Below are 51,184 nucleotides of genomic sequence, written 5' to 3'. Positions count from 1 at the left end.
AGTTTTAACTAAGCTACATTATAGCTCAAAGATATCTCATCATAGAATAGGGATTATAAATTCTAATTCTATAGTATGAGACAATATATTCATGTAATGTTTAAGAAAAGTTTTATAAATGAGTTCTAATAGTACATGGATTAGGGACCCAAATTTATGGGGTTCCACAGTTCTTCTGTATAGATTATTTAGGTTAATCTTTCTATGGGACTCAGTGCTCAGTTTAGAAGATACCATCAGAGATGCTTAGTTTTGCAGTTCTCAAACTGTGGATTTGTGTCTCGAAAGGTAACATGCTTGTTCACAGCAAAAATGTTTTAAAATAAATAATATATAGATGTGAGAAATAACAGACCTCAACCCTATTGTCCCTCTGCAAATTTGTGTACACAGAATCAATCCCTTACCTCTCTCTAAAAGTGCAAAGTTTCAAAAAGTTCAATGAATAGAAGATTGTTGGGGACGGAATAGATCTGGACAAGGAGAAGTCTGGAGATAAATGTGAGAAGTGAGGGACATATGCTTGTTTTGTTAAAATATTATATGTTTGCTGTTGAAGAAAAAAATCCAGAATACTTAATGTTGTTGTTTTAGTTAAATAAAACAGTTTAAATGTCTGTCTGGTGATGTTCTCTTCCTAATACAGCATGGCAAGAAAATCTCTCAAATATTAATGATTAACCTGTTGAATTGGAGATAGTTCATCTCCCAATGACTTTATAAATATCTGCTTCAGTTACCTTTGGTAAATGAAATAACCAAACAATCATTCATTTTCTGATATAGCTGTAAAACTAATTTGAAAAGTTTTCAAAATAAATCACTGTTTAAAAATGTATAGAGTGTACCTTCTAAAAATGAAACCTACATCTATCTCTGAGTTGTGAAGAATATGTATTAAGGTTATAACAACCAACAAGAATGCACTTTTAGGTAGAAAACCAGGATTAAATCAAGTCTTCCTGACTAGTGATTTAAATCAATTTGATTTAAATCAAATCCACTCTGCTCTGCATGCTGTGTGTGTTACTGTGAGTACAGGTTGTGTACTGTGTTACTCTGGGTAAAGGTTGTGTATGCTACAGGCAGCTGTGTGTTGCTCTGGGTATGTATTGTGTACTGGGCATGGTGTGTGTTGGCCTGGGTATTGAATGTGTACTCTGCATGCTCTGTGTTGTGCTTTTTGTGGATTGCAGACTCAGCTGGTGTGTGTTGCCCTGCGTATGGACTGTGTATGCTTCATGCTGCCATGTGTTACTCTGCATATTCTGTATTGCCCTGGGTATGGATCTCTTCATGAAGTATGGTGCCCTGGGTATAGATTGTGTACTCTGTATGCTGTCGTTGCACCAGGGATCACTGCTGTATACTCTCTTGTTGTGTAAAAAGAACAGGAGGACTTGTAGCACCTTAGAGACTAACCAATTTATTTGAGCATGAAGCTTTCGTGAGCTACAGCTCACTTCATCGGATGCAGTGTTACACTGAGGGTAATACTGAATGTGTACTCTGTTATGTGTTACTCAGTGTTGTGTGTTACCTGAGGTATGACTGCATATATAGCTTAAATGCTGTGTCGTTCTGTTTTACCACTAAACTTCTAGGAACTAAAACCACATATGAACCACACAAACCACAGTAAAACCACACACTTTTGTGTGGCTCTGTTCTGTAATAAAACATCAGTTTGATGGAGTAGTGGAATTAGTGACCACATTTATTCTGTTTGGACATTTACAGTAACATATAAATAACCAACAGTGCTTCATGATTAGAAAAATTAACCCATTTTTGTTCACTTCAGATCATTTCATTGTGCCTAACGTAGCACAGTCATAACATCATATTACTCTTGAGACAGAACTTCTAGGGTATTGTCTGGTTCTCACCACTACGTTCCCTTTCCCATCCATTCTCTCACACACACACACACAAACAAAATCAAGAAAAATAAACTAAGGGTAACTAAGAGGAGGATGTTCACAAAGTGTTGAAAATTAAGTTACAATAAACAGCGTAATCTAAATTGCCCAGTTTACTATAGGCTGTTGCTTACTAATAACCTGCTTCATATATGAACAAGATAGTCTACTTTGAATTTATTAAACCTTTAGTTTCTCTTCTCTCTTATTTAGTTTTTCTTCTTATCTTTACAAATAACTAGTTTACATTACAGAATTCCTGGATTTGTATGATTTATTGATCTGTGCAATTTTGATCAACAGTAGTGATGGGCCAGAATTAAAACTCCGTGTTAAATTCTCCTCCATTGGAACTTTAGAGGTTTGCATAAAATGAGATCTGGATCCCAACCAGAACTCAATGAATCTTTAGTTTGGTTGTTCTCTAATCACTAGTAAAGAAGTGTACAGCATATAACTTGAGGTAGGAAGATGTGGGGGAGAAGGTGCCCCATTGTATTTGAGTAATATGCTTCAGAATAATGTGGACCCTCTAGTGTATTAGAACTTACATTCTGACCTTATATGAGACTCTTAGGCCAGTCTCAGTTAAACCAGTATAAATCTGGAGTAACTGCATTAATGAATAGTATTTGGCACTATAAAAGCATTTCTCACCCAAGTGTCTCAAATCACTTTGCAAAAAAGGTTAATGCATCATTATCCAGGTGAGGAAACTGAGAAACAGAGTGGTCACGTGACTAGCTCACATGGTTTCGATCAACGGGCGTTTTCCCATGCAAAATGTTTTGTTGACAAATTTCCAACCTGCTCTAACCATGACATCATACTGCCATGTCTGCTAAACCGAATTTGTGAACGTTTGGGATTGGCTGATTCACAGTGAGGCAGATCTGGTTCTTGCCACCCCTTCCCCAGGCCTAGTACAAATGGAAATTATTTGCACTGGAGTTCTCTGAGGATTAAAGAAGTTGAATAACATTAAGAGGCAGAGTTGGGAAGTATCTGAAATAAATCTTTGTCCTGCAGACAGAAAGCATATGATTGTCTAGAGGTTCTTTACTGCCATTGCAGATCTCTTCAGAACTTCTTCAGATCTTCTGGTCCAAATGACAGGGGCAGGAGCTCTTGAAGAGTCTTGACTATATAGGTCCCATCTGGCTTTGTCATGTAAATGTCCCAGTCTCTACTGAACTAGAAAAAGAGTCAGAGAACTGTATGTGAATCACACTTGTGCAGAACTGTGAATTGTTCATTGGTATTTACCCAATAGTGAAAACTAGTTAAATAAACCATAAGCAGAAACAATATGTGTGTTTTAAAAAAATGTGGTATCTGTCAAAGTGGCTGGCCATTCTTTTTATGTTTCATTGTCCCATATGATGGTCCTGCACTTCAACCCAGAGGTGGCTGCATTTCACGGGTGGGTGAAGCAATTACTGATCTTTTTATTATATTATTTTTATAGTGCACACAGGCCCTGATCCTGTGATCAAATGTGTCTTGTGCCCAGGTAGATCCAAATGCAGGATCAATGCCAAAGCATGCCCAGCACTTTACAGATATGCAATAACACAAGTCACTGCCATGAAGAGCTTACTCTTGAAGGCCATGATCATGCAAATTATTCCTTATGGGTTGATCCCTGCACCTACGGGGAGTCCGCTTTGCACAGGCTCAGGAATCTACCCACCCAGAACTTCAGGAGCAGAAGCTAAAAATGCAGTCATAAAAAGAGTCACACTCCTGTAGCTAGTCTTGCACAGAGTCATTTGCTAGAATATTTGCAGAAAGTGGGGGGTGAACACAGTTAAAGTAAAAAGAAAAGGAGTACTTGTGGCACCTTAGAGACTAACCAATTTATTTGAGCATGAGCTTTCGTGAGCTACAGCTCACTTCATCAAAATGAGTATTCTGTTAACTTTTTTTTTACTGCAGCCGGCACCTGGCCCATTGCCCATTAGATTTTGTCATTGTTCGGCATGTTAACACTTGGCTATTTGGCTTGTGTTTGGTTTGTTTCACCATCTTCCTTTTTTCTTTTTGTTTATTCTTGTTGGGGTTTGTTTGTTTGCTTAATGCTTTTGTATTTTCCTAACATTAACTTTGCCTATTCAGACCCCTTTCTCTCCCTGTTCCTATCCTGAGCCTTCTGCCGTGTTTTACACCAAGAGCTCCTTAACCCTCCTTCTAGCTCCCTGCCTGAAGGTCACATCTGACCACTTGTCCCACTTTAGGCTCTTGGCAAGTTCTTAAAGCAACCTCTTCCTTGGTGCAAAGTTTGGAGGCCTTTATAATATAAGCACATTAATGAAACTCTGAGCAACCTTTTAAAGCCTCTACCAGTTGCTAGATTAGAGCCTGATACTTCATTTCTTGGAGAGCCAAAACTGGCTTAAACCTCCAAAGAGAATTTCAGATGCATAAAGTACACGGGATCAGGCCCTCAGGGAACTTTACCTTTGAAATAATGCTGCTTATCCATGTAGGGAATCTGCCATCAGTTAAACATTAGCCATTGAAGTCATGCTGAAAACATTAAAAGCAGCTTCATGAAGAAAATGAACTCTGTGGAGCTCCTAAGAGCCCTGTGTTTCAAAATACTATAGCATTCTACAATAATGGCCCTAAATGCTGCAGGCTGAATCTCGAGCTGACTTCTGCAGATAGGCAGGGCCCAAATGCAATGGAAATGTTGCATCCTTTCTGCATTGGCAGACTATGTAACACAGGGAGCCCCCAGGCTGAACTCTGAACCCCTCCTGCATCTCTGCAGTCCACGTGGCCTCAACCAGAGGGGGGTGGAGGGAATGGATGCTTTGGTGACATAGCTAATAGATTTCTGCAATGCCCCAGACCCTGTGCTTGAGGGGAGCACCAGTCCTTATCTGATACTTCCCCCAGTATCCACAAGCTGAGTGCCTAGAAAACCCCAAAGTATATGCTGGGGCCAAGGATTCCTTGCCTCATCTCTGTCATGTTTCCGTGCATTTTTACCTGAACAGAGCCCTTGCACTCCAGCTTGGCTCCCTTTTCATGCTTTGGTCCTGGAATAATGCAGTTGTGAGCTGTAGGGTCAAATCTGGCTCTAGTGTAAGCTGCATTGAAGCCACACCTACTTACACCAGAGCTGAACTTTCCCTCTGTTTCTGCCCTTGAAAACACACTGTGGTCAGCACTCAAGGGATTAATATTGTTTCCAAACTTGGAAGCCCTTGTTTACTGACCCAAGAGCTTCCCTCTCCTTTTGTCATTCTCTACATTCCCAGTTTGGTGCTGTGGGGTGCAGGAAGTGGGACACTCACAATTTTGCACATCTCAGAATGTTTCCTTACTCTGCAAACTTTTGAGCTATGTCCCCTGACATTTCAGAGTGAGCATTGTGGGGTCTGAAAGAAACAAATGTTCTCACCCAGGCAGGTGGGTGGGAATTAAAGCAGTTTAGTTTCAGCTGTTGAAAAAGAAAGCAAAAGTTGTTTACCTCTCTCATTACTTGTCTGCAGGCCCCACAGGGCACAATAAAGTCATCTTCAGTGTTGCTATCGAAGGAGAATAGAATGCAGAGGTCAGTCTAGCTCATGACGGAAAAACTGTCTACCGTTAATGCATCAGATAAATAATGTAGTTAATGCATCAAATAATAACAAACAGTAGTTAGTAAATAGCACTTTGATTGCTCTTTCTACCCATAAATCCCAACGTGTTTTGCAAAGGAGGGTCAAGATCATTGTCCCTATGTGACAGACGGGGAAACTGAGGAAAAGAGAGGTGAAGTGACTTGCCCAACGTCTCCCAGGGCAGTAGCTGTGACAGATAATGCAGCCCCACACATTGCGGACCAGACTGTATTAAATCTATGAATGGTTTATGTATGATTGTGTTATACTCTATGGGGGAGGGCTATCAGAGCACCTACAGGAACTAAAGACCGTGCTGGTGACGGGATGTGTGTGGGGGGGTGATTAAGGCAAGTCCCTCTCTAGAAGTTCTTTAACATCAGTGAGGTACCACTCCCTGGAGTGGTTTGCACATACTGATTCAAACTGGGTTTTCCAAAGATTAGCATACAAAGAAAGGACTTTTTGGTATAAAGGGATGCCCTTGAACTGATACAGTGCTTGCCTACTGATCCAGCAAATATACAGGACCAAAGGGGGCCCCACCCAGGCGGAAGGGTTGGAAATACTTGGGCTTACTAGGGTCTCAGAAGACTGATGAGTGACTCCTGTTATATTTGGTGTGTGTTTTATTGTTTTTATTATGGTTTCTCTGTGGTGCTTTTACCTTAAGAATAAATGTGCTCACTCTGTAAGGCATTCTCTCCAGCCCTCAAATCATTTTTGTGGCTCTCTTCTGCACCCTCTCCAATTTTTCAACATTTTTTTTAAAATGTGGCCACCAGAACTGGATGGTGTATGCCAGTATTGGTCTCACCAATGGCGTGTTCAGTTACATTCACCTCTCTCCTCCCACTCAGTACTCCCCGGGTTATACATCTGAGGATGGTATTGGCCCTTTTTGTCACAGCATCACACTGGGGACTCATGTTGAGTTGCTTGTCCACTATGACTCCTTTTCAGAATCACTGCTTTCCAGGATACAGTCCCCTACACAACAGCACACAGGGAGGTTCTATGGAGCTGGGCTCCACACTGCACAGGGTTCAGATGCAGGGAACATTACAAGGCTGGGAAAATCCACTCCAGGCTTTTACTAACCGGACCTGCAGTAAATCCCCACAGATTTGTGTGTTTGGAGGGGTGAGGGTGGGAGGGTTGATACCACATGGGCAGCAACTTTCTCCCTGGCCATGACCTTGTCATGTCTTCCCAAAACCCCCAGAGGTTTCCGTGGAAAGAGGGGATGTTGCTATTTATGTGCATCTCATCCTCTTCTGCGTACATTGGCCATTCTGTGCTGGTATTTATTCCGTTTTCATCTCTTACTGGGAGAACCCCATAGGGAAAACACTGGCCCATCAGTCTGGACTTTACTAGGATTCTGACACCTGTGTATCTATCTCCAAGTATCTGAAAGGTGTGAAGATCAAGGAAGGCATAAGAATCATTTGGTGATGGGGGGACATAAGATTATACTACTGGGAGTAACGGGGTGAAGTGAAAGAATGGTGCATTTCAAATGAATATTAGGATCAGCTTTCTAATCACAAAGTCTGTTAGGATGTGAAATACCCTCTTGAAGGAGGTGTTGGAAGGCATTTAAAAAACAAGCCTGGACAAAGCACTCAGGAGTACCTCGTAGCTAACAACTCTGCACGGGATGAACTACATAACCATATAGCTTTTACTCATTTCTAGTGTTGATGATCATTGTGTGTAGACAAGGGATCTGCTCCTTAGCAAGCACCAGGTTAATATAAATATAGAAACCTGCTCATTATCCCTAGAAATATTCATGAACATTTGAAAGGAGAGACTAAAACAAAGAGAGGATGTCGGGTGATTGTTAAAATTCAAACCTACAATTTCTCTCTCTTCATTATCCTTTTTCATGAATGTGGCCCCTTTGTTCTGAATAAAATTAATTCCTTGGCTCTGGTTACTGACATGGATTGTTCCCAAGTAGTATAATTTGACATCTCTTCTGCTTTTAGTCTATTAGGACAAAATGTTCTCAACAACTCCTCACTTGCTCTGTATCAAGCCAATAATTAGGAGCCGATAGACACATCATAGAACATAAGCTCACAGTAAGGACGAACTAAATAGCAGCCTCCAGTTTTAGGTGACCAATTTGAAAGTCTCAACTAGATTTCTGGGATGGTTGCATTCAATCTTTAGTTAAAGGCCCACAGCTGATTTTTGCATCTCCCTTGGGTGCTCACTTGGGCCTGAATTGTGCAAACTGGACCCCTGTGCCCCGCTGAGTCCTGTGAGGTCCTGCACAGATCAGTTTGCGGGATCAGGGTCCCTCAAATGGTCCTACTCACTTCTGTAGGACTCTTTGCATGAGTAAGGGCTGGCAGGACCCGGACCTCAGTCTTAAAAGCGGTTGCAATGTAGTTTAATGATAATCTCGCAAAACAAAACTTTCTAATCACTTTTTTCTCCCAGTCTTCAAAGTTGATGCTGCAAAAATTAGGTAAAAGGGAAAGCTCATTTTGAAAGGATGGCAATTACCTCTTGCCACCACCGAGAGCTGTACGTGCCTGTGTGTTTAGAGCGCACGAAGTAGAGAATTAGAGGAAGAAAAGTGTTGCGCAGGTTTCCTGTCCAAGCACATTCTGAAATGATTCAAAGGGATATGATTCAGAGCTGTGACTTACCTAGCAATGGCCATGGCTCTGAAATTCACGTACCCTTCTGATACGGCTTTCTGAATGGCGGTGCGTTCAGCACATATCCCCAGGGGGTAGCAGGCGTTTTCTACATTGCAGCCTAAAGGAAATACAGAGCACGTTGTTACTTTTCAGACTTGTCTGACAATAAATACAATCTCGGCTACCGATGCAGTGCCCTTCATCCAGGAATGCTCTACAAGGTCACGGACAGGAATCACTGCACCCAGCACTGGGGTGGCATATGCACAGCCGCATGACACAGCAGTGTGAGGGGAAGTGGAGAGCATGGTGCCCAGCTGAAATTGCAGATGGGATTTAGGGAGGCAGAATGTAATTACTCCCACTGCAAAACGGGCAGACCCCTATGGGCTAAACCACCTAATTATGCCCAGCTATGAGAGCACTGTGTATCTGAATACATGTAAACACAGAGTTAAGGGATACAGTGCCAGTAGATGGCCCTCAAAAATACACAGCCGAATTGTTGAGTTTTGTAGGACCAAGAATACTTTTTGTAGCACACTGCAAATGGTTTCTTTTGTGCAGCTTTTTACATTAGCTCTTAAAATGCACTAGTACAGGGGTAGGCAAACTACAGCCCAGGGGCCACATCCGGCCTTCAGACGTTTTAATCTGGCTCTCGAGCTCCTGCCGGGGAGTGGGGTCGGGGGCTTGCTCTGCATGGCTCCCAGAAGCAGTGGCACGTCCCCACTCCGGCTCCTATGCGTATGGGCAGCCAGGGGGCTCCACGCACTGCCTCTGCCCCAGGCGCTGCCCCTGCAGTTCCCATTGACGAGCAAACAGGGCCAATGGGAGCTGCAGGGGCGGCACCTGCAGATAGGACAGCGCACAGAGTCGCCTGGCCATGCCTCTGCATAGGAGCTGGATGGGGGACATGCCGCTGCTCCCGGGAACTGCTTGAGGTAAGCGCCACCCGGAGCCTTGACTCCAACCCCCTCCTGCGCCCCAACCCCTTGCTCCATCCCTGATCCCCCTCCTGGCCTCCAAACCCCTCAGTCCCACCCTCCTGCACCCATGAGCCCAAACCCTCAGCCAAAGCCCTCACCCCCCAGCTGCACTCCTGCCCCAGCCTGGAGCACCCTCCCACAGCCTGAACTCCTAATTTCTGGCCCCATCCCAGAGCCCGCAGCCCCAGCCGGAGCCCTCTCCCCCTTCTGCATCTCAACCCCCAATTTCGTGAGCATTCATGGCCCACCATACGATTTCCATACCTAGATGTGGCCCTCTAGCCAAAAAGTTTGCCCAGCCCTGCACTAGTATAACATAAATCAATATTTAAAATAAATAATAATTAATGACATGAGACCTGTCAAGTTTCCTTCCCCACTCTGAACTCTAGGGTACAGATGTGGGGCCCTGCATGAAAAACCTCCTAAGCTTATTTTTACCAGCTTAGGTTAAAACTTTCCCAAGGTACAAACTATTTTACCTTTTGTCCCTGGACCATATTGCTGCCACCACCAAGCGTCTAATAAATATAACAGGGAAAGAGCCCACTTGGAAATGTCTTCCCACCCCAAAATCCCCCCAAACCCTACACCCCCTTTCCTGGGGAAGGCTTGATAAAAATCCTCACCAATTTGCATAGGTGAACACAGACCCAAACCCTTGGATCTTAAGAACAATGAAAAAGCAATCAGGTTCTTAAAAGAAGAATTTTAATTAAAGAAAAAGTAAAAGAATCACCTCTGTAAAATCAGGGTGGTAAATACCTTACAGGGTAATCAGATTCAAAACATAGAGAATCCCTCTAGGCAAAACCTTAAGTTACAAAAACAGGAAAATACATTCCATTCAGCACAACTTATTTTATCAGCCATTTAAACAAAACAGAATCTAATGCATATCTAACTAGATTGCTTATTAACCCTTTACAGGAGTTCTGACCTGCATTCCTGCTCTGGTCCCGGCAAAAGACAACACAGACAGAGAGAGCCCTTTGTTCCCCCCAGCTTTGAAAGTATCTTGTCTCCTCATTGGTCCTTTTGGTCAGATGCCAGCGAGGTTATGTTAGCTTCTTAACCCTTTACAGGTGAAAGGGTTTTTCCTCTGGCCAGGAGGGATTTAAAGGTGTTTACCCTTCCCTTTATATTTATGACAGGACCTTTTAAGGCTATAGGCCAAATTCAGCATTGGTGTTAGCTGGCACAACTCCATTGAAGTCAATGGAGTCATGCTCTTTAAGCTTGCAGCGAATTCTGACCTTCAGAAGACAGCCCTTCCGGCACTGGGATTCCGCTACCACCACAACAGGGACAGAAGAATTCACCCACTGAATTACCAGCACCACTTTTAACAGCACTCAGAATTGTGATAGCAGCTCCCTCTCTTCATGCAATCAGCAGAATCCTCCGTTCAATGGCATTCAATGGGATTAGCTCACCAGAGTCCCAAAGTTAAAGTGCATTTCAGTAGTTTTGGCCATTCAGCCTTTGCCTTTCTTTAGTAAAGAGACTGAGAGGCCTTCCCCATCAGACCGTATGAACTGGAACCGTAAACCCGCTGAACATTAAACCCCACCAAATGAGGGTAGACCCATCCCCACCCCCGTATTCACTCACTATACCCAGCATACTGAACATAGCTGTTGTGTGGATAACTTACCCCATATCTCGATGTCTGTACTCTGACCGGTTAAACTTTTCCCCCAGTCGGGGAGATTGCAGATTATTATGTGATCCTTGCTCCACCGGCTCCTAAATCGAATTTTGCACCCCTTGACAATCTGTACCTTATCCCCTGACAACCAGAAACTTCTATGCTTGAACTCTGTACCATTCCTTATTTCAACATTACCTCAATAAAATTATTAAACCTGTTCTTTAATTGCCTCCTTGGATGACTGCTTTGTTATGGGGATGCAGGTGCAAGGTATTTTATACAGGGTTTGTTATTTTAAGTACTAAATGGTCCTGAGACAGCAAAGCACTTAAGCACATGCCTAATCTTAAGAAAGCAAGTAAAGTTCAGTATGTGCATAAAAGTTTGCACGATCTTGAGCCCTTGATTTGCATAAGTGCTGAGCACCTGCGACTTCAGCTGAAATCAATGAGCCCCGCAGGTGCTTAGCACCTCTGAAAAGTAAGCTGTAAAGGCACACTGCAGGTTTGCTGATGAAAGGAAGAAAAAGGATCCTGAAGACACAATATCCAGACTTTTTCCCATTGGATAATTATTTGCAAATACACCTGTACTGCCAACAGATCCCGGTTGTCGACGGGGGGGATCGAACCTGGGACCTCTGGAGCTGAGTTCATGAGCGGGATCGAACCTGGGACCTCTGGAGCTGAGTTCATGAGCGGGATCGAACCTGGGACCTCTGGAGCTGAGTTCATGAGCCTCTACTGCATGAGCTAAAAGCCACCTGACTCTTAGCTAAGGCTGCAGAGCAGACTCATTGAACTCACTCGGAGTGGACTCAGTGCCACGAAGTGAGACAAACGCCACACCCAGAAGGTGTATGTGTTACACATATTTTTCATTATTCACTTAGCTCTAACCATGAAACCTTCAGAAAAGTAGGTAGGTCTGCCCCTGAGCCCTGCTGGCTCCTGTCAGAAAGGGAGGTGAAGTCTCCTGGCTCCCCTCTTTTTCGTTCTCCCGGAAGTGAAGTGATAGTGCTGGAGTCTCCAAACCCATCTCTTTTTGACCCTTTCCTTCAACAGGCCCCAGTTTCTGATTGCACAGGGACCTGGGAAGAACCCCCAAGGGCCATCCCCATCCAAGGCAAGATCAGGCATGTCTCCCAGCCCCACAGCATTGTCTCTTTTGTCACTATGACAAAGAGATGCCTCATAGTTCACTATCCTAAGAGGAAATCCCCATCCTGCCCAGATGTCTCAACTTTGCCCAGGCACAGAGGAAACCTAGCCCAGGCTTAGCCAGCATCACAGAGGAGCTGTGACTCCAGTGGGCTCTCCCAGCCCTGACTTGTTTTGCAGCAAAGATTTGAATGCAGTCCAGGAGATCAGACAGTAGCCTCTTGTTGCTCAGCAAGGGAGAGCAATATGGCACAGGCAGGCAGGGCAGAATGGCACAGTCAGTGCGATCTGCTCTGACCCCTGACATATGCAGGATTGCCAGCCTCAGCCTTTCAAGACTCATGATTCTTTGCATTGCAATAGCAGTTAGGAGCCCCAGTTATAGGCCAGGACCCCACCGCACTAAGTGCTGCTCAAACACAGAATGAAAAGATGGTTCCTTCCTGAAAGCTTACGTTCCATAAGACAAGAAATGGGCAGATATAGACAGATGGGAAAGTCCCAGGAAACTCAGACAAAAATAATGAGTCAGGCCCCCCAGATTGGCTTGAAAATCATAAGATTCTAGCAGTAGTAGATGTGGGGTCTTTTTCTTTGCTTCCTGTGTTTTTGAACCTTTGGGGGTCACTTTTTCCAAAAACTTTTGTCTGCAGCCGTGAAGGCTAGAAATGTACTATTACAAAAATGAAAGCTGAGGTTCTCTCATGTCTCGAGGAGCTGGGCTGTTGGAAACATCGTGAGACTTGTAAGAGAAGCTCAAGGGCTGGCAACGCTGGTGAGTATGCCGTAATTTCCATAGCCTGTGGGCCCCGGCAGGGGCACAAACAAGATGGAAGCAAGGGGCTTCCCGGTTTAGTTTCTCTTGCTAGTCCAGGGCTGGAGGAGGAAGGCAGGCCATTGACAGAAAGCAGAACCAGAGACGGATTATAAACTGTGACCCAGTTTGGAAAGGACGGCCCAAATCCAAACCAGTTTACAGCTGCACAAGGCCAGCACCACATCTTGGGGAAGCAAAGGAGGACCACATGAAGAATACAGGGCAAGTTTGCTGTACAGCATTTTGCTCGTGGCACAAACCAGACGCTGCTATCAAACAGTCTCTGCCTTTTCAGGGAGCCCTGACTCCACTGCCTCTGCCTCTGCGTCTTCAGAGACACCTGAATCTCTGGGAGAGCATCGGGCCCAGCTCTTCAGGAGCTGAGGTGTTACCGTATGGGGAAGCGCGGTCCTTACTTACCAGAGAAGATCTTCCCATCGCAAGTCAGTAGCGCTGCTCCCACTGGGAAGTGACTATATGGACAGTAAGCAGATTTCTTTGCTTCCTTGCAGACGTTCAACAGGAGTTGAATTTGCTCATGTCCCACGGGGGAGGCTGTTGAATTGGAGACGTTCGGATGATTCCCCCTGGAACAGTCGTACTGCACCTGGGCCATGGTTACGCTCACAGGTATCTGCAGGACTTGTCCTTTTTGCAACTGCAGCCAGTGAGGGGAAAAACAGGTTTGAGCAAGAGGAAGTGCCAGTCTCCACTCCTGAAGAAAGTATGTGTGTAACTGTGTGTGTGTGACAAACTGACTCATAGTGTGGATGTGGTGGATGTGTCTCTGAGTGCCAGTGAGTGGAGGATTTGCATGTGTCTTCCTCCTGAGTGTGTGTGTTGCAATTCTGCTCTCTCACTCTCATCCTCTGTCAGTGGCTCTGTGATTTTCCTGTGTTGCGTATCCCTCTAGCTCAGGAGTCTAACGGTCAGCTCAGCTCTCACTAAGTGCGAGGGTGCGTTCCCAGGCCTGGCTGCACTCTCCCTCTCAGAGTGTGGAGGACAGGGTGGAGTCATGGGCAGCTTGTGAGGCGTGCTCTACGGTCTCACCAGTATCTCTGCACTGGTGCGCGTGCTGTCTCCATGAGGTGGGTCCAGAGCAAATCAGTGCACCTGATCTCCCTCCTCTCTCTGCAATGGAGCTGTCCTTCTCCACCCCGGACAGTCTGTCTCCCCGCTGCTGTACCTCTGTGGGAGCAAGCTGGGGCTGAGGATGAGCATATACCTTTGGTAGGACTCTCTGCTTGAAAAGGAGCTTTCAGGGAAGGAGCCGTCCCATGACAATGCAGCAACAAAGAAGCAACAAGCTCCAGCTTGGAGGGCTCTGCATTCATCCTCACAGCGACAGGCTTCCCACACGATTGGCTAAAGCCTGCAATGCCCTGGCCTCCTGGCTCTGATTGGCTCTGCATGAGCAAAAGCAGCTTCCACCCTCTGAGGTCCGAGCTGGTTCTCAAAGTGCCTTTCAACCGCTGGAGAGCTGTCAGAGAGTGCCACCCACTTCATGCCCAGCTCTGCAGTCCCCCCCTCCTTTCAGTGCATCAGCCTGGGGCATTTTGCCAGGAGGTGAATTGGCATTGGGAGGAAATTCAGGGGGCGCAGAGGAAAACCTGCAAGGAAATGCCAGGACTACAGAAACAACAACGCGGAGTCCTTGTGGCACCTTAGAGACTAACACATGTATTTGGGCATAAACTTTTGTGGGCTATAATCCACTTTGAAAAGCTTACGCCCAAATACATGTGTTAGTCTCTAAGGTGCCACAAGGATTCTGCGTTGTTTTTGCTGATACAGACCAACACGGCTGCCTCTCTGAAAAAGGGCTACAGACACTCAGTGACAAACCCGAGCTGAAGGTGAGAGATAGGTAGGCCAGGGAGGCTGGAACAGTTTTTAATAGTGGGGGTGCTGAGAGCCATTGAACCGAACTGTAAACCCTGGATATAATGGAAACCACTTCAAGCCAGGGGGTGCAGCAGCACCCCTAGTTCCAGCACCTACGAAGACTTGGAAGGATTACATTTTTATCAATATCTGTCAGTAAATGTCAATTTCCCCATAAAAACACAAACCAATGAAATAATATTTCCAGCAATAATCCTCTAAAATGTACAGATAGGCAAAGTAAGAAAAACGCTGCTTGAGAACGCATTAGGGTTTGATTTCAGCATATTTAATGTGTATATTTTGACATGTGACATTGTCTGATTGTGTCTAACGGTTATAAAGGTTTAACTTTTTGAATCTCGGGGTCTACGGTCATTAAATAATTAATATCTGATCTCCCCTATTATCTGACACATCCTTCCCTTCCCCCCCCCATGATTTCCCACAACTGTGAAAATTTAAATTGGAAAAAAAATGCTTAAAAATACTCGATATTATCCATCAAAATGATAAAAAAATAAAAATCAAATTCTGCCAAGCCTAGAGACAGGGCACGTTTGCCAAGAATTCGGTACCCAAACTGAGGCAAGGTTTTCAAGAGTGCTCAGGAGCCAGCATGTACCCCTGCTTAGGGTGACCAGATTGCAACTGTGAAAGAACAGGGGGTGGGGGGTAATAGGTGCCTATATAAGAAAAAGTCCCAAAAACCAGGACTATCCCTTTAAAAATGGAACATCTGGTCACCCTACCTGCACCGAGCTCTCAAAAATTGGCCGGTAGGGCCCAGTTACACGTCCCGAGCACCCACAACTCCTACTGAAAGCACAAGGAGTGCTCGGCAGCTCTGTGACTCTAGGCCAACGTGTCTCACGTGTGGCCAGCGTGGACAAAGTATCGGCCCCTCCCCCTCCCTCCTTGTTGCTCCTGGATGAGGCGCCCCTGCACTGCCTCTGGAGAGAGGGGGGGCACAACGCTGCAGGAGCAAGGTGAGTTCTTGACGCACCCTGGGGGGACGGGGTTTGGGCAGCAGGCTGCAATGGTGGGACTTCAGGATCCTGGCTGTGCAGCCCCAGGCTCCAGCCGCGGGGCAGCAGGTACTGACCCCCCCCCCGGCTCTGGCCACGCGGCCCTGGCCTCCAGCTGCAGGGCTTCAGACTCCAGCCCCTGGTTCTGGCTGCGTGGCAGCAGGAGCTGGCTCCTGGCTCCAGTCCCGGGCTCCTGCTGCGCAGTGGCAGGCATTGGCCACAGACGCCGACGCCAGCCCCGGCTGCAGGCTCCCACCACAAGGCTTTGGGTGCCAATCCCTGGCTCTGGCCACGGGGCAGCAGGTGCTGATCCCCGGCTCCGGCCACAGAGCTTAGTCGGCCTCTGGTCCCCAGTTCCGGCCATGCAGTGGCAGGCACCGACCGACTGCTCTGTTCCAGGGCTCTTGCCACGCGATGGCAGGAGCTGACCCTGGATGCCAACCCCTGGCCACGCAGCAGCGAGTGCCGACTCCAGCCACACAGCAGTGGCGAGCGCTGGCTCCTGACTCCAGCCACGCACTCCTGGGCTCCAGCATCCAGCTCCGGGTTCTGGCTGCGGGCACTGAGCCCCAGCCCTGGCCACAGGGCAGCAGACACCTGGCTCTGGCCATGCAACAGTGGGGCTCATCACCCATCCCCATTGCCCCTGTGTCCATCCAGGCCCCCGCTGCCTCCCACAGCAACTGTCAGCTATATCCAACACACCCTCCCCACCAGAACCCTGCTGCCATCTTGGCCTTGCATCCATCCCCGCCATTGTCCTGGGCCACCACTGCCTCCCCTGGCCCCGCATCCATCCCACCATTGCCTCTGGCCCCTGCTGCCTCTCCCTTCAGCCCCCCCATCCAGGGCTCAATGGGTCCTGGGGGCTTGCTGAGAAAAGTGATATTAACAAACATGCAAATATCACGTTTCACAGCAGACTTACTAGCTATCTGTGAAAAGTGATACTGGTATGTTTGTTAATATCACTTTTCATAGACTCCCAGGTAGCTACTAAGTGTGCTCTGATATTAACAAATATACAAATATCACGTTTCATAGCAAGCCCCAGGAATTATTAAGCCCTGGATGTGTGAGGGGGGGCACTGAAGGGGAAATCAGCATTATTTTTGTTATTGAATCTGCCAGAAAAGCCTACAAATATACATTACAATGATTTGGATGTGAATCGGTGCATATATAATTGTCCTTCCTAAAGTTAATTAAGTATTTTAGGCGGTAAGTGTTGGTGCAGCCACCAGCGAGTGTATGGGTGTAGCTTTCTGGTAAAACTGCAGTGCTCAGCCAGGCATGCCCTGAAAGATGCTATGGTTAAATATTTCTGTGACCTTAAAGGACTCCCTCCCACAGACCAGATTTTGCAACAGACCTGACCTTGGGTTCTTCTCCCTCGAATGAATAACCCTGACAATTCAATGAATTCCTCGGGGCCGGGCAGGGGCTCTACCTGGGCCCCTACGAACAAGCATGGCGGCATTTGACATCCCATTGTGCTCGCTACTCTGATATAAGTGGCTAGACAAGGTGCATAGAGGGTGAGGGGAAGGGGAATAATTTGACTGTTTGGGAGGCAGTGTGGGAAGGTCGGGTCATAGGACTGGGTTGAACCTCAGGCTGGGGAATTTTCTGTGTACTTTGTGGTTATAAACACTAACCCCGGAGGAAGACACCTTGCTGACTGCAGCTGTTTTCCTGCTGACTCATTCTGCCAGCTTACCCTGTGTATGAGGAAACAACTCTCCCTCATTAGACTGTCCCTCAATAAGGCCACCTCGGTGATTTACAGGCAAAGTTGAATATCTAAATAACTAATACAAGGGCTACTGTACTGATCATACTATTTCAGCTGCTGTTTATTCCATTAAAAATTACTCTCCTCCCCCACCCCCCATTAAAGCATGGAGACTTCTGATTCATGATGATAAATGCACTCGTTATCTCTGAAAGGTTCCGTAGAAAGCAGGCAGTCATTCTGCTCCTGCTTGGCATTTAGCTGGATGGTTACTTTTAATGATAGCATTTTGCCCAGGCTCAACCCAGGAAAGGCAAGTTAGCTCCAAAATGCAGCTTTAACCAGTTATTGCTGTTATTATGATCTGTTGTATTGCCGTGCTGCCTACCAGCTGCAGCTGGGATCAGAGCCCTCTTGGTGCTAGGCGCTGCCCAAACCCCCAACCCAATTTTCCACTGAAAAGGGGTTCGATGGAAAATGTTCGACCAGCCCTAGAAGAAAACACTCTCTGCCCTTAGAACTGTACCATTTAAATAGACAAGAGAGAGAAAAGGTGGGGGTGGGAGGGGAAAACCATGGAACAGAGTGTGGATGTGACTTATTCAAGGTCGTGCAGCAAGGCGGAGACAGCACCAAGATTAGCAGCCTGGCTCCCACCGTTGTGCGGTACCCATGGGAGAACATTGCCTCTTCGGAGATAGAGTTACAGTTTTAGATTAAAAGAAATTTACACTCTAAGTATCAGTTTTCCTAGAATTTTTTTTAAAATTTTTCATCAGACAATTGAAAATTTCCTGGCCAAACACTGAACAACGTCTGATTGTTTTATTTTTTATTAAAAGTCAAAATTTTCCACTGAAAGCTTTGATGAAAGCAATTTTTTTTCTGTTTTAATTGAAATTCTCTGCAGAATTTTTTCCCCAACCAGCTCTAATCCCTTGCTGGGTGTTTGTGCACAAGAGGGCTCCGATCTTGGCTGCAGCCTATGGTGGGGGGCTGCTTTGTAATGAAGACTTCACTTTCAGTTTAAAATGCAGCTACTTAGGAAGCCCAGGGCTCAGGATCATGGTACCTGGAGAGCACATAGAAATAGACAAGCAGGTACCTCAGAGGTGCGGCATGGGTGTGAAAGATGGCCAGGGGGCACTCTCTGTTTCCACTGGTGCCTGGCACATACATGTCAGAGCCGTGCCTGGGGAGGACAGGCAAGTGAATCCAACTGAACACCAGCCTCTGTACGCAAGGGTGTGTGCACATGGGTATGCACATTGTAAGCTCAAATGCTTGTCTCTCGCCAACAGAAGCTGGTCCAATGGAAGATATTACCTCCCCCACCTTGTCTCTAGGATACTAGGGGCTCCCTCCTGCAGCCGGCAGGACCGACCCTGATAGAAATTCACTCTCACCTGATCCCTTAGGCATTCTTTCAGATCTGCTCATGCCAGGGGTTTACTCCCTTGCCACATGCTCTTCCGTGGCCGTGGAGCCCTGCGTGCAACACCAGGGTCCTTCACTATGGGAAAGTCACTGCTCGGACTCTGACGCAGGCTCAGATAAGGGGGCTGAGCTGAGGGCTCAGTGCCTGTAATAATTAACCAACAGGATCAAGAGCATTATGGGTAACCCAAGTGACAGGTAAAATGAACAGGTGTGTCAGATGAGAGCAGAGTAAGTTCCTCCTCCCTCCGTGAAAAAGCCCCTCCAGGACTTCCCCTGGAATTTCCTAATAAACCCAGGCCAACTTCTGCCCTCCTTGAGCTTGGCCTTTCATGCCTCTTGAATCCCTTTTGCTGTTCCTCCACTGAACACCGCCCAGGGCTTTCTCCTGGAAGTCCGGATTGTGTCTGTTTATCAGGGCTTGCCCCTGCAGCTCGCTTCACTCCCAGTGACTGCCCTAGGTCTCCCTTGGTTGCTTGCCAGCCTTCTCTACTCCGGCTGGGATCCCAGCTGGTCTATTGACTTTCTCTCATCCTGGAGAGTGACTGCAGACTCTCTCCTTGCCTGCAGCCCTCTTCTGCTGTCAACTTCCTCAGTTTATAGTCCTCTGCCAGCCCCTTCTCTGCTGAATTTCACTCTCAGTTAAGCCTGCCTCTCCCAGTATGTCAGCTGGCTTCCCACATTAACCCTTTTAGAGCCTGGGTGATGTGCACACCCATCATCACACTGCTATCTGACTGGTTTGCCACACGCTGCGGGAAGCTGTGTCCAACCTGCCTTGGCTGACACACATCTCCTGGGAGCATTCAGTTAACCAGCTATTGCCCACAGCTGGAGAAACTTGTCGTCACCCACTGCCAGTTATAGACCCTGTTCCATGCCACAGCAAGTCAAACGCTGTGGCTGGATAATTTCACAGCCATTGATAACATTTGCTTTTATGGACAGTGAGATATTCCTGTCTCACGGAATCAGATCTCATGTTTCAAGGCTTCTGCTGATTACCTGAGGGTCAGGAAAGGCGTTTCCCCCTCTAACCACAGCATTGTACCACTGGCTAACTCGGGTGGGCAAACTTTTTGGCCTGAGGGCCACATCGGGTTTCAGAAATTGTGTGGAGGGCCGGTTAGGGGAGGCTGTGCCTCCCCAAACAGCCAGGCATGCCCCGGCCCCCACCCCCTATCCAACCCCCCCGACAGTCCCCCTGGGACCCCTGTCCCATCCAACCCCTCTGTTCCCTGATGGGCCCCCCACCAGGGACTCCTGCCCCATCCACCCCTCCTGCTCTCGTCCCCTGACCGCCCCTGGACCCCCTGCCCCCCGCCCCCTGCCAGCCCATCCAACCCCACCTCCTTCCTGAATGCCCCCCCGGACCCCTACCCCATCCAACCACCCTTTCTCCCTAACCGCCCCCGGAACCCCTGCCCCCATTCAACCCCCCTGTTCTCCGCCCTCTGACCGTCCCAACCGCTATCCACAGCCCCAGCCCCTGACCACCCCCCGTACTCCCCTGCCCTCTATCCAAACCCCCTCCCCCGCTCCCTGCCCCCTTACCGCGCTGCCTGGAGCACCGGTGGCTGGAGACACTGCAGCTGTGCCGCCTGGCCGGAGCCAGCCACGCACCGCGGGGCACAGAGACTGGGTTCGGCCGGAGAAAAGCGGGGGGCGGGGGCCGGGGGCCGGGGGCTAGCCTCCCCAGCCAGGAGCTCAGGGGCTGGGCAGAAGGGTCCCGTGGGCTAACTGCATTGTAGGAAAGTTTCCAGTTCACCTCCTTCTGGAGCATTTCGGGATTGGTCACTGCCAAGGGGTAGATACTGGACTAGGTGGGTCACTGGCTGGATCTGTTAGGCCAAATCTATCCAGTGTTCCTATTGCCGGTGGGACTTTTCTTCACATTCGGTCTCCCAGTGAGGAATGGCATGGTCCAAAGAGGACTACAAATCATGGTCTGAGGAAAACATGTGTCAAGATGCTCTTACTCATACAGGAGTGGATCCTGCTGTCCTTCCTAGTGCCCGGGGGGGGGGGGGGGCATGCACAGCTGCTGCTGCATGACAACGAACTGTGTCTTGTCTCAGGTTGGGACGTTCTGCTTCGAGCTACCAGGATCACACTATACCCTGCTCCACAGGATCCTTTCTGCATGTGTGTGAGAGAGGGCGGGAGAAACACGAGAAGGAAGAACCAGGACCAGGGGTGCTGGAAGAGGGAGGGCCAGGGTGCCAAGCTCTCCCACTTTTCACCAGCTGAAAAGGCGAGCGACAGGAGGGAGGAGGCAGAGAGGAGCGAACAGAGTCTTGGGGGGGAAGCAGCGGTGTAGGAGTGGGGCCTCAGGGGAAGAGGCAGAAGGGGGCGGGGCCTGGGGAAGCGGCGGGGCCAGTGGCCCCCACCCACTTTTAGGGAGCTGCTGCCGCTCCTGACCAGGACCCTGTGACCTAGGGTCACCAAGAGGCATGGTCAGATCTCCTTTCAGGGATACAGTCCCATGTTGTGTTTCTGGCCTGATACTGCGAAGTGCAGAGCTTGTCCTGTGACATCCTGAGCACTCCTGCCCAAGGCAGTGGATGCTGCTCAGCACTTCCCACGGCTGAAGCCCCTTTTTAAAAGCTAATGTCCTGCTGAAATTCAAGTCACGTTTTAACACCAACTTTCTTAGCCCGTGAGAGCTGGAATTAGCCGAGGAAGAGAACGGTTAAAACCTTCTCTTCCCCATTTCAGTCATGTCAGGAGAGATTATAGGAGAACATTGACACCCCCGACCTTCCTGATATACTCCCATTCTGTTCCATGCCTTGGTGGGCTGAATGTTGCCGCTGTACATCTCTGCAGCAGATTTAATAATTTTATTAAGATGATGTTAAAATAAAAAGAAAAAGGTACAGAATTTAAGCATAGAAGTTTCTGGTTATCAGGGAATAAGGTACAGATTATCAAGGGGTGCGAAGTTTGGTTTAGGATCGGGTGGCATAAGGAATACATAATCTGCAATATCCCTGATTTGAGGTAAAATGTTAACGGGTCAAAGTACAGACACTGAGATATGGGGGTATGTTGTCCCAATAATGGCTATGTTCAGGTGTAGAGTATAATGAGTGGATACGATGATGAGGATGGATTTACCCTCATTTGGTGAGATTTAATGTTCAGTGAGTTTATGGTTCCAGTTCATATGGTCCAATGGGAAAAGTCTCTCAGTCCCTTTCTTGTAGTTGATGCATGATGTCATACCGGCTCACACCTCCTGGTGCTGTCGGTGGCCGGTGATGTGTTCGATGTAGATGTCCCTGGACCATTGGATGGTGTCCAAGACCATGAGGTGCCGCATGAGCCGTGTGTAGCGTCAACCGATCCCACAGGTCCACAGCACACGCTCGTTGCAGGGGTCCCAAGCGCCCAGGGCTCCGACGATCAAGGCGTCCATCTGCACCTCGTAGCCCTTCGCTCTCGGGATGTCGGCCAGGGGGGGCGTATTTTTCCAGCTTACGAGCTCGGGCTTCGTGGAAGGCCGGGGTCCTGTTCTCAAAGGAGACTGTGACGTCGACGAGGATGATCTTTTTCTGGGCCTCGTCGGTGACTACCACATCAGGTCGCAACTGGCTGTCAGTACCGGGGATGGCGCAGTTCACAGCGACCTCCCCCAGGTGCAGTGCGATGGCTTTCACCAGGCAGTTCTGGATGGCTTTGTGGCACAGCTCCCAGGCTCTGGAGTGGGGCTTGCAGCTCCACAGGACGTGGGGCAGGGTCTCGTTGGAGTAGCCGCACTTCCTGCAACGCGTGTCTCAGTTCCCGTGGCGGACGGCTCCATTGAGCCGGACGCAGTTGAGCCGGGCACAGTGGATGAACCGCCAGATGGCGAAACGGGTGAAGCCACCCCTGGGAGGCAAGTGGTTGCTGGCGTCCCACTTGCTGGTCAGTTTGAAGGCTTTACCCTGGCCCGGTTTACGCTTCAGGGTTTCCATGTACAGTGACTGGATGGCTGCTTTCAGGGTCCTCTCCAGCATGCCCCTGGCACGTGGGGTGACGATGGTGTTGTCGTTGGACCTGATCTGTGGCACCAGGACTCCCAGCTCCTGGCGCTCCTTGCACCACTCCCAGCGGCAGCCGATGCGCTTCCCCAGGCGACGCGTGGCATTGCGAGTGCGGGACCACAGTGAAGCGATGTCGCATTCTAAACTCCTAGGAAGGATCCTGTCTGTGTTCTTGTGCAGCAAGCTAAAAAAAAAAAAAAAAAAAAGGAAAGGGGAATTTTTTAAAGGTAGTTTACAAAACTGGAGCCTAGAGTCACCTAACCTAGAGGTTACACACCCACCAGCCTTTAATCTGGCTCAATTTATGGTGCAATAATCCAGGTCCCATTCCAAGGGTCAAAACTGCGAATCAGTTAAACATTCAAGAGCCAGGTCCTGTCTGGAATGCACTCAGAGACTCAACATCTACTATCACAAAATTCTGCCCAGCCTGAAAATCACAGAATGAATTGCACAGATTATTTATTAAGAATGACATCTGCAGATAATTCATACTCACACAACTAGATCCTCAGGAGGTGTAAATCAATTGCCTATGCATATTTACAGCAGCTGAGGGTCTGGTCCTTAGCATCTGTAAGAACTCACAGATGATGTGTTAGGGTAATATCATCCTGGAGATCTTGCATAAGTAGAAAATATTTAATGGATCTACATGGGGCTATAAAATACCATGCAGAATTAGAACAAGCCCCTTTCTCTTTGGAAACTACTTTGAGCTGAGTATCTGTCGTCATCAATTTAAAATGCACATAGATTTAATGTAAAAAAGGTGCGTGGTAATTAGACTTTCATATTCTATTTAGGTCACCTGTGTTAGAAAACGTATATCTCTGCTTTCTTGTAATTTTTCAGATGTAAATACACTGATCACAAGATACTGAAAGCTAGAATGCCACCATACCCAAAGATTTCCAGTTAATACAAATGGCTAAATGAATTAATTCCAGTTAATGCAGACGGCAGCGTTGTCTAGTGGTCAGGGCACAGCTCTGGGAGACAAGGCTTCCGGATTCTATTCCTGGCTCTGCCAGTGACTCACGGGGAGATCCTGGGCAAGTTTCTCAACCTCGCTTCTCATCCATCTGTGAAATGAAGTTAATAAGACAAAATTGCATTAAAGTTAAAAATTGTATGAAAGTTAAAAATTGTAAGCTCCTTGGGGCAGGGTCTGTCTTTTGTTCTGTGTTTTCACAGTGCCTAGCACTGATCCAGGAGTGGGGTGCTCCTAGAGGCTATCCCAATACAAAAAATAAGTAAATAATAAATAATAATAACTTACCTACTTCACAAAAGGTGTGTTGTGAGGCTGGGAAAGTGCACTAAGTTCTTTGGATCTACTGCACCGTATTATTGCCTAGAGCAGTGTTTCTCAACAACCGGTCTGTGGATCGGCGCCAGTCCCTGAGATCTCCCTGACACAGTTTAGGAAGGCAGCAAGCCGGTCCCTGGTATCAAAAAGGTTGTGAAACACTGATTCAGAGGAATACATGAGGTATGAATCTGTGGGAGCCCCAGTGAACCACTAGATGGTGCACTGGAGTAACTTTTAAGGGACTGTATTTTGGATTCCATGATTTTTGATCTACAGATGAAAGCCATGCTAGGGAGTTTCAGTCTGGCATGTGGCTAAGCCATGTCTAGATTTTTTGTTAACTGTCTGCGGTCCGAATGTTGGATGCTTTTTTGTTAAAATGTGCCACAGAAGCCTCCAAAGGGCGGGACACACAAATTGCAGAGGAGGAGGAGGAGGAAAGTTGCAGGGGGATTGTTTCCTTAATCTCAGAGTCAAGCATCATATGTAATGACTAAAATCAGGCAGCCGAGGGAGGTGGGAGCTGCATGCTAAGGACTGACCCAGTACAGGGCGGTGGGGCAGGCATCAGAGAGCCCCTGCGGGTGACAGGCAGACCAGGATACATGAGGACATCCGGGATCAAATGGAAGTGACAGTGGGAGCAAACGATTCTGATTTGCAGCAGGACCCTGCTCGGGAGGGGTGCACAGGGGCATGGGAAGCAAATTGCTCTCCTTGTTCTTTAATTATGCCACATTGTCTTCCTTTTATCTTACTGCAGGAGTCTAATTCACTGTTAATTAAGAGATCGTTTTCCAGCTGCTGGCGACTGTCCCACTTCCTTGATATATCTGATAGTTGAGTCCAGCTTGCTTTCCTTCTATATTTTTGCTTTCTTCCTTAGGGGGAATTACTGAATTGCCCAGGAGAGGCTCACTAGCCTTCCAGGCTGACCTGGGCCTGACCCAAACCCCAAGATTTTAGCACCCTCAAACTTTGCTCCCCAGTCCAATCAGAATTTGCAAATGGTGCCTGAGATGTCATAATGGGCTGAATGAAAACCTCGGGTCCGAGCGGAACATTCCCAGATTTTTGGGGCACTAGACGCCCGTCTCCGGATCCAAAGGAGAATCACGGGCCCATCTTCATTACCAGGGTGTAAGTGTTGGCACTGGCAGCTGTGTCCAGTAACAGTTGCTTTATAAACTCTTTGGAAAAGTGGTGGTGAAAAGAGCATTCAATGAAAACACCAAGAAGAGACGCAGGTCATTGCTTCTTGACCCTCCTCTTTTTTTAAGCACTCAGGAAAGGTTGGCTTGACAGCCCTGGAGTCTGAAACCTCTCTCCACGGAACAATTATTGGCATGTACCAGCTCCTCCCACTGTACCCCACTTACATACCTCCACCCTGCCATGGAGGGGTCGCCCTCAAGGCACGAGAGGGAAGCAGAGTCAATCCTGTGTGCTGCTCATGGATCCCTCTTGGTATCTGAAGCCTTTCGGCTAAGGACTGGTTGCATTAAAGTCAGCTTTTCATTTTAACACAGAAAGGTTGAAGGAATGCGGGCAATGGAAGCCTGGGAGCCTGTGATGCAGGGGATTGATGAATCCAGCACCCTACCTTGGAGAGTAGGCCAGTCCTCAGCATGGTGCATTCAGCCACAGGTTTCTCAGCTGTGCTGCCAACAAGGGGCCATGACCCTGTGGATACTTGTCAGGTCGGGACTAGGTGGAGAGGCCAAACTGGTTTCACAAACGGCTATCAGAGGCTTGTCAGCCATGATTGACAGAGCCAAGCTACGAATCGGTGTCCAAGTGGCAATAGGATCCATAACTGCCTTAGCAATTCCCATGTGCAGCGCTGTTATAGCCCTGTTGGTCCCAGGATATTAGAGAGACCAGGTGGGTGAGGTCCTATCTTTTATTGGATCCAGCTTGTCTCTATCACCAACAGAAGTGGGTCCAATACAACCTATGAACTCACCCACCTGGGGTCTCTAAAACCCCTCCTCTGGCAGATGGGTTTCTTTTGTGATTTCCCTGGCGGTTGAACAGAACACACAGTAGAGGTCTGGGACGGGACGCAGGGATGCTGCCTTTATGGATCCAGGACTGTGGCTCCCAGCCCGGGAGGCAGTTAACAAAGAATTGTTCTGTCCCCTCCGCCAGAGAGACTCAACTCCATGACACCCGGTGACTCAGCAAACAGTCCTCTGGGGTTCATTGCCCTGCTGAGGGATACCTGGACACAGTACAGGCCCTGTGTACAGGTGAGTGGCTGAGGGGGGCATACAAGATACCGGTTACCTCCCTCACTGTCACAGACTTGAAAGGTGAGACAGCCCAGGTGTGCTCGTGTGGCTGAGGGAGGAGGCCTGTTGTGAATCCAAGGTACACCTCTGAGCAGCCTGTGTCACTGCACAGGAAGAAGCTGATACTGCACCACTGGGAGGCTGCTTGGTGTTTCAACAGCATTATCTATTTTAGAAGTGCCTGTCTTCAGAGGGTGGTTCTCTTCTCCCCGAGGACCCCGAGACTCATCCCCACACTCCTCCCTGGGCGCCCACATCTTCTCCCCTAACGTTTTCATGACCATACCTGGCCACGCCTTTCTTCTCTTCAGTTCTGAACCCCAGGGGGGTCTGCAGTGCAGACTTCACCCTTTGTAGCCACCAGGCAAAACTAGCGTGTTCCTATCCGATGCCTTTCTTCTGCAGCTGTGCCCTCATTCCCTAGGAATGCTCTGCTCCAGGGCTGCAGCCCTTCGCAGCAACAGGGTTACATGTGGAGAGCCCCTTAGCCTGCGGTAGAAGTGTTCGCACTGGCCAACATCGATGCCTACTGATATACAGTTGAGATGCGAGAGCACCTTCCAGCACTAGAAGGAACAATGTGTCGTTTCCCTGTAGAATTTACCTTCTTGGAGTATCTTTGCTCACTGTGTCATGAACGCCCATCCTGCTGCCACCTTCTGCTGGTGTTCTGATTGTGCCATTCGTTCATAGTTTCCTCCCTTCTCCCTCCGGTGGCTCAGCTCACAGGCAGCAACAGGGCTTGGTGGAGATTCAATGCACTGCAATGCCTGATGAGGAAAGGATGCTAGTGGACCGGCGGCCTTGCTTTGAGATGGGCTTGTCCTTTGTGTCTCGGCACATTTTCTGCAGAAAGAAACTCCTTTTAGGGAGCTTGCAGAGGAATTCAGAGAGTGCCAGCCGACTGCTGCGTATTATATAGCAGGGAGGGGACTGGGTGCTCCTGTGTGACATGCTAGAATGGTGCTCTCCCAGCCAGGGTGAACGTAACCCACTGGTCAGTGTGGGTTACGTGTCCCCCTCTGAGCCTGATCCACAGAAGAGTCTGTTCAGCTCTAAACTAGAGAGCCTGGCTCATTAGCTCATGCTTTTAGCTTCGGCCATCCCCAGTTGAGTTCCCAGTGTCTGCAAAGATGGCAGCTGTCACACTCACAGAGCGAGAGCCCTCTGCGTGGGTAGAGTGCTTTGTAGGTGACCTTCTTTGTTCTCTCAGAGATGCCTGCATGGCTTGCCCTGAGCACCCTCTCATCCAGGGAAATGCATAAGCAACTCACCCGGTGCATTCAAAACACCGTGCGTACTCCTGACTGGCGTTACCCAGGGGAGAACGTAGCGTCTACGGCATCAGCTCCAGAGACTCGCCTCGGGTCAGGACTAAGCCACAGTGAAAATGCCATTGCCTCGTGACCGACAGGCAGGAGCCTCCACTTCCCCCAAGCCCTGGCTGAGCTCGCACGGAGCTGCTCCTGTGGGATCAGAAATTACAAACCAGGGACTGAAAAGTGCACTGCAGCTTTGGGCCCAACTTCTGCTCGGGCCACTCACTCCCCCCTCTGCCTCCCCGAATGAGCCATGACTGAGCCTCCAACTACCGCCAGTGGTTCAGATGAAGATGCCACTGTGAGGACGTTTCTCCAGACATACCCTTGGCTAACAGGCCGGGCTGGGAAACTCCTGGGAACAGTCTCTCTTTTGTGAGATTCCCGACATTGCTGGATATCAGCTGCTGTGGTCCAAGTTTTGGGTGGATTCTGGTTTGATTTGAATGGCTTCCTCCATCCCTTATGGGAACATGAAATATTTGACAAGGGTGTGTAACCTCTGCTATCTTGGCTGATGCACCAGAAATTGAATTGGGGACCTCTGGATTTAAAAGCATAAGCTGCTACAGCTTGAACTGAAAATCTCAGGTTCCCTAGCTGGGCTGCCGTGGACTCATCCTGTATGGATTGGGCACAGAGAGGGGACCGGTAACTCACACTCAGCAGTGCGTCACGGGCACAGCCTGTGAGAGGGGCTACGCTGCCCAGGGAATTATTCCATCTTTCTCCTCGCCAATCAATGCCAGTATGAATAATAAAAAGGAGCGACTACTTACGTGCCTCTTGTATCGATCGCCCCTGTTGTAACGAGGGGCCTCTGAACAACCCAGGGTTCTCCTGCTAACTGGTATCCCCATGTTTATTTAGCCAAGGAGAGGATTATTGATTGAGTGACTTTGAGATTTTTTTTTTTTTTAAATGTAGAGCCATAAAAAAGCTTTTTCTAAATTAAACTGAAGCCAGAGACACACAGAGCTGGGAGGGGCTGGGGGCTGCTTGTCAGGACTTTTTAGCATTTCAGTACAGCTTGCAGTGAGGGGAATAGTAAAGCACGGGCACTCTCAAGGTTGAATCTGATCATTTTGCTTCTTGGTTTTGATGTCTGTTGCCTTGGAGCCACTAAGGTAGAAAGCTGCTGTTTTCTCACAGGCTTGCCTCCTAGTCCCCTTCCCTTTTTCGAAGGGATCACAAACCCCACTGGATAGTGGCTCAGCTGTCTTGGTAATGCTTGTGGGTTTTCGCCTTCCATTTTATCCTAGGTACCTCTGTCCCTCTCCCCTTTTTCAAGTTAAGTGGCTGCTGTTGAAAAGGCTGAGTCTGTTATTCTATCTTTTCATTAATGGTTTGGATAATGGAGTGGAGAGCATGCTGAGAAAATTTGCAGAGGACACCAAGCTGGGAAGGGTTTGCAATCCCTTTGGAGGACAGGATTAGAATTCAAAATGACCTTGAAAAATCAGAGACTTGGTCTGAAATCAACAACATGAAATTAAATGAAGATAAGCACTTCACTTAGGAAGGAAAAATCAAATGCACAGCTACAAAATGGGGAAGAACTGGCTAAGCGACAGTCGTGCTGAAAAGGATCTGGGGTTACAGTGGATGAAAAATGGAACGAGTGTCGAGAGTGTGATGCAGTTGAGAAAAAGGCTAATGCCATTGTGGGGTGTATTCACAGGAGTGTCGTATGAAAGACACTGGAGGCAATTATCCCGCTATACTCAGCACTGGTAAGGCCCGAGCTAGAATGCTGTGTCCAGTTTGTGAGCACCACACTTTAGAAAAGACGTAGACAAACTGGAAAGAGTCCAAAGGGGAGCAATAAAAATGATAAAGGGTTTAGAAAACCTGACTGATGAGGAAAGGTTAAAAACTGGGCATGTTTAGTCTTGAGAAAAGAAGATTGAGGCGGAGACTTGATAACAGTCTTCAAATTCGTGAAGGGCTGTTACAAAAAGGACAATGATCAATTGTTCCCCATGTCCACTGAAGGAAGGGCAAGAAGTAACGGGCTTTGCTTGCCGCAAGTGAGATTTAGGTTAGATATTAAGAAAATCTTTCTAACTATAAGGATAATTAAGCTATGGAATAAGCTTCCAATGGAGGTTGTGGAATCCCCATCACTGGAGGTTAAGAACAGGTTGGACAAACACCTGTCAGGGATGTTCTAGGTTTACTTGGTCTTGCCTCAATGCAGGGGGCTGGACTTGATGACTTCTTGAGGTCTCTTCCAGCCCTATATTTTTATGATTCTGATTCTTCAAGGGCCTGGGGTGGCCTGAGCAAGCACCCCCTTAGCTCCAACTCAAAGGAAGAATCCTATGATGGAGCTCAACCAGAGCCTACTACGCCCTCCCCTAAATCCAGCAGCCTGACTCTGGCAATAAGTATCCCCTGATACCGATCTTTATTCCACAGCCACACACGTGTTATAAGACTGAGTGGACCATGGTGAGCATTTCTCTGGGTCCTAGTAGTTGTGTATATTGTCCAGATCCTCTGCTTCAGCACAGCTGCTTTGTGTCACAGAGCTGGAGCCCTCTGATCATTAAGTCAATTTAACCAGCCACAGGAGAGTCATCTTCCCTGCTGCTGGTGTGGCTGGAGGAAAGTGCATGATGCCAGAATCTCTCTACTTCCTGTTGGTCCGGGGCTCTCTTTTCAGCTCTCTGTGTCCACCGCAGCCTGACATAAATTAGAGCAACCCTCGGGCTGCCCTGACATGGTACTGAGAGACCAGCCCTGCACAGAGCATCACAGAGATCAAAAGAGTGCAATAAGACACCTTCACTCACTCACCCCTGACTTGTGCTCTTTGTATTGGGCCACGCTCCAGGATCCATGGCTATGCACATGTATTTATGTGTAGTTGCACGTGTGTGCATAGATTCGTTCTGTCTAGTGATCCCTAACATCCACATAGTGAAAAAAGAGAAACTGTCTACTCAAAAATTCATCAGACCACTTTCATACATTGCAAAATTGGAGCAACTCTGCAGACATTTCCTCAGCTCAAAGGAAGGCCCCCGAAGAGTATCTCTGGCTGACCTAAATACAGACAGCTCAGCCCCATGCTTTCCAGAGCACAAATTTGTTTAAGGGGGAAGTGACTGTCTCACAGCCATCATGTAGGATAATACATGGGCCAGAAGGAAGGGTGGCCCTGTGGGAGGTACAGAACCTGCTGCTGATGCGGGAGAGTCTATAAAAGACCTGTAGGCAATTGCAGAAGTGGAGTTGCGCTGAGATGGGAGAAGACAGGTGTTAGTTTCTGGAAGTCCCTGATGGGTGCCAGTGGAAACAGATGGTTGTCCTTTTGTGTGTGATGTAGCCTGATTCTATAATTGTATTGGTTGCCAATGAATAGTAATTTAATAGGACTCTAGGACCAGAATCAGATACAACAGAATTAAAACTAACCAGTTCAATATCTTGTTGGAACCCAGGGTGCATGGCAAAGCATGTCACACTGAGGGCTAAGCAAAGCCTTAGCCACTTTTAGTAACATGACCAGTAAAAACAAGAAAGCTGCAAACCACATAAACAAATAGCAGCAGTATCTTTGGTATCATTCCTTACATGTGCTCATATACTCACAACCTTCCTTGGGGATCTGGTGGTGAGAGACAAAGGACCAGCCCCATCCCTGGCATGCCAAATGAGTCCAGCGGTCCAGACCCAAATGCCCGAAGGTTGGTGGTAGATGATGACAATGAAGAACTGAAGGGTCGATGAGGATAGCTCACCACCTGCTTACATGGTGGCCTGGTCTGTTACAGAGCCTGAGGACTATCATGAATACTCATTCAGATACCCAGCCTCCCATGTCCATATCTAACTTCCTCACCCTCATAATATTGGGATGCCTTTATCCTACAGGTTAACATATTAATGCCTTTTAGCTCATTACCATACACGTCAACGGTTGCTAAAGCAAAACTATCCAAGCCTAGTATCAGTTCAAAAGTCCTGTGGCTGGCTAGTCTTGTTATGTACCAACTCCTGTCTTAAGCAAGCGATTACCCCAAATCTAGGGTAACTTTGGGGCTGTTTTATCTAACGAAGGGTCACAGGCCTATGGTTCACTCATGCTAACATGCTTAAGCCAATCATAGAATCATAGACTATCAGGGTTGGAAGGGACCTCAGGAGGTCATCTAGTCCAACCCCCTGCTCAAAGCAGGACCAATCCCCAACTAAATCATCCCAGCCAGGGCTTTGTCAAGCCTGACCTTAAAAACTTCTAAGGAAGGAGATTCCACCACCTCCCTAGGTAACACATTCCAGTGTTTCACCACCCTCCTAGTGAAAAAGTTTTTCCTAATATCCAACCTAAACCTCCCCCACTGCAACTTGAGACCATTACTCCTTGTTTTGTCATCAGCTACCACTGAGAACAGTCTAGATCCATCCTCTTTGGAACCCCCTTTCAGGTAGTTGAAACCAGCTATCAAATCCCCCCTCATTCTTCTCTTCCGCAGACTAAACAATCCCAGTTCCCTCAGCGTCTCCTCATAAGTCATGTGCTCCAGTCCCCTAATAATTTTTGTTGCCCTCCGCTGGACTCTTTCCAATTTTTCCACATCCTTCTTGTAGTGTGGGGCCCAAAACTGGACACAGTACTCCAGATGAGGCCTCATCAATGTCGAATAGAGGGGAACGATCACGTCCCTCGATCTGCTGGCAATGCCCCTACTTATACATCCCAAAATGCCATTGGCCTTCTTGGCAACAAGGGCACACTGTTGACTCATATCCAGCTTCTCGTCCGCTGTAACCCCTAGGTCCTTTTCTGCAGAACTGCTGCCGAGCCATTCAGTCCCTAGTCTGTAGCGGTGCATGGGAGTCTTCTATCCTAAGTGCACTTGGTACACTTGTCCTTGTTGAACCTCATCAGATTTCTTTTGGCCCAATCCTCTAATTTGTCTAGGTCCCTCTGTATCCTATCCCTACCCTCCAGCGTATCTACCTCTCCTCCCAGTTTAGCATCATCTGCAAACTTGCTGAGGGTGCAATCCACACCATCCTCCAGATCATTTATGAAGATATGGAACAAAACCGGCCCGAGGACCGACCCTTGGGGCACTCCACTTGATACCGGCTGCCAACTAGACATGGAGCCAGTGTCATACAGGAGGCAGGCCCTTAGGATCCTTGTATTACTGCTACGTAAAACAAAAGGCTGAGCTATCTGTATGGGTTCCAGGGAATTTGAGTAATGTCTTGGTGTATATTGTCTTAACGCCTGCATTTTTTTTGCTTGGTGCTAATAAGTCACCATCCACCTGCAGAATGGAATCAGCTCTTTTTATTTTCCCCAGATCTGGGGCATCATCATTACCACATGCAAGTGTCACTGAAAACCCCCCGCAAAACGGTCTCACTGAATATTTCTCCCAGCCGTAGCCAGCACACAGCCTGGATTCACTCCGATTCTATGGGGGTGAGGGCCATACAAACACCGTCCTAGATACTGCAGCTGAAGCCAGGTTCAATATGTCACTTTCTCCTGCATATGTTTCACACCCACAATCATAGCTATTTGCATGGCTCTAGGATTGATTGATTTATTCAACATAGTGAGCTGCATTCTGCCTCATGCACGTCCTTTTCCTTCTGTGGGGTTTCCTGGATGAAACTGAAGGCAGAAGTTTGCTCACAGTTGGGGGTTTAATGGACTAACGCCTAGCAGCTGGAATAATGCTCTCGCCTGTGGAGGTAAATCTACACCAACATGGAGGAACTAACAGGACCCCAAAATTCATAGAGAACATTACACCTGGTAAAACCAGGGGAATGGGTTGCTCCATACTGGGCCCATGATCCACCTGAGAGGTTCATTGCCCCCAGCGAGCCCCTTGCCCCTCTGGTGGCCTGATTCCCCATAGCCTACTCCACATGCAGTCATTTGTACCAGTGCAAAGGCAGGGGTCAAACATCATCAGGTGTGCACTCTCTTCTGCTGGTGTAAATGATGACACCACAAGCTGCAGGGCAATGGTGAATCCAGGCCTGAGTTTGCCACGAATTTCCCAAACAAGGCACGTTTGACCCTGTTTCAGGCTTTATCAAAAGCATTTTGCCCAGCACTGATGAGCAGCTTGTCCGCATCGCTTCTGGGCTGCTACTGCTCCAGCTCTGACAACTCAGATGAGTGGATCTCTGCTTTAATTTGCAGTGCCACCTGAAGGGAAGCAGGAGATGGAGACCCTTCAAGAAATGCCTTCCCTGTCTGCCAAGGGATGGTTTGTTGGAATCAGTGTCACTTCACTGCCAGGAAACCCAAGAAGCTCCATTCAGCGTTTGTGAGCAGTAAAGGCTATGGCCCTTTCAGCTGGATGCTGAGGGGAGGAAGATGAGAACACAAGGTTAACTCTAGTCAATCAGACACCAGTGTCCTGAAGTGCCTCCATGAATAATTGATTGTTCTCTTTGGGATTCACGTTGTCATGGGAACTGAAAGAGGAACCAGGATATCTAGGTATGAAGTGAACTTTCTTTGGGTCTCTCTCTCCCTTCAGCAGCTAAGAGCTGAAGCTACCTTTGGCAGGTGCTTGTAAGATCTTACATTGATTCTGAGATGAATTATCTGGCACTGAGCCTTCTGCTGTTCCTGCAGTTATTTTCTTTGATCGGTGAGTATTTCATATGCATATCTAGCTTTAGATGGCCTTTCATGTCTGGAAACCCTACTGTCTTTAGATTGCTGAATGTGCATCTGTAACATAGAGAAGTGTGTTGGATTTGTGTAAATACTCTTCCTGGCGAATTACACCTGAGTCCCTGTTACAGTTTACATCTCTGCATATCCAGAAATCTACCCTGATTTTTCCCCCTCTCTAAGATGTCCCATATTTTGTTCCCAGGTTTCATTTTTATCTGATTCACCTTCAGCATTCTTCACAGGTTGTTTATTTGTTTTGTTTTGTTTTGTTACAGGACTAATAACGTTATTTGTTTAAACCATCAGATTGATAGAAAACCTGGAAATTTACTTATGTGTGTTATTATCTGTCTATCTATATAGATACACCAAGGGTCAATTAGACCCAGTGTATCTTCAGTGGAGCAACATTTCAGGTGAAACTGGCCCACTGTCAACATCAAGGCAAGTTCATTAAGTCTCCAGAGAAACAAGACATTGTACTGTGAGATTCCAGCATGGATCATTTGCAGATATTGAGAGGAGAACGATGTCTAGTAGTTAGAGCAGTGGACGGAACGTCAGGATTCCTAGGTTATATTTCTAGCTCTGCCATAGAAATACCATTTGTCCTCACACCGTTCGCTCAACCTCTCAGCCTACCCAGCTGTAAAAGAGGGATAATATTTTTGAGGGCATTGTGAGGCTTAATTGATTATTTTAATACGTTTGGAGATTCTCTGAAAGGAGCTGTACAAAGTAAAAAGGAGGAAACATGCCCAAAGTGTTTATCATTCAGTATCTGTTTAGTAAAACGATTAGCAAGGCAAGTTTGCTTCCTAAATTATGCCACAATTGAGCAAAATTGTTCTAGACAAAGAGGCCACCTACAGGGAGACTTTTTGGAAGAACGGTGTAATGCGACAGGAAGAGTATTCACACAAATCAAACACACTTCATTGTTCTCTGGACATAATGCCACGAAAGCAGGTATCTGCCTATCAGATGCCCTGGAAATGGACTGCACCACTGGAAGAAACTCAGGGCAATGCCTCAGCTCAGGGGATTCTTGGGAGGAATTTTGGGATGTTAGGAAAGGGCCAAAACCTGAGTCCTTACCCAGGACAAACTCTTATGGACTTCAGAAGGAAGTTTCCAGAGTAAGGACTAAAACCTGGTCTCAGCATGAGTTGATGGCTTCTGAGAGCCTTCAGCTCCCATTGACTTTATTGGGAGTTTTGGGCACTCAGCACTTTCCAGAAACACTTGGCACTTTGCAGTAAGAAGCCCTAAGTGTAAACCCAAATAGAGACCTCAGAATCTTGCCTCAGAGCACCCAAAATAATGGGTTCTTCTCACAGACCCCTAACTGCATATTTGCCTTGGCACTTACACAGGTGACCAACTTGCATCCTAAATCAAAGGAGGCTTCAAATAATTATTACATTATTGTTATGTAGCCAAGTCTTGGTGTTCTTTGACAAGGGGCCAAGTAAAAGTGAGGATGCTGCTACCTCTTTGAAAAGGTTAGGTAAATTAGTCATTAAACAGAAGATTCTTCACACCACCTTCTGGGCCAGTTCTTCCCAGTGTCCCAGGTTAGATCAGAGCTTCAGCAACTTCTTCAGCCTCTGCCCCAGCCACCAGGGCTCTGAATCTACACTCAGCCCACTAAGTGTACCAGCTTCTTTCGGGGGCGGTCATTTCTCAGTAGGTCATTCGGGTAGACACTGGACTGAGCAGACCAAGCACGGTGATTTGTTCCTCCATCACTTTCATGTGGCAGGCACTACACTGACCTACTAGAGCACATTGGCTTTGATGGGGTCACCTTTTAGCATCCAGTCCGTGTTGGTACCATTGCCTCAACAGAGGTCTCTATTGTCATTGCTCATGATTGTCCATCCTGTTCAAAAGAGTCACAACTTCAGTGATGCAACCGAGCTGAACGGCCTTGTCAGTGTCTCCATCACTTAGATTCATCTGTAGGTCACCGATGTTCTAGCGGAGCATGACAGTTACTGGACAATCACTAACCCAGTGAAGCTAGTGTGTCGATAACTCTGACAACACAGCACCCTATTTATTGATGTATAAAGCCAGTGCACTTTATGTTGGGGTGGTGCCAAATTATTATGAATTGTTGTGATTGGTATGAATAATGTGGTAAGCATGAATTTGGTGTGGCTTGGGATGTCTGAATTGGCTAGAGGATTCTGGGAGCAGGATTCTCTTAGCATCAGACAGTTGGTATGGAAATTTACTGAGTGTGCTGAAATTGCACTTGAATGGATAATTGAGGCTCCATCTGTGCATATATCTCAACATGAGATTTTGGGCAGGTCTACACTTCATCAGGGATTGATGTTCTGAGATCGATCCACCAGTGGTCGATTTAGCAGGTCTAGTAAAGACCCACCAAATCGACTGCAGATCTCTCTCCAGTTGATCCCTGTACTCTACCCCAAACGAGAAGAGTAAGGTAAGTTGACAGGAGATTTTCTTCCATCAACCCCCCGCGGTGTAGACCCTGCGGTAACTCAACCTAAGGTACGTCAACTCCAGCGTCAACTCACGTAGCTGGAGTTGCATAGCATAGATCGACTTACTGCGGTAGTGTAGACCTAGCCTTTGAAACACGTCAGCTGATCGACCAGCCCACAAAGTAAAGAAAACACAAAAACATGCCATCGGTGAGCTTGGTACAGGTTGACCCAGATCGAAATAACCCCTTTTGGAGGACACAGCAATAGGAGCTCAAGTGAATGACTGATGGGAGGGTAAATGTTGATTGAGCTTTGGTCTGTGCCAGTTTTGTAGCCCCCTTCTAAAATACTAATTAGAGAAAACCAGTAATAAAACACCCACGTGGCATATTTTTGGGACATGTGACTCCTTTGAGAACAAAAGGTATAAATGCTAAGCAAAGTAAATTAGTTAGCTAGTTCTCCAATCAACATCTGAAGAGGTCTGTGATGCTGTAAGACAGAAGGCCTTCGGGTAACCAGGAAAGACCCTGCTTCGAGGGACATTTGACAGACCCAGTATCTGAGAGGGGAGAAGAAGAGAAGAGAAGAAGTCTCCATCTAGGACCGGTAGCTATACCTACTTTGTTTGCCAATTAAGATACTGTGTAAGGCCAGCATAATTACTGAGGGTTTATACTTCGGGAATTGAGGCTTGTTAGGAAGATGTGTATTATATAACCTTTACTGCTTGTGTGATTCTTTCTCAAATAAATGATTGTGCGTTAACCATACTGTTCCCAAATTTTCACTGGTACTGGTAACAATCTGCCCAGCTGTGGGCCATTAAAGATCTGTTTCAATAGTTTACCGGTGCTCTGCATACACAGCAGGTCAAAGCCCTTACTTTGTTACCTGTCCTTAAAAGACAACAGCCTAATGGCTGCTCATTAGAGGAACAGAGCAGACATGTTACAAGAAACGTTGCTCTGTGCCATGAAACTCAGCATCTAACAAGATGCAAATGATTCATCTAGCTTGGAGGTGACTAGATTAGTGCTCCGGCATTCTCCTTTTGGCACCAATCCATTTGTTTGCTCGAGATCAGACCTGAGTTTGACGGACTTATCCCAGAGCCCGTTTGTTCACATGAGACAACCAGTTCACAGTCCCTGACCGAGAGCGAGGCCCAGGACTGGAAGAGCAGGGGTAGCGCCAGGCCATAACGGATGTGCATAGGAGAGCCATGCTGGAGACTGGGATAACGAGTCAGATCAGAGCTGGGGCACCAGGTGGGTGTAAAGGAGCGGACTCACCCCTGTGGCCCCTCCTGCTGGTCATTGGGGAATTAGCCCTTTCCAGCCTGGAGTGCCCTCTGCAGGCCAGTGATCCGCACAGCTCTGGCCCCCGTGTCCCTCACGGACCCCAGTGCCCCTTTCTCTAGGTTCTGCCCCCTGACAGCACCCCCACACTCTGCCTCTGGGTCTCCCCTTCCTGGGGGACCCCCAACCCACTATCCCCACCTTGCCTCAGCCTGGGCTACGGCCAGCGATCACCAAGCCCCCGCTCCCTGGGGCAGACGGCAGCGTAAAGGCCACTCATCATAGGCAAGGGGGTTCGGGCCTGTTGCCTTCCTCTGCCTCTACGGGCCTTGGACCGGGCCTTACAGCCTGCGGAGTTGCCATCCTGGAGAGCCCCGCTCAGCCTGCTCCTTCCCCAGCAGGAGGGGCCACAGGGGAGAGTCCGCTCCTTTACACCCACCTGGTGCCCCTCAGTACCCTGTCAGGCAGGCAGGCAGCCAAGCCCTGCTCTCTCCCAGCCTGGAGAGAGACTCCTGGGGCCCCTGGCTCACAGCCTTCTTATACAGGCCAGCTGGGGCCTGACTGGGGCATGGCCCAGCTGCGGCTGCTTCCCCAGTCAGCCATCCCCAGCCACAGCCCTCTCCCGGGCTGCTTTTAACCCCTTCTATTTTAGGAGCAGGGTAGCCACGCTGCTACAGTGGGATAGACGCCTGGGGCCTGCCTGCACTAGGCCTCAGGCAGGTTAGTACGATTAGCCCCTCACTCTGGTGAGCATTAAACTGGGTTCAGATTGATTAAAATTCCGATTAAAAACCAATGAGGTTGGATATTTATCATTGCTCTGTCGCCTGTGGAGAAATCAAGGCCTGTAGCTGCGTGAATAATAGATGGACTCTTGTCTCGCTAATGTCAGCGAGAGGACGATAATAGAGCGGTAGATCAATCAGAATCCCTCCTGAGGGGTCTATCCATCCCCTTGGCGCCGATGTCTAACTCCTACGGATGCTAATGGAAGCTACATGAGCCTACAGGGAGGGAGTTGGCATCTTGTCTGTGATTTAAAGTGCCTCTTTGGTCTTCTACAGAAGACAGCGTCTTCTGTAGTCCCATTTATCTCCCCCTAGATGGTCCTCACAGGGCCTGAGCTGTCACAGCAACTCATGGGGTCATGATTAAAATTCAAAGGTCCTGGAAGGTTATTTGGTTTCAGAGCTCCTATTCCCTCAAAATAAGGCCTGGCCAGCAGCCTACATCAAATGACACTTGGATCTGCCCAGTGGCATGCAGTGATACTGGGATCTGGGGTGAGACGTTTCAGAATGGTAGCCACAGTTCATGCATGACACAGCAGCTGGGGTGGCCAGTTGTCTCCTCCTGACAGTTTTGCCTTTGCTCTGCAGGTGGCCAGAACAGCCTCCAGCGCATCATCGGGGGTTACATAGTGGCACCACATTCCTCCAAGTACCTGGTGTCCCTGAAGAGGAAGACAGGCTTCCATTTCTGTGGTGGGTCGCTGGTCAGCCGAAGCTGGGTCCTGACGGCTGCTCACTGCAAAACTGAGTAAGGAATGCCAGGAGAATCAGGGGCCACTTAACATCAGCCTTCAGAGCGCACAGCCAGACATCTGGGAATCAGACAAGAGACCAGCCACCCCTCACAGCGGAGTATAGAGGTTTGCTAGAGTGCTGGACTCCCATCAAACATCACAGCTCCATGGACTCCTGTACATAGTTACACACGCTCCCAGCTCAGTTTTCAAACTTGGGTGCCTAAGTTCCCATTTCGGTGTCTATATAGGGATTTTGGTGCCTAAGTTTAAGTGCTCAGGTTGAAAGCTGGGCCCTGGATCTGGTACATATCTCCACACAGACCCCACCAGCTCACATGCCTATAGCTCCTACACCCACAGACTGGTGAGCTGTAAGGAGGGATGACTTTTCAAAGGTGGGAAGGTTTGGTTCATATTAAGGACCCAACAGTCTGGCTGCTTCTCTTAACTATCTGAGCCTGTTGGGTCTGACCAATGAGGGCAAGAAACTTTTCCAGGCTGTCTCACTAGGGCCCCAATTCAGCAAGGTGTTTTGAACACGTGCTTACGTTCTATTAAGGTCAATTCCAGCTCAGCTCCAGACCTCTCATGTGACCTTGAGCCAGTGCCAATCTACCTTGTGTCTCGGGGCCCCATTAAATCTTAAATGCATGCTTAAAGTTAAACATGTGCTTTGCTGAATAGCTGAATTGGGGTCCTAGAATTGCAAGGATTTCCTGGTTGTGTTTAAGAAGTAAGGTCAGAAAGAAAAGCCTTCTTTGGGGGACTTGGCATTACTTCCGGCGGGGGGGTCATCACAGGAGCAGCAGCTAGGATGTGAAAAGAGCTGCAGCAAAAGGCAGCTCACCAGAATTTTTCCCATCTCATTGCTGGTGCAGCCAAAGTTCGGGGCACAATTTCTGTCAGTTTTTCTTTTACCCCAACCAGTTTGCCCATTCCTAGTAAGCGACATTTCATAATATTGATGCTTTGGACAAGCTCATTATCCTCTCTCTGGAGAAACATTGGACTGTGGAATTCCAACACAGATGTTGGGAAGGAGGATTCTCTAGTGAGCAGAGCAGAGGCCTGGATTCCCAGCTCTCCCTCTGAATCCCTGTCATTACATCTCACTTCGTTTTTTCTTTTACTCATCTGCAAAATGGAAATGATGCTATTTGTTACGCACCTCACCACAGAGCTGCCCGCCCCCACAGTCACGTGTACCTCCAAGCAGTCATACAGCCAGATCTACGCACTAGGCAAACACACACACGTCCCTCCATCACTTCAGTGTTGACTCCATGTGAATTCAAACAAAAGGTGCACAAGATCTCACATGGCTAGTTCTGTGAGTGCTACAAGCCTTGTGAAATATTTTGAGTCCTCTGAGGGACTGTATTTTACATCAGACCTGGGCAGAGATATTTTTCCCCAGCACTGATGCACCGGTGACTAGGCTCTCTGCTGTCTCCCAACAGAATTAACCAGATGATGATTGTAGCTGGGGAATATTCTCTCTCCACTTTTGAAGGCACAGAGCAGATCTTCCGGCCCTCTCGGATGGTGGTTCATCCGGACTACAGCTCCACTTCCAAAAATGCGGACATCATGCTGATTAAGGTAACAAGCTTTCACCAGACCACGAAAGGGAGGACAGCTGTTGGAGAGGGAGGGGGTCACTACAGATCGTTTTGGCTTTTTACAGCAAAGTACATGTGCTCCAATGAGCACGTATTCAGACACGAAGCATTTGGGGTAGGGGAAATAAAGGCAGGGATGGTGGCAATGTGCAGGAGGTCAAGGTGAAGAGGAACAAACCACCAATGACCCCTAATAAAAACAAATACCTAGCTCGTACATGCACCTTGTATCTGTAGATCTCAAAGCACTTTACACAAGGAGAGAGGAATCATCACCCCGTTTTTACAGATGGGGAAACTGAGGCACAGAGCGATGTGACTCACCCAAAGTCACTCAGCAGGCCAGCAGCAGAGCCAGGACAAGAACCCAAATTGGAGTACAAGGCCCGTCGCCCCATCTGCACTACTTCTGATATAAACGTAGGGTCTGATCACTGGAGGTGCTGAGCACCTTCATCTCCCTTCTCTCAAACCTGGAAATAAATAAAACAAACTAACCGATCCCTGCCAAGTGTCCCCCACAAAAAGCATGTTGTTGACAACGTTACTAGCCATTGGAAATAGGAGACTGGAGTGGAATGGCCTTCCCAGCCCTACCTATCCCATTGCTACTGCAGATGCTGTCCAGCTCCAGGGTAGCGATCCCAGAGGTCTAGACTGCACTGCCCCTCCTCCCCATGAACACTGCCTTACTCCTCCTTGACACAAGTAGGGCTATTACTCCCTGTGAGGGAGGGGGCTCTGAGTTCCAAAAGACACGCAATGTATGATCAGTAAGGCCAGTAACTAGTAATCAGGACACACGTGCCTGCTCTTCCCAGCTCCCCCAACTGTGAGGCTCTAGCACCAGCTACCTGCAAACCAGCTGGAGAGGGGACAATTTGTCAGAGGAGGGGTGTGCATTCTTCTATGCGATTGTTGCTTTCTGATGCTTTTCTACCCAGGAAGTCAATATGCCCCTGGGGAGCACGCACAGCACTGGGACTCAGGAGAACTGGGTTCTGTTCCTGGCTCTGCTGCATGCCCTTGGGCAAGTCACTTCCCTGCTCTGTGCCTCAGTTTCCCCATCTGTAAAGTGATACTTACCTCCTATATAAGTGCTAGGTATTATGATTAGTTACTGATCATTGTACATTTCAGATCTCACAGGGTCTCTTTCACTCTGTGGGCCTATTTACCTTAGTGAAGAGTACCAACCTCTGTGGTATCTAGGCACTGATTAGTACCTAGGCTGGAGATACACTTCCTGAGTTCCGGGCTCTCTGTCATTGTCAGTTGTTTCCTACCACTCCTTGGTAAGGAATTGAGCAGGCTGAGTGGACAAGCGTCCCTAAAGGATATGGAGTGGCTTATACGCAGTATCAGGGCCAACCTGCCCTCCCATCCCTGCAAAAAACAATCTAAAAGGATTCTGCAGAGTATCCTCATGGGTGAGAGCCAGTTTAGCCCCAAAGCCTTTCTGTTTGTGCCACAGGTTTAAACAGCAATGCACGGTAATGCACACTGAATTTGCAAGTGCAGGTGCAGAATATAATCATGCCCGCTTCTAGTTCTGTACACCCACACAGCAGAAGCATTCATGTGAGTGGGTGAATGGGCACGCGTCACTATTGCCTATACACATCCTGTGTGATCTTTTCACTTGTATTTTGGTTTTGGAACCCGGTCTTTATAAGCTCACTAAGCATTCGTGGGACAATGAGGTTCAGCGTTTGCTCAGGAGGAGTTGGAGCAGCGTTCATGAATCATTTAAAGGCAGGGACAAAATGACTGAACACACTACAACAGATGCTGTATTATAAAAACCAAGAGCTGATCAATGTAAGTCAGTCCATGGGGGACATGAGGGAATCCAAGCCCAGACACTGAAAGAAATCCCACCAAATCCCCATGCAGAGCACACCCTGCAAATTCACTAGATCTAGTCTTCTAGGCAAATGCTAGGTGCTTGCAGAATGGTTTCTCCTGAGATTTTTTCCCAGGTGGCAATCCCTTACTGAAAGAGCATTTGCTGTTCAAAATATTCTGTAAGCCAAAGGAGCCTCTGTTACCTGACATAACAGGGACTCATTAAGATTGCCTGTCCCTTTACTAATCCAGTAGCTTCAAAAGGAAGCCGTGAAAAGTCCAAGCCAGGGAAGGAAACCGAAAGGGGAGCTAAATGAAATTCCCAGGGAGGATTGCCTTTAACAAATTAACATTTCAGGCTAAGCCGGTATTGTTTTCACTTAAACAGCATTCATATATTCAAATAGGTTTTCAAAGTGCATTGTGTATTAATAAGAATGGACTCGAGTTTAAATAATCATTAAAGTGATGCTGTCTAAGGCTCCAGGCACTGAGTCTGCTAGATTCCCCGCGAGGGAATGTGCAGTGCAGAGCTGGAGGGGGTTTCTCGTGACTGAAGCAGCAGCAGCTCAGAGGCTGCTGGAACACAGTGATGCAGTTCAGTTCTCTCCTAAGAGCCCCTGGTAGCCTGGCTCTTATTTCCCTAAAATCAAATATTTCCAAAGCACCAGGATGAACCATTCAGAGAGACTGAAAACCGAGATTGCAGACTCCTGCCGTTAGCAACGGGGAGTGTGTGCAAATGAACATAGCCCTTCGTTTCTGCTCTCGGCGCATGGCCCTGCTGCAGAGAGTACATGTACAGCACACATTGATAAATCATGCTCAAAGCTCTAGAAACTATATTATCATCCCAATATAATAGCAAATGATACTGTCGTCTGCTCCTATAGTGCTCAAAGAGACAGCCCAGGGGTGGGTCACAGTGGACAAGCAGCTCAACATGATCTCCCAGTGTGATGCTGTGACAAAAAGGGCCAATGCCATCCTCGGATGCATAACCCCAGGAATACGGAGTAGAAGGAGGGAGGGGAATTTACATTTACATTAGTGAGAGCAATACTGGAATATAGCACCCAGTTCTGGTGTCCACATTTTAAAAAGGATGTTGAAAAACTGGAGAGGGTGGAGTAAAACAGCCACAATAATGATTTGAGGGCTGGAAAAAAATGCCTTACAGTGAGAGACTTAAAGGGATCGGTGTGTTTAGTGTATCAGAAATCGAGCGATGGCTTGATTACAGTATATAAGTATCTTCATGGGGAGAAAATACCAGTATTAAAATGATTTTTAATCCAGCAGAGAAAGGCAGAAAAAGAACCAATGGCCAAAGCTGAAGCCAGACAAATTCAAATTGGAACTAAGGCCCACATTTTTAACACTGGGGATGATTAATCATTGAAACAAACAGCCAAGAGAAGTAATGGATTCTCCATTCAGGTTTTGATGTCTTCAGTGCCCAGCTGGCTGCCTTTCTGGAAGATGCTTTAGCCAAACACAAGTTACTGGGCTCAATACAGGGGTAACTGGGTGAAATGTAATGGCCTGCGATATACAAGAGATCATAATAGATGATCTAATGGTTCCTTGTGGCCTTAAACTCTATAAATTTATTACCTCCACCTTTACCCAAAACGCAAACCAAACCTTTCTGAGGGTTTGAAAATGTTAATTCAGTACTCTTCCCTGTGCATCTCTGTTTTGCTAACAGAAAGGGCCTGAACAATCCAACAGATCTAAAGTTGAGGAGTGGCGAATACAATTTTTACAGCTGCTGCACACCACCTTTGTGGGAAGCCTACAGAATTTACTAGAGATGAAACCAAGAGGGTCCTGTAGAAATATAATAAATAGGCTCCTATAGAAATTAGTCCTAAAACCATGATAATTTCATAGAGAATGAGATCCTTTCTATAGGTATTTTGACCCATCCTATAGAATTCTATAGCCAGGACATAATTCTCTTCTAGATTCTATTGGAGGATTCAAAGAATCTTATAGAAAAATTCTCATTGCCTTTTTCATTCTATAGGGCTTTCCATAAGGGTGAAGTCTTAGACCAAAACAGTGGATCCAAACACCCCATGGCTTTGAGGAAAAGATTGGAAACTGAATCCAGATCCAAGTTTTGCAGCCAGGTCCCATTTCCATGATGGGCCAAACCAAAACCCTGGATCTGGATTCGATTTTGCAGCTGATGCAGCCTGGCTGGTTCAGGGAAGCATCCCAAACATGAATGGAACCCGAGCTGTGAGTTGCATGAGGTTCGCCTGTCACCGTACACAAGGCCCTATGCCCATGATCACCTGTTCCCGCCTCTGTTTCTTTCCAGTCAGTAATGACTCTCCCCTTGGTGTCTCCAAACAGCTGAACAGGCCACTGGTGCATAATGCTTTTGTTTCCGTTGTGCCACTTCCCCAGCAAGGAGCGGTCGTGAGGGAGGGCCGCTTCTGCCAAGTCTCTGGCTGGGGTTACACCACTCCCGTGGGCGGGACGACTTCAGACACCCTTCGCAGCCTGCGCCTGCCTATCATCTCTTCTGGGAAGTGTAACAGCACAGCCTCCTATGCGGGACACATCACCAAGAACATGATCTGTGCCGGGTTCAACACAGGGGGCAAAGATGCCTGCCAGGTACAGCTGCCCTCCTTAATTCTGCAGAGGAAGCTGCAAGTTCAAACCTCTCCTCCGGAGAGAGCGCGTCCTCTAGCAAGCCAGCTATGCCCAAGCTGCAGAGAACCATCCTGAACTGCTAGGCACTCAGTGTCAGATGGGTCTTTAGACCCGCTGGGTCCCATTAAAAAGAATCCATCCGTTAACAAGCATCTCCTGCTTCCTTCACATCTGATAGGAAACTAGTACTTTTCTAAACAGACTTGGAAGACACAAGTCAACAGTGACGAGTGAGTTTGGGGGCTCTCAAATTTTGGGTGCCCAGTACACCTTTAAAAGGACCTGGTTTCCTGAGGATGCACTTTCTGGGACAAAAATCAGGGTCTTCTCAGGGGACCACATGGGGCACCCAAAACCACGAGTCCCTTTTTGAAAATCTTGACCACCATTACTGCAGCCAGTGGGCAGCGTGATGAGAGAGGGTTTGGAGTAAAATGCTTGCACAGAGACACGGCAGGCAGCTGTCCTCCGCGCTGCCTTGTCCTCAAGTTCCTATAGAGTTAAAGCCTTGATCACACACCTCCTAACTGGAGATGATTCACGCCCGGAATTGAAGCACAGAGGGTGGGTGGAGAAGGCCGATCTATTTTTATAGCAAGAAGAACAGAATGGCAAGCTAGAAATGCACTAGCTTCTTTCCCCCCCTCTTCCTGGGTAAGACAATATCAAGAAAGCACAATGGGGCCGAAGGTGTCCCTTCCAAAATGCATTACCTCTTTTTTAATCATTTGTCTGGCAGGACCTAGTCATCACGTCGCCAGTGCGGCATGAGGTCATGTTCTTGTGTTGTGAAACCAGGTCATTGCGTGATGCTACTGCATCACACATAGGAAGGCACAATGGTGCAGAATGTCCCCAAGGGCTGGACTAAATCTCTCTGGGATTCCAGCATTGTCTCTCAGAGGGCAGGACCGTGCCAGTTTTGATGGGTCTTTCTAGCGTCCTGTAAGAAAACTGTTCCATCGGTTGGGCAGGGGTGCTGCCCCGGGAAAGGGTCAGGTGCAATTTCCATTGAACGGGACTGTCAGGACAGGGTGGGAAATGTGTTAAGTTACATTTATGGGGCCAAATTCTTTGCTGGTGTAAATAGGCAAAGCTCTGACATCAATGGCATAGAGCCCATTTACACGAGCAGAGACTGTGGTCTCATAAGTCGCCCCCTCCATCTCTGAATTCCCTCCAGGCTGCCTAAGTCCTTCTGGGACTCAGGTCCAGAAATATATGGAATGTAATCTAGGAGCCTGATTCCTCATTGCCATGCACCTTTCACCAGTGCAAAGAAGGCTGTTACTATTCTGAGTGAGCAGCATTTTATACCTACTTTGCACTGGTGAAATGCCTACCTAGGGTGTAGGGCTACGGAGACTCTGCCCCAGAGTGTTCTTGGTCCTCCCATTCCTAGACAGGAAAGGTGTTTATTACAATGATGGAAGGGTCCCCCCCAAACCATTTTAGAAAACCAAAACCTTTATTGTGGCTGCTTCTTTTCTAGGGGGACTCTGGCGGGCCACTGGTGTGCGAGGGCCGAGTGTTCGGGATTGTGTCCTGGGGGAACAGCTGCGCTCGTCCCAGGTACCCAGGTGTTTACACCGCAGTAGCCAACTTTCAGAAATGGATTTACAAAACCATCTTTAGGCGCGAATAGTGGCGGCTCCATGTCCTCGCAACGTGCACCTTCCACTGCCCGTTTCCAGCTTTGAGCAAATAAACTTGTGATGAAAAAGAAACAAGAAGCTCCTTCAAATGTAGCCCTCCTGGGACCGTCTGAAAGTCACCTTGGGGGAGAAGGGAGATGGTGTTTTTTAAAAAGCACTCTCTTGCAAGAAGTATATATACCTCTCAAATTCTGCGTCAGGTACACTGATTTCTGCCTTTGATGGAAATAGAATAACTCCACAGGTTTAGGATTCTGAAAACATGCGGGGGCTGAAAGTTACTTAAAAACCAGAAGGAATCGCAGGCAAAGGATTAATAGAACCAATTTTAACTTCATTAAAAGCCACCAGAGAGAAGGAAAGAAAAAGAAAAGCAATGTGCAGTAAAAACCACTGAATAGATCAAACATCCAGGAGTGGGGGAAGGATCCATCTCTGAGCACAAAATGTTCCTAGTATCAAAATAAGCTCAAAGTCACTTCCCTTTTAAATATTAGCTGAGTGATTTGCTGTCCTCACCAGCTGGCTATGCCCGGAACTTGGCCATGATTAATTACTAGTGTATTCTCTCCCCTGTAGGGCGCATTATGAAGACCTGGCTCAGGTACTGAATGACTAAAGCTGCTGCCAGGAGGGTTTTTCCTTTGAACCTTTGTGTCAGAACATCACAATGGGCCTGATCTAAAGCCCACTGAAGTCAATAGGAGTCTTTCAATGGGCTTTCGAACAGAGCCTAGGAGACTCCAGGTACGGAGTCCACCACGGACACACACCAGCCATCCTTGTTATTTATTCCCTGAGGGAGTCAATCTAGGTAGCTGAATACACCTCATCAGACTATTCTGATTAAAGATTTTCACCAAGGGCATGAATCTGCAGTGCAGACACCCCACTGAGCCAGACTGTGCCCCCTAGACACACCCACCAAGACACCAAGGGTGTCCTGACAATGAGTCAATGAGGCCTGTGCAGGTGGAAATGGGAACAGAGCCTGGCCCTGAACACACTGGGACAAACACAGACTTTCGGGTAGATCTGCACTGCACAGGTAATACAGGATCTTACCTGGATGTTGGTCCAAACCCCTCTATTGTCCACACAGAAAATCCTTTTACCTGTTTGGAGGTTCTTTCAGCTCAGGCTGACCCAGCTGGGGGCGAGGGGAGGGGTTAGAACCTGGGCTCCGGTTCCCGTCGGGCTGGAACCTGCTCACTTTGCAGTGAGGATTAAGGTGGCCACTGATGCATCCCCTGAATAGTGGACATTCTGGTACTTTGGGAACAGCACTAGCCTGCCACCGCCTGTGTGACCCCAACAGCTTGACCTCACACACGCGGTGCATGCGAAATCATGCCAGCAGGGACAGAGTGGCACACTCTTCAAATGGCGTCTTCCATGTGTGATGTCCAGTTTGTCTAGGTACCGACAAGGAAACCATAGAAAAACAGGACTATCCGGCTTAAAATTGGGTGAATGGCCTGTCTGGTGAGGATGCAGGCTAATCATGATGGCCCTCCACTGCCTTGCCAGAGTTCCCCCCGAAGGGCAGACGAGGTCTCCTGCAATTGATACAATTGACTGGGAAAGAATCCTCGAGCATCTCAACAGAAAGAACCAGGGGATATCCCTCAGACACACACAGGAGTGCAGACACGGTAACACAGAGAAGGTTTTGCAGTGGGGACGCTCACATCTGGGTTAGGCTCACCCAGGTACTCAGACCCGGGTGCCAGTCACCTGGGCTAACTCTGCAGTGAAGACATACCCCCATTGTAAATCAAGGGCAGTTCCATTCCAGTCAATGGGGATAGGAAATCCAAAGCTTCTCCTCTTAAAAGCTTTAAGGCCAATTGTTTTCCTTTCACGCTGCCCTTTGACTGCATGGAGGTACGTCAAGAAGGTCACCTGCCTTCCTTCGCTGCACTGCACCCACCAGATACTGAGCCGTGCTATGGGTTTGGAGAAAGCACATAAGGAGGAAGCAATGGAAGTCCTGGTCAGTCACATGCAAGTGAATGTGTAGGGCTAATGCTTGGCTCTGCATGTGACAATGCACACTGTTTGGTCACTAGCTTTGGCACTGCATGTGTGCCATGGGGAGGAACAGGCAGACCCAGGTGGGGTTCCGTCTAATGGGCTCAGCCTCTGACAAATGAGCTCTTCTTTCCTCCTCAGCCCTTTTAAAGGGAATGGCGAGTCCCCAAGGGAAACGGGTGTGGAGCAGCGGGAGCTCAGGGCTTGAAAAGCAAAAAAAGGATCAGCCAAACCAGGCAGGATAGGTGGGAACATGGGATGTAGAGAGAGGGACAAGTGCATTTCAGGTGCCATCCTACCACCTCCAGTGATGGCAGGGAACCTGGAGCTGCTATGGGTAGGGCACGTGACCTAGTGGTTAGAGCATTACCTTCAGCAGAGTTGAACCCAGGGACATATTTAGCCTAGAGGGAGAGAAACCTGATCCCCTTTTCTCCACCTGCACCCCTAAGTCTGAGCTGAGTAATGGAACTATTTTTATTTGCCAATAACTTGTCAGAATCAAGATGCTAAAATTCCCCAGATTTACAATGAGGATTTGGATGCACTGCATTTTGATGTATTTCCTCCTCTGTCTAATGTGTCCTCCTTTCAGCACCAGAGAGAGGGATTTTGTGAAGGGGTGTGAAGTGGGAATGCCTCACAAAGGCAGCAAGGATAACTCCAACCACACCTATCTCAATCAACTTTCCCCTGCCTGTAACAGAGACAGGGGCTTAGCCAGCTCTCTGCTGGCAAATTCTGCCTCCTCTTTTCATAAGGGAAATGGATGGGAAACAGAAAGCAGAATGGAACAAATTAATGAATGATGTAAGAGCTCCTTAGAGCTTCAGGTCAGGAGATTCATCTACCAGTGGGAACATATGCAGCAACCCTGACCTCCTAACTCCTTCAGAACAGATGTACTGAACTCACGAGCTCTTGGATTTCTTTACTCTTATGCTCATTATAATGGAGCAACTCTCCTCAGCCTGCAGATGCTGATGTAGAATATAAGCACCTGTCTCCTTATCTTTGCACATCTGCTGTCCAATTTATCAAGGGTGTTTTTTGGATGGATCTGAAGGTGCAGAATAATTGATAGCCAATTTAGCGCCCATGGGAGAGCTGAAAAAATATGCACTTCACATGTATGCAAAGGGTTCAGAATAGCCAGTTGGATTTCTACGGACTGTTTGTAAGGTGCACGTCCTTTGTTCCAAGGGGGTCTTTGGAACATGTGACTGCAAGACTTGAAGTGAACTGAATACAGCCTGCCTTGTGGAACTGGTAGCTCTACAGCTATATTAATTGTATTATATAGATCATTTAAGATTATTACAGCATCTTTCAACTTTAAGAATCCCAAGGCAATTTGCAAATTGAAGCTATACAGAGCCCAAAGACCAGTTTCGTGCAGCACTGCAAGGCAGCCACCTCTGGTTTGAAACATAACAGCCGGTTAATAACACACAGCATCAAAGTCAACATTTTGATGCAGGAAACAAAGCAAATTGAAGCTGTAGGGGGAATATAGGGAGGCAGAACCG

At 47.8% G+C, this 51,184-nt stretch overlaps 2 protein-coding genes across 8 annotated transcripts; one reads left to right on the top strand and one right to left on the bottom strand.

Annotated features, from left to right (window-relative positions):
- Positions 1-1,686: 1,686 nt before the first annotated feature.
- CDA (cytidine deaminase) lies at positions 1,687-19,003 on the bottom strand. Of its 5 annotated transcripts, none has more exons than XM_073316458.1 (5): positions 18,876-19,003; positions 13,243-13,480; positions 8,209-8,320; positions 5,404-5,461; positions 1,687-3,116 (listed from the first exon to the last, which is right to left on the bottom strand). In XM_073316458.1, the coding sequence occupies exons 2-5, from the start codon at positions 13,436-13,438 to the stop codon at positions 3,003-3,005; spliced, it is 480 nt and encodes a 159-aa protein (XP_073172559.1). In that variant the 5' UTR covers positions 13,439-13,480; positions 18,876-19,003; the 3' UTR covers positions 1,687-3,002. The 5 variants fall into 5 exon arrangements, with proteins under 5 accessions (XP_073172559.1, XP_073172558.1, XP_073172557.1 ...); XM_073316457.1 differs by lacking the exon at positions 18,876-19,003 and adding an exon at positions 13,873-14,347; XM_073316456.1 differs by lacking the exon at positions 18,876-19,003 and adding an exon at positions 14,048-14,345.
- LOC140900003 (trypsin-3-like) lies at positions 15,457-47,735 on the top strand. Of its 3 annotated transcripts, none has more exons than XM_073316453.1 (5): positions 15,457-15,695; positions 39,675-39,834; positions 41,284-41,425; positions 45,715-45,927; positions 47,459-47,735. In XM_073316453.1, the coding sequence occupies exons 1-5, from the start codon at positions 15,638-15,640 to the stop codon at positions 47,609-47,611; spliced, it is 726 nt and encodes a 241-aa protein (XP_073172554.1). In that variant the 5' UTR covers positions 15,457-15,637; the 3' UTR covers positions 47,612-47,735. The 3 variants fall into 3 exon arrangements, with proteins under 3 accessions (XP_073172554.1, XP_073172552.1, XP_073172553.1); XM_073316451.1 differs by having other exon boundaries at positions 15,458-15,695; positions 45,661-45,927; positions 47,459-47,734; XM_073316452.1 differs by lacking the exon at positions 15,457-15,695 and adding an exon at positions 15,722-15,803 and having other exon boundaries at positions 45,661-45,927.
- Positions 47,736-51,184: the final 3,449 nt, after the last annotated feature.

This window comes from Lepidochelys kempii, chromosome 18 (assembly GCF_965140265.1).
Source record: "Lepidochelys kempii isolate rLepKem1 chromosome 18, rLepKem1.hap2, whole genome shotgun sequence".
Taxonomy (NCBI): Eukaryota; Metazoa; Chordata; order Testudines; family Cheloniidae; genus Lepidochelys; species Lepidochelys kempii.
The sequence above is the reverse complement of the archived record's forward strand: the minus strand, read 5'-3'. Positions and strand labels throughout refer to the sequence as shown.

Excerpts from the sequence above, each read along its gene's own strand:
- LOC140900003 (XM_073316452.1), top strand. The coding sequence starts at position 15,746 with ATGGTGGGACTTCAGGATCCTGGCTGTGCAGCCCCAGGCTCCAGCCGC. Across the intron at positions 41,426-45,660 it reads CGGACATCATGCTGATTAAG|CTGAACAGGCCACTGGTGCA; the intron begins GTAACAAGCTTT and ends GTCTCCAAACAG. Across the intron at positions 45,928-47,458 it reads GGGGCAAAGATGCCTGCCAG|GGGGACTCTGGCGGGCCACT; the intron begins GTACAGCTGCCC and ends CTTCTTTTCTAG.
- CDA (XM_073316455.1), bottom strand. The coding sequence starts at position 13,585 with ATGAGTCAGTTTGTCACACACACACAGTTACACACATACTTTCTTCAG. Across the intron at positions 8,321-13,242 it reads CGATGGGAAGATCTTCTCTG|GCTGCAATGTAGAAAACGCC; the intron begins GTAAGTAAGGAC and ends TATTTCCTTTAG. Across the intron at positions 5,462-8,208 it reads AGAGCCATGGCCATTGCTAG|CAACACTGAAGATGACTTTA; the intron begins GTAAGTCACAGC and ends CTCCTTCGATAG.